At 40.7% G+C, this 72,089-nt stretch overlaps 1 protein-coding gene across 1 annotated transcript; it reads right to left on the reverse strand.

The window, feature by feature from the left end:
* Positions 1 to 2,022: 2,022 nt before the first annotated feature.
* Positions 2,023 to 30,983, reverse strand: SLC1A2 (solute carrier family 1 member 2). Its single transcript, XM_068398799.1, has 10 exons — positions 30,848 to 30,983; positions 28,946 to 29,098; positions 28,056 to 28,306; positions 24,408 to 24,576; positions 21,183 to 21,309; positions 18,119 to 18,352; positions 14,860 to 15,054; positions 11,878 to 12,012; positions 5,581 to 5,812; positions 2,023 to 2,097 (listed from the first exon to the last, which is right to left on the reverse strand). The coding sequence occupies exons 1-10, from the start codon at positions 30,975 to 30,977 to the stop codon at positions 2,023 to 2,025; spliced, it is 1,701 nt and encodes a 566-aa protein (XP_068254900.1). The 5' UTR covers positions 30,978 to 30,983.
* Positions 30,984 to 72,089: the final 41,106 nt, after the last annotated feature.

Below are 72,089 nucleotides of genomic sequence, written 5' to 3' on the forward strand. Positions count from 1 at the left end.
CACAAAAAAAATCCTTAAGGTGCTTCAGGAGACCTCCAGAAAAGGTCTCCACCTCTGATACATGTTACAGGCCTACAGAATTAACAGTAGTTCAGTATTTGTTAAATTATATAGGCCATTTTGCTTAGGATTGTAGCCATGGCATGCAAGTGAGGACAAAAATACAATGGCAAGAAAAATAATCCACAACAACAAATGCTTAAACGAGGGATACTCTGACAATGGACTTGATCTTGCACATCATTAAACATGCAATTAGCCTTGGCTGGCTCAGGTCCGTGTGCATTTTCAGAGATATTTATATGAATGCAGATGAGCAAAAGCAGATTACATTTATATTTTAATAGCTTCTACAGAGCCAAACACCACTCTACAGTTAAAACATTATTCCTGTTTAAACCCACGACAGGTCTGAGCGCAGACACTGAATGGCCTACATCCGTAAATGTTTCAGTTCTGGTTTCTGCCATTTTCTCATATTCTGATTCATTTTCAGAACCTCTGAGAGCTCCCCCAAAAATTGCACAAAGCATGTTCTGTGGGTAGAGCCTCACAAGGCTCAGCTTTGCTATAGAACATTGCTAATAGTACAATGTCATTCACCAGTGTCTTAAAATTGCTGAGTATTAGCAAGCACCTTTAAAAACACTTCACAGGGTGATTATTGTGACTGTAATTCCTTCTGACAGGATGAGTCAGCTATAGTATGTTGACAAAACACCATCTCATTAATTCAGATACTATGTGCTCTAAGAAACATTTCTCTGACATTAGAGAGTTATATGAATTGTTACTCTGCAAAAGACAGAGAGAGGTGTATATTCAATGTACAGGTCTAACTCCTGAAATTCTGGTTTATTCTTCATTCAGTCCTAACCCTGGCCAAATTCTATTAACCTGATGTGGAATTTGGCTTAGCAATGAATTCAGGATTTAGCCATTATCTGAAATATGATACATACTTGAAAGATGGCTTTCACTTCATACCAAATGCTACTGATGATCATATTCAAAAACTCTCATTTTTTTAGAGTAATGGATTCGGAATTTTTTTACAGCTCATTATCAAGTACCCAACCATGACATCCATGATCAATCTTAGTAGTACCTTACTTAAGTAGTCCCATCCATATGAGGAAACCCTCTGACATCAGTGGAACAGGTTGAATAGTAAGGTGCTACCTACTGTGATTAAGAATGGCATAACTGAGGCCATGGTATTCTGTAATTTGTACATCAGGCATAGATTTAGTGAAGAAACTCCTGCAATAATACTGCCTTGTATTATATGATGCATTGTGGTCACAAAGCAGCACAGCCCCATCACAAAATAAAGGCTGCACCTGCCCTGGGACAGCTGATAAAACCACATCACATGCACGTACAAGTCTAAGATCTTGTCTTGTTGCTAAGTATTAGTTGCACTGATCTACCAAAACATCTGGGATAATTTATTGACTTCTATACATTAATCTTGCCCCTGGATCTAGGTTCAGTTAAAGTACAACTAGGCACAAAAATAGTGCTTGTTATTATTAAAACAAATAGAAATCTTTATGGACATTTTCAAAAGATATTTTAGCCATACAGTGCTAAATAGAACAGGTATGCCACAAGAGTCACCAAAACACTTGAAGGTTTACCAGGTGTTATGTTTCTCTTGTATTTGTGACCCTGAGTCCCTGTGGTGAACCATACTGGCACTTTGATCTTCCCATTTTGCAGCATTTACATTCTCTGTGTCTTGAATGAAAGGGAAGGTGGGTGAGAGCACATTGCACTGCAAGGAGAATTCTCCAGCTGCATCATCCAAACAGTAACACAAGGGAGACAGATGGTTATGGATCATTGCTTGGCAAAGACACTACAATGACTTCATGAGATCTTTGCTAAGTTTCAGTTATAAGGAAGGAGAAACTGTAGATGTTAAATAGGAAAAAGAGAAATCTTCTTTAATCATGATATCTTTTGCCAGAAGATAGCTTCAGGGCTTATTAAAGATGGAGCTAGGAATCTCTTCCCTTAGTTTTCACATTTCCAAGGCTCTTCTTCAACAACACTGAAGTCTGCAGATTTGCCATTGGTTGCCAGTGTTACCTGCAAGTAATTATCATCAACAACCAACTTAAAGGCCAAGTCACTTTTTGACAAGAAAAGTCATGAGTTTTATATGGAAGATCATGATATTTACAGGAATTACATACACCATGCCTTATTATATATGTAAAATGTATTTATTCAGAATTCACAACACTCCCAAATAGTGAGATGCCTGTTCATTTATTATACTGACTAGGAAACCATTAGCAGTAGGAAAAAAGTTCCATATTTCCTTAGTCTTTGTGGTAGTTTTTTTTTTAATAAATATTTCAGATTCTGCTCCTTTCTATCTCCTATAGATTCCTTTGGATTATTTCAAAAACAGGTTACATTTTTTTTTATGTAGAAAGTAATATTTTTTCAGTGGAATACCTTAGCAAAGCAGGATAGCTGATGCAAGGACATGAAGAATATAAAAGGCCAGAATTATCATAGATGTGTATCTATACAAACTCACCTACAATTACACCACCTTTAAAGAAATGGAGGAAAAGATATCCTGTGAAAGTATTGTTCATCATACCACTATTTCTAACAATGTAGTGAAAGATTTTGACTAGAATCAGACCAAAAATTCATAGTAATGCTATGCTTGTCTCACACAAAGTACAGCAAAACATCACTCTTGCCTGTACAGATATGTGCTAAAATTTTTAGTTTTTAAGTATGGTAGAAGACCCATAGTAATCTACCAACTCACAGTAAACACTGGCCAGTAAGTTGCATGCCAGAAATCACTATAAAGAAACCCATGCTTAAAGAAAGATAGCTCCAGACAAATGACTTAAAAAATTTTAAAAAGGTAAAATGTCAATTTAACTTTACAAAAGTGATCTAGATCTTTATAATTGTAAGAGAGCCTTTCATTTAATTCTAAATGGATGGCTCACTCTTTCCTAACTTACCTTGTAAGTTAACATCCTCAGCTTCAAACGAAAAGTTAAAGACAGAGCTGAAATTCACCATGCTGGATAAACTGGATGCATGGAAGCATTGGGACATGGAAACATGACAAAATGCACTGATTTTTGAAACAAAGTCAAGCTTTTTCTTAGATAATTGAAAGGGGGAGACATGCAAATACAGGAATTAACAGCTTATTCAGAAATGAAAATCACATAGAGTCATGTGAAATATAATAAAAAAATACAAAAATATCATGCAATAACAACCACTCTACCCCCATATAAAGGTAAACTACTTATTAAAAATATACATTGACCATGCAAAATTATAAACTAACATGGAATTATACATGGAATATATTACAGAAAGTAAATAGAAAGGACATGCTAGTAGATCAGCTTTTCCAAATTCTGACCAGAGTTGCAGTGAGCTTTCCAACCCACCAGTGCATTTGACAGGATGAAGAGATGTCTCTTCAGATTTAACAGCTGGCTGTTTTGAAGCCCCAAATTCTACACTCTGTTGCTTTTGCCACTCTAACATTTGGGAGCTGTAGACCACTTCAACATGATCCAAATGCTTTGCAAATGTCAGCATATATTCATAGCTTATAAAGTAGACTGTAACACCACGTCCTTTTGGCAGCTCGTAGACAGACACATGGACAAGTGACCTGCTCAAAGTCAGTCTTGTGCTCAATCCAGTAAACCCTGGCTCTTTTCATGAGTTTAAAAGTGCAAAATGAGATCGCAAGCAGAGCAAACCTAAAACAATGAAAAAGTACAAACACTTCTAGCTCCTAAATCACTGGTCCTAAATTTTAATTAAAGGGTGTGATTAGGATGACATACCACATCACTGATCCATATTTTTGAGGTAAACTGATGCCTCAACTGATAAGAGAAACTGAAGGAGAAAAGAAAGTGCAGCAAGTATTGCTACTACTTGCTAGCTTGACTTGGATCTCTGTGCAAATCTGAGAGACTGGAAGGAGATAAAATTATCAGTATTCAGTTCCATGAACCTGATTCAGACTGATATACGGTAGCTGAATTTGTCTTAATCCCACTGAAATTAGCACAGCCTGTTTCACTGAAAAAACGTTTTCCAAAAGTTCCAAAAGAATTTAACCAAAAAGTGTGTGTGTGTATGCACATGCTTATTTTTAATGAAAAAAAACTTTTATCAAATGAGATCTTTCTTTTCAGGGAGTTTCTTTTTTCCTTCAAATTTTTATCTCTTCTGTGTCTTCTTTTTTTGAGAAATATAAATTAATGACAATTTTTAATTTTGTGTATGCATGTATTCTCTTTCTGTCTCAAAATTTTTTTTCTTTAATTTTTCTCATGGAAAAAGGGTGGGTCAGAAGAGGAAGGGGAGAGCCACATCAGAACAAAATGTTTCTTTATATTTTAAAAAATAATTTTATTAAAAACGTGGAAGATTCAGGGAAAAATTGAGGATAAGATGAAAGTTTTTTCTTTCCTGAATTCAGTATTACTTTTTCCTCTGGAAATTCAGCTTTGGCCTGACATTATCTAGAAGTAAGCATCAGAAAAAAATATATTCTAAAGAACATTTCCAGCCAGGCTGAAGACAGGAAAAAAGTGATAGAATAGGACTTATATTTCCAATATATATGGTGATCTGCTAATGGACTTAGTGTAGGCATTCACAGTTAGATAATGGCTCAGTTGTGGCAACTGGAAGATACAAGAGAATCTGACTGGATAAATGGTTAAGGGAGGCTCAACTGGCAAATTCACTGTGTCAAAGAGAGTATACAGGATCATATCAGATATTAATAAATTAAAAAAAAAGAAAAAGTTCCAGCTTGTTTCTCTCTCTCCCCCTTTTCAAAAACTCTTGATTGTAAACTGCCTTGTCCTAGTGGTGGGTGCTTAGTAAACTTTTAACCACTAACTTCCCCAACTGTTTTCTCATTCATCTGGTGGGGTTTCTCAAGCTCACTTTGCTCTGATCAAGACGTTATTATTACTATTAATAATCCATGTTAGTTACAGCAAGGATTAGAGAGACAATATGATGTTTGTGTCTTAATGACTCAGGAACGATGATGGAAGCAAAGCGTAAGCATGCTGTATGCGTGCAGGAGCATTCTGATGCCAAAGTGCATTCAACATGTCCATCTCTGAACAGCATATCATGGAAGGCAGTCAGCAAATGACAACACCTGTATCTGAATTGCAGCTATCCTTCATTTGGGTTGGCAATTAAGTTCTCTGTTGCCATAGAAAATTAAGTAAATGCCCATAGAAGGTGATGCCATATTCTCTGCGCCTTGGCATATTCCATAATACGCTGTATCTTGCCTTTTGATATGTAAACAATGTACATGATTTTTTTCCCCTTAAATGACAGCTTTTAAGAAGAGTGCAAAAAAACATCTTTTGAACTGCTCAAACTCATCCAAAATGTCTGGGGTTCATGGACCTTGTTGTCACATTGTTATTTGCAGAACAATTTGAAAAATACATGCAGGTTAAAAAATAAGATAAAATAAAGCATGCAGTGCTATATACACGTCTCAATATCCATAAATGTGAAAGGTACCTTGCACTCATCTACTATGACTGAGTTGTGAGCTGCAAAAACACATTGGTTTGAGTTGTTTTCCCTATGATTTTTCATGTCATCATAGATTGACTGTGTCTTGGTCATTTCCATGTCTTCATGCCCTTTATGATGGGAATCAATGATGTCAAGTTCTGCCTTGGAAAGGTGGTACACAATGCCAGCACCAAAAGAATCCCCCACTACATTGACTGATGTTCTCATCCGGTCCCTACAAAAGAAGCAAAAGGCAGAGGCTGAATGGCATCAGAGGAAGAAAAAGTAGGGCATGTCAGCCCTGTTAATGTTACAACTACTGCATTTATTTCAAAAACTTTAAGGAATCTTTAGAACAGAAAGATGGGAGCTTTCAAGTGAAATTGAAAAAGCTTGCTTTCCCTGGGGACTTGTTCAGACAGGGAGGGTGTGCAAACTTCCATGTCCTGGCTGCTCATACTCATGGATTTTGGCAAAGAACTTGTGCTGGAGACACAGCCAAGATACAGAGCTGTGCTTGACTGAGATCTCTCCAGCACCTGTTTCTGGAGCTGGAATTTTCAATGTCAGGGTGCCAGGCTCATATCATTGCCCTTTGTTTAATCTGAATTTGTTAGAGCACTGAACTTAATGCAGCCAGAGAGAAGGATTTTTGATCTGATGAAGTGTTCTTATTTCTGGGATGGATTAATAAATGGCCTCTCCCTTTGTTCTCAGTGAGCAAACTATGGGGAACAATATCTCCATAAGGCTCAGTCCATTGAAACTCCTCTCCTGGGCACCATCTTTACAGATGGTCATCTGTTAGCAGGGCAGCATGCCCACTCACACTACTGTATGCTAGAGCTCAGCATATGAGCCAACCAAATATAGGTCATGGCCTACAAAATGATGATCCTGTGGCAGCGTTTCAGTAACGAGTGCCCCTCGTCATAGGAGGGTGCCAACAGAGGCTCACATGCTTCATTACAAAGAAATGTGTTGGCACTTCCTGGACAGGATGCCATTGGAGAGACATGCCACCTTTCTCCTGTCTTGTTTTTAGACTGTGGCTCTATTTGTCAGCAGTGAACTGACAGTTGTGGATTTTCCCTGATTTCAGAATTCTGCTCCAAACCTGCCCAAAATTCTGCAAAAATGGGGGATGGTCATACAGACCACTACAGGACTATGGGCTTCTGGTATCATCTTTCCTACTGCAGGTAGGCTGTATCACACATGTTGAAATAATTTACAATCTAATTTGACTCTTCATATCTGAACTAAACATAAGACCCCTGAAAACCTGTAATTGAGGGTTGCAATTTAAAGCTACTGCAGCAACTAAGTCTAGCTTTGCCAAATAGGTCAGAGAAGCTATTACGCTGATTAATTCTCAGAGGTATATCCACAAAGACTCATTTACACAAAATGGGCAGATTGAACAGTGTGGACGTTTGCCAAGTGGCAGAAAAGCCAGCATGTAAGACCTCATTTCCCATGACAGTGATTAATTTGAAAACACCCTTTGTAGTATCTCTGGTACTAGATTTGTGTGATATCTCCTTTTCCTGTAGAACACTGAGAAAAAAAAAACTAAATATATATATACATAAACCCCAAACTGATAAACATTCATTACACATGCCTATTCATGGCCATACAAACTCTTGAGCCCTTTTTAACATCTTTGCTCTAAATATCTGTATATCTGCCTTTCCCAGGTGTGGAACTGTATTCCCTTTCAGGTTTCTCCTCTCCCTATCTACATTATCATGCTTACATATTTGGAGTTTGTGGCGTAATCTTAGTTGAAGCAGTTCATTTTTTTTTTTTGTCATCAAAAGATTACCCAGAAGGAAAAAAACCCTCCAATAATCCCCCCGGAAAACAAACAAACCAACAACCCGTAGGAGGAAAACATCCTTCCAATTTTGCTTCACACAAATGAAATACTTTACACAGTTCTCATCCCATGCCTGTGAAGAGTGTTTTAAACCTGGTCAGAGTGGCAGAATAGGAAAATACAACTTCCCAAGTGTAATTTTTAATTAAGACCTTCAAATATACTAAACCCGTCAATATAGCTCCACAAAAGAGATGACCTGCTTAATTTTTTTTTGTATGAGTGGTATTAAATTTTGAAAGGATTCACTGATACCAGACAATGGAGGGATAGTACAGGATGCCAAAAAAACAAGGTGGAGAGAATACATACATATAACTGAGGCACAATCCAAATTCTGAAAGGGTCAGTTGAGGAGGTGCTCCAGCCCATGTGTATGTACTACTAGACAAGAGATTCAGCAATACAAACTGCATAATGCTGCAGAACATGCTGCGTGAACCGAAGTAAACAAGTTCCTTACAACAGAAAGTATAAATTCTTGTCTGTCAGGAATCAACAGCAAAGTGCCACTGACCTCTTTTGGGCCAAAGAACACCCTAAGAAGAACAGAGAAGACTGTACTTAACTCTTTTGCTAAAAACAACCAACCAATTAATTCCAGCTATGCTGGAATGACATAAACAAAATCAATATAGGAAAGTTGCAGTCTAGTAAATTACTTGCCTCAACACAGCTACTTCTGCGTTGTCCATAACAGCTTCTGAGAGGAATAATGGGACTGAAAGTCAAAGTTCTCTCTCAAAAGCCAACTCAGCATCTGGTAAGAAGGGGCTTTGGAATAATTGGGAAGTAATTCTTTAAATCCTGATAAGGGCTAATGCCTAATTTCCTCAAACTGGCTTAAATCAGAAGAACATGAAGCTTAATAATGTAGATTAAAGGAATAGAAATGAGAAGAACTGAATCAAGCCCCCTTGTTAGTAATATCATAGTACATATATAGCATGCTAGTATGCAAAAAAAGTTACTCCTGTTCCCTGGAAGCTTGAGTATATCAACCTTACCAGATTTTAGAAAGGAGATTAAAATCTTAGCACACCTGCTAAGTCAGACCAGGTGACATGTTTAACTTGCCATACCTCTTTGTCATTATAGGAAAGAGCTCCTGTTTTCTATAGTTTAATTTGATTTATATAAGGCCCTGTTCATAACACCCAGACGTCAACTGGGTGTGAATATTCTGAATTTAGATCTAAGCCCAGGAACAGTCAGAACTCAAGCAATCATTTTCTGAGTTACTGAATGAAGGTTTAAATACCGGATCAGCCATCCAAGCCCATTTTCTCTAATTCCTCTCTCTTCACTGCAAAATACCACTGTATTAGAGGTTGTGCTATGATATGTGCTAAGCTTGTCAGTCTCACATCTGGAAAGTAGCCAGCTTCTGGCTAGAGCAAAAGCAGCTGGTTTTATTCCAGCTGCTGGCATATAATTACTGTCCTATTAAATGTCACTGCTGTGTTGTGCTTAATTTTAAACTCAGAAACTATGAGAGTTGTGAAATCTTGGGAAACTTGCCTGGTGAAAGAGCTCACACTGTGTATGTATGCGTGGGAGGGGAAAACGTTGAGCAACCTAATCTCTAGATATTGGAGAGGCTTTAGAAGGAATCGATACAGAAACCTTTTGGCTCCAGTTTAAAGGGGAGAGTGTCAAGTCTAAGGACAATCAAAAGTCAGCTTTATGTTACACCATGACCATATTGTGCAAAACTTGTTTTGGTAAGACCACAGTTTCAGCTGATGGTAGTACTGTAAAATCAATTGATGTTCTGATATTTTCTTTCATCAGAAATACTGAAAAATGCATACAGTAGGACATTTTTTTAAAGTTTTCATTATCTGCAATTGAAATGTTATGAAAGAGCTATTCCACATATTTCTACATGGCTGGTTGCAACTACACACTGGTTCCAGAAAAGTGGCTGGAATTGGGTCTTAAATATTTTACTAACTTTCTCCTGTACATTCTGTTAGAAATACTGCTGTAACATTATGTGAAGATCTAAAGAAATGGAAGAAGACAATGCTTGTAAGTAAAGAAAATATCTTTTTATGACTTTTCATTTCAGATATTCTTTAGCTCTGGTTTGTGTGCCCAAAAGCTTGCTCAAAAGTTGGTTTGTGTGCCTTTTCTTAACATCAGCAATGTCAGCAACATCATTTTCCATGTCTCATTAGATCATCGTGGCTACCACAACACAAACACTGGAAGATGAAAAATAAAGCTATTAGCTGTTGACATATGTTGATATATGTGTTGACATATGTTAATTAGCACAACACTTCCACCAACAAACTTTGTCTTAACTTTGCAGCACTAGTGGCATGACACAGAGCTTTTCATCTCCTTTTTCATCTCTTTTCCCTTTTCCCTCTACCTTTCAATTCCGAATCATACTGCAATTGCACTGCTGATTTTTAGGCCAGAAGGATCCAAACCCAACCGTTTGTGCTGAAAGGTTCTTTTGCCTGGCATTTATTTTGGAAAGATACCTTGAAACATTTCTTTCAGAAGTACTATCCTTCCTATACTTACATTCATCACTGCTACAGCTCCACAGCACAGACGTGTTTATTTCCTAAGCAGGTTGGATGAGCCAGTGGTAACAATGCTGCTGAAGCCGAGCCTGAAATGCAACACCTACAAGTGGATCAGAACTGCTGGTAAACTTACAACTCTGAGGTTTGCTAGTGTGGGCAGAGCTTCTCAGTCCACAGGAATATTTTTAAATGACATTTCCCTAAAAAAACAAATAAACCACAGGCTCCTTTTGCACATCCTCCTACCAGCTGTGGAAAACCTACCTATTTGCTTACTTTGAGAGCCAGCAAAAACATATATTTAAAATGAGTATGTACCTCCCTTTTGCTTTCCTCCTCCCAGTTGCAGATTCCTATGCCACTTTCCTGTTTTCAACCATGACCTCATAAATACAATAAACCCACAGAATATCACACTTTTCCCTATGCCAGCTGTACTCTGACTGCTGAACCCTGCCTCATTTCACCATTCTAAGTCATGATATCATGATATTGTTATATATAAAATATGTAAGTCATCTTTTCCTTTGACTTCCCAAGCTGTAAATTCCTCTTTCGTTTTTCCCTGAAGCAGAAATTGGAGCTGCATGCTATTCTTCACAATTCTTAGAGACAAGATAGGTAATAACAGATAGAGTATAGCAGTAGATCCAAAATACATGTCAGAGGATTGACCAAGTTCTTGATTTCTTCTCAATAAGCCAAAAGATAATGACAGAAAATTAAATTTCTATTTTATATTCACATTCTCAACTCTGCTATTCCTTCCTGCATTATTTTAGTAGTGTATCTGGGACTGAAAGCTACCAGAAGCGGTCAGCTGAGGCTGCTAGTGTAGGAGGAAATGCACAAATAGTACAGAGTGGTACTTATATCTCCCCTTCTCAGCACCACGGCTGGCACAGCAGAAACATACGTCTTTACTATGTAAAAGAATATTACGGGAGAGATGGCTGTTGACCAGAATATACTGCACTGCAGCGGTACAGGACAATATAAAAGCCTCTAGAGGCCAGTACAACTTAGAGGACTACTGAGTCCCTGTCAGCTCTGCGCATGTGACAGAAAGATATCCACATTGTCAAAAGACATGAGAAAGGATGTGGCTTGGCAGATGCTCTGTCTATATTTACATCTTCTGTATTCAAATGTTGAAGAAGAAGGCCTTAGAAAACTATCTGTGGATTAGCCGTTTCTTGCCGGAGGACCTGCAATGGCACTGCAGGACTTTGATCCGAAGTCCTTGAAAATGAAAGTTGGTCTTTCTAGTTTGAGAGAGATCTCAGTAAAATCAAACTAGGGAATGATCTTCTCTCTTTCAGTTTGCTTTCATATTTGGCTTTGGTTTATATACTGCTCTAGAACAGTTTCTTAAAAGTATTTTACTTTCTTATGTACAAAAAGAAATAGATTTTCCTCACTACAAGCATAAAACATTTGGTACTACAAATACCCAAATCACTCTGTAATTTGCTGACAACATCCTGATGGAACCTGCATTTTCAGCATTCATCCTTCATTTTAGACCAGAACTATAAGAAACAGAAATATGAAAGCAAAGATCAGAAAACTGCTCTTGAGCTATGTATGTGATGGAGAGGCATCATTGGGAAGAAGAAAATATATGAGGATGAGCCCAAGGCCTTACAAGAAGATCCTTGGCTCATAATAAATGACTTCAGGGGCTCTGTACAATTTGTACCAGCTGAGAAGCTGCTTTCAGTGCCTCCTACTTCATCAAATAGCCTATTTCCTCCTTTGCTTCACTTGTAGAGAAGAGTCTTATAGTTCTTTAAGATCAATGCCTGTAAAGCACTATGGACAAGCACTGCTTTTTCTGCACTGAGCAGTGGAATCAGCACAACTTACAAAAGCCAGTCAACAGCAACAAGCAAACTGATGTCCTGGGTAGGGAGACCCACTGCAGTAAGGATCAGAAGCATAGTGACAAGTCCTGCGCTGGGAATACTGGCAGCTCCAACACTTGCAAGGGTGGCGGTCAAACTGCAAAAACAAAAAACAAATGGGGGTAGCAGGAAGAGTGACATACACATTCATTGCATACTCATGTGATCATTAGGAAGGTCTTATTTTTAATGAGTTCTTCCCAGAAAACTAACTACTATATGATAAATCATGGTAAGCTCAGGCCATAGTTTTCACACTTGTGTTTCTCCGAAAATATTTATCAGGGAGGCCAGATCTATGGGGTTTGTTCTGAGAGTTGTAAGAGAGTTGTCTGAGTTTTAAGTTCTGAAAGTTCAAATCTTTGGCTTGGTGTTGTCTTCTGAGCTCTAACACACCCAGGGTGTTGAATCCTGAGTTTTGATCATTCAAACTTGCTGAAGTTTGGTGACGACAGGTTGAATTTTCAGGGTGGTTCATTTCTGTTTATTTATAGTACTTAAAGACTGAATTGTGAGGTAATGGCTGAGAGAAAGTGGTTATTATCAAGTACAGAAGAGTAAAAGTCTCAGCATCCAAAACTCCCACAGTACAAGCCAGTGGTGTACTAAGCCTAGATACAAATCACCCTAGATGAAAAAGCAAAATTCTTCTGACTGTTTTGTAAATCCAAACCTTTGTTTTTGCCTCTCTTATTTTTTGATGAAGACCAGTAGAGTGAATGTCTGTGCTCCAAATGTTTGTAAAAATGCAACACAGACCATAACAAATATCAACATCATTGGGCAATCCTATGAAGAATGGAAAATAAATTTGTCAGACCACAAGCCAAGGGGAGAAAAACAGGGAAGAGAAGGAGAGGGAAAGGGAGTGAAAAGAGAAAAGAAAAAGGAAAAAGGAACAAGGAACAAGTCAACAAAAAGTAATCTCTGTCTTTTTAAACACAGAGATGAGTAACATGGTTGTACTTCTGTGGGGGTACCCAACAAATATGAGAGTGCTTCCAACACAGCAGTAGGGGGAAGAGGTCTTTGTGGGGGAAACCCTTGGCCGTTAGCCACAGAACTAATCTGTGAGGATGTTAGCTTGATTTAGAGCTGGCATATAGCTGGGTCTGACCCCGGCAATCCAGGTTGCAGTGTGTTTGTCACGTGTCTGGGTTAGAGTGCAGCCTGGCCTACTAAACACCCAGATAGGTCCAGCAGGTATGCAGGCAGGGTGCCCTGCTCTGCCATCAGGCTCTGCGGATAGTGCCAGCTCCTCAGGCACTTCCAGCCTGAACTGGTAATGGGTTGCTTCCAAGCTCTGTGAGGAAATGCTCCTGCCAACCTTCCCACAGCAGAGCTTACAGGGCCGAAGGAGAATGAAGCTATCACTGTTCAGGTCTAAACAGAGTCTGGCTTATCTACCATTTACAAGAACACACTCTCCCAAAGAAGACAGGAAATCAGAGGATCTACATGACCAATATGAATTAACTAGGGCTGGTCAAAGGCTAATGAAGTCTTTGTGAGTTTATGTCTGGGTCATTTGAATATCCTCAGTATCACAAACTGGATTTGATGGACAAAACCTAATAACCTTTCTTTCATTTGTACTGCCACCTCAAGAGATAGCTCTTGTCATATTGTTGTAGAAAAAATGCTATACTGCATGAGGATGAGAACCAATGGTTTTCTTACAGACAGCCAAAGTTGCTGCCTGATTAGTAAATGGGAGTCACAAAGCTGGTGACAGCAGCCTTGAAATGCTGAGATCAGGAAGAGCTAATGGGTCAGTCCCTCAGAGGAGGAGAAGAGGAGTAACTTGGGTTCAAGCCTACCAAATCTCTCGGACAACAGCTGATTCCTGACTTGAATTTCTCTGGTCTCAATTTAGTTTAATATGTGGCATCTCTGAAACGACTGTTTTCAGTCTTAGAAACAAATATGCATCATGCAGGTCTAGCATCTGCCTTCATTAGAAGCAGCCCTGAACCTTACAGAAGCCTTGGCTTTACTGTTTCAGGAGTTGGGGCAGAAGGTAAAGAAATGGAAAATGTGGAACTAGTATAGCTGAGCAAGAAACATAGCATTAGACATACCTTTGCAGGAGTTTCTTTAGTGTTAAAAGGGTTTAATGAAAGAAAGGTGGGTGGGTGAAAACTACAGGAAGAAGGCAAACTTGGCAGCCTCCACTTGTGGTTTCTATTTTGACAAAATGTTAGGCCTGGTGTCTTCATCAAGTTTTCCACTGAAAATTAACTTTAGCTGCAGCAGTCATAACTTTGCCATTGTTTTTTATTAGTCACCCTACCTAATAGGTCTGAAAACTCCATTACAGTAAACAGTCTTCAATCACTCTTGCCCATTTTTAATGGGTACTTTCTTTTGTTCTTCCAAATATTCAGCTTAGTCCCAGATATGACAATTTGATATGAAAAGGCTAGAGCTAATATTTGCTGGGTTAGAGATAAAAAGTCTGTGAGTATCCAGACCATGCTGCAGGCAATTTCACCCTCAGGCTGGGCTATTCTCAGTCCATTTTGTTCAAAGTCACAGAAAAAGTACAGGCAAACAAATACATGGATACATTTTTTAGGTACAATTTTTTTCTTCCAATGTATATAAACAGATACATTCTAGAAAGTTAATGCCCCATATATCACTTGTAGCATCCCTCTGTTCTAAAAAAAGGCATTGCCTTGGACAGAGAATGCTGTATTTCACACTGTATTGTCAACTGCAAAACTGTGTAAAACACCACCAGCGTGCACTAAGGCTGCAAATGATAGAAAACACATATCACCAGAGAACCAGGACCTATGTATATGACATGCCTTTGCATATCATTATTAGAAATCCATGGACTTCACAGTGAATCCCACAGCTACTGAGAAGACATCCAACCCAAAGCCTCACATTTTACATTCTGTAGAAATAAAGTCTACAAGTATTTTGAACTGACCTCACAGTAACTATCTGGCCTCCATCCAGCTCAATTCCATTCATCTGTGCTATGAAGATGGCAGCCACAGCTTCATAAAGGGCAGTTCCATCCATGTTAATAGTTGCTCCAACAGGAAGAACAAACCTTGTTACACGCTTATCAATGCCTAGATTTTCTTCAAGACACCGGAATGTGACAGGTAATGTTCCAGCACTGAAGGAGAGAAAGCAAAAAAGTAGAGAAGACATACCTACAATATAATATATACACATAAGGGAGCAAAGTCAGAAATTCTTCTATTGTTTACATTTTCTACTTCCACTTTCTGCTGTGATTCAAGCCTTTTTTTGCCAATTTTTAAATTAAGCCTACATTTAGCTGGAGGTGGGACTAAGGCCAAGACACAAACATGACTTGAAGTAGGGATGAGAGCTTGAAAGATTGTAGATGAATTTTTCAGACCCATTTATGAATTATCTCTTGCATTTTCTTCAAAAAGACAAGTTCCAGGTGTTTTCTGATGGACAGAACTATGACCGTAGGGACAAATTCTAAATTTCTTTGATTGTGAATTTGCTCTGAATGGATAAATCAGTGTTGCATTAAGGAATGAAAAAGCCAGGCAAAAAGATACAACCCATGGAGTCACCAGACACTGGAGGACAGGAAAGGATATGAAACACAGCTGCAGGATAGGAAAAGATGCGAAAGATGGTTGGGAGAGGGGAACAGCTCCTTGCACACATCCACAGTGCCTTCCCTTTGTGGGAATAGTTCAGGTTATTACATTCACTTGCTCAAAAGAAAACACCATCAAAAAGTACTGCTGAAAACAGAACATACTCTTTTTCCCTATAGATGCAAATATCTTCTTCTTCTTCCCTTCCCTGCCTGCCTCAGGCAAAGGACTTGCTGTAACAAGCATGAAACCCAACACAGGAACATGTTTTGGTTCCTTACTTTTCTGTGTTATCTCTGAGGCCAAGTCCACCACTAAATGAAGTTATTTGTTGCCTGAGAAGCTGTTCTGAAAAGAAAGCTGACCTGGGGAAATTCCTTTTAATTGGTGTTTCATACAGAAGCACCTGGAGCACATCTGTTGTGGTTTATTTGCTTTTCTTCAGCTGAGTGGGCAGAATTTCTCAAAGGTCTTCACTATTGTATCCCACTAATTCTAGTGTCATTGCCCCTACAAAAATACTAATTCGCTCATAGAAGAGTAAAGGACTAGACTCACCAAATTTTCTCAGATAAATACTCGCAGCATATTGTTGCTAGTGCCTTGCAACTTCATGGTCTTTCCAACTCATTCATTCATCCACTACCATAGAGATGCTATTGGGTACAAAAAATGTAATCTTTCCATTTTACAGATAATTCAGCCATGGGGAAGGGAGATTAAGGAATGATTGAAATACCTAACTATAAAAATGTAGTGTCATAATAAAAACCCTAGGTTATCTGGAACAAGCACATGAGGCTGACCTATCTCGCATGGGATCTATGGAAAACCCAAACCTTTCTGGACTGGCAGATGCCTGAGTCACTTCCAAAATGTTGTCCCACATCTATGGAAACCTGATTCAGAAGATATGAGCTTCCAGATTCCCACCTTGTGCTCAAATGACCAGAGCATTTTTTGTTCACAGAGGTGATTTTTTTAACAGATACATGGTACCAATCATTTGTGTTCTAACATCTTTACAAATATATTTGTAATTATGATTTATTTTACTTTGTAAATACGTACATGACTTCCATGTTTCCTCAGCCTGGCCAAAGAGCTTTAATAGGTCCCTGAATAGGAAGCATTTGCAACTTCCAGAGGTACCATGTTAGACTACATGATGGTGATTGTTGTCATATGGTCACTTGTCTGTGGTGCTACGAAGTGATCTTATGCTGGAATCACTTAGAATCCCCTACATTTTTCCACTTTAGTACTCCAGCAGAAAAACACTACTTCATGCCAAAAAACCCTACAAATGTTGTGTATGGACACCGTAATTTTTGTATTGAAAATCTAAGTGGAAACTCCAACACTTCAATAAACAAAAGCCTTAGGGAAATTGTGGTTTAGTGAAACTCCTGGCCAGACTATATCTCCTATAATCCTGCATTGTTTACCACAGAGCCGCAGAATTGTTGAGGTTGGAAGGCACCTCTGAAGGTCACCTATTCCAACCTCAGATTGCCCAGGACCATGCCCAGACAGGTTTTGTGTATCTCCAGGGATGGAGATTGCACAACTCCTCTGGGCAACCTGTGCCAGCATTCAACCACCATCACAGTAAATCACAGTAAAAAGACTTTTCTTGTGTTCAGATGGAATTTCTTGTGTTTCGATTTGTGCCCACTGCCTCTTGTCCTGTCACTGGGCACCACTGAGAAGAGTCTTGCTTCATCTTCTCTACACTGTCCCATCAGATATTTATGCACATCAGTAAAGTCCCTCCAGAGCCTCTTGTTTATCAGGGGAGAAGTTGTTCAGCAGAGTGGTTTGGGTTGAGAGCCAAAGAGGCAGATGAATTTCAGTTCTTTCAAGGCATTCCTGAAATCAAGACCGCTCAGTTTTCTGATGGTCAGTTTTGAACTAGGCTTTTTTGTTTTCACCTTTTTAATTAAAATGGAAGAGTAAATTTTCTCCAGAAGTAAAATATTTATTGAAGAAAAACACTTTAAAATATGGTATTTAACTGAAAAATATTTTCAACACAGGATCAACTGACTGCCCCAATGCAAAACATCAACTTATTACTGAGAGCTCAGTTGCCCACACACTTGTTGAGTCTGTTCTGTGCATTAGCAATGAGTCTAAAATGCTCAGCTCTTCAATGAAGTCCCCTTACTCTGCCAAACTGGATGAAAGAATAAAGTGTGAGGTTTTTAATTTCTTTCTTGAAACATAGCACTGTTTTTTATTTTCCTTAGTGCAATGAGACTGGTCTTAAAGTGCTTTACAAATAAATAGAATTATCACTGTTTCCTAGTTAAGGAAACAAGTACAGAGGTAACACGATCTGCACAAGTCATTTGGCTAATGCCAGAAAAGAAAACAAAAAGTACGTGTCTCAACTCTCTGCAGTTTGCTGTACAAACTCTCTAAAAAATCACGAAGGTGTGTGGTTATTTTTATTTATTTCAGCATGGCTGGATTAAAAATAGTTTTTATTCAATGGCATAAAATGATCTTGCACAGAGCAGCAGATGTATTATCTCTAAACAGCAGCTACTAATCTGCTAAAAAACAAAGCAAGCTGTTATTTCTCAAGTGTACCTGGAAGCTGTGCCTAGTGCTGTGATCCATGCCTGGAAAATCCCAGCAAGGAATGAAAATGGGCTTTTCCTTGTTATCACAAAGTAGAGTAGAGGCAGGAAGATCCCTCCATGGATGAGAAGACCCACAATCACAGTGACCATGTACATGCCAAGTTGTCTAGCAACTACTTCTAAGTCCTTTATTGCAATGATTTTTCCACAGATGAGGCAAGCAATGCCCAAAGGGGAATACCTGGAGAAAGAGAACAAGCATAGACAGAACTAGTCTTCGCAGCATAGTCATAAAAGTTGTGCTCAACAGAGTACAGACTAGAGAAAGAGTAGGGGGCTCTCAGGCTCAACACTGAGATGCAGATCAGGAATTGATGGAAATTCAATGGATAGCTTTCACATCTTCTTAAAAAATAATGGCCATCTCCAGTGAATTCCCCATCTACCTCATTTCATTCCATCCCATCAAATGCAATATGGATTTCCTGAATAGTCTTTGATCCTGGAAGAACATCATACAAGAATACTATAATGTTACACAGGCTTGGATCATTATGAAGAGTGGTGTAGCGTTTGTTCTTAATACATAACTTTTACAACCCATTGCTTACCTGGTTTCAGGGAGTTGCATTATTTGCTTCAGTTAAAGTATTTGTTGAAATGAATTGCTTTTATTTTGAAGGCTGCAAATGTTTCCATTATGTTTTTTTAAATAATTTGGACAAATGCTTTTTAGTTTATGGATTCTTCATTAATTATGTGCTTTTCTTACTTAGGGTAGGGTTTTTGTCACCTCAGTCATGTGATTCCCCGATGGCATAAATGGAACTTTTAAATAGGATGATAATGGTAGCACAGTTTGGTAATAAAAAAATTTGAAAGGAATGGATATTGTTCAAAAAATGTAATAATCAGCTATAGTGAAAAATGACCGATAGTGCATGGATAAAAACAATATTTATACCTGCACTGGTAAAGGTTAGTGTATTATATAATTTTAAGTGACATTAAGTGACATTCACTTTCTCTGTCCGTTTTATAAAACTTCAGCTGGGAGAAAGTAATGTGTGCAACATGTGGAGAAACATTAAACAAAATGCCTCTCTGAACATAAACGGTAATGTACATTTTCAAAAGTGATTAGTGATTTGGATGCTTAATTAAAGACAATACAAAGGAAACTGACTTTCAGAGTAAAAGTGTTTTCTGTAAAAAACATCTCATGATCTCTCAAGCAATGTGCCCAAAACACAGAAAGCCCTCAGTCACTTGAAATGCAAGGCCAGCTGTTATACCAGTTATCATAAAAAGCCATGTTTCAATGAACTTGTTGAAGCACATTTCTTATAAAGAATTATATGGTGTCAGAGCCAGATGTCTGATTTGTTTTATGTTTGTGTAGCAATGCCATGCTCCTGAGAGTCTGGAGTTGCCACAGGAGTTACAGCTCTCTGTGCAGAGAAATCATAAACCAAAGAAAATGTAACTGCATAAAGAAGTACATTTGTCTTTATAAACACCCATAAAAAAAAAACCTGCTTCTGGCCAGTTCTGTAAAAGTTCTAGACAGAGATGAACAAGTGGAATTCCCAAGATCAATCTGCTTTCTCACAAAAAAAAAAGAAATAAAAAGCTCATCAGTAAAAAATAAACATTTACAGTGAATTTCTTGAAACTTGAATGATTTCCTGCCATTGTAACACGAACTACTAGAGAAAATTTATACTTTAGGCAAGGTATTATGTCTTGGATATACCAAATGGTGTTAAGTGAAGTAAGAGTAAATTCTAGCTCTTGGAGTGTTACGAGAGAATAGTCACTGTCTCTCTACAGTCGAGAGCAGGAGGTTACAATAACTATTGAAAGCAGTAGGGCTTTGTGAATAAAAACAACTGTGTTTTTATGCAGCAAGATCACTGACAGAAAAGCAGAAGCATAAAAGGAAAGCAAAGTCATTGCTTCAAGTTTTTTCTTTTGTTCTACACATTTCCACACTGCTGTTGCTATCTGCATCACTCTTGCATAATAATCTCCCTTTGAAACACTGATGATGCTGAAGACTTGCTCTTCAGGTACCCTGCTCCCTTTTCTATAAACTGTGTCCACCTAGAGGCTCAGCGAAGAGGCATACTGCAGCCTTGTAACTCAGGAAATCACTTCCAGGGACACCAGGGAATCACAGGGAGCAATGAGCCATGATACGTGTGTTGTATTGGAGTGGCTATTTCTGCTCTCAAAGACCTAGGAGATATGAAACACAGTAGTACAATGCCAAAAGTAGCAATGTGGTTTTATGTTCTGAAAAACTGTTTTTGTGTGATATGGCCATGCTTGGCACTGCATACAAATAGCTCCGGGGAAGCCCTCGGAAGAAACATCTCAAAAAAAAAAGAGAACCCCTTCCAGAAATGTAAACAAGGGCTCAGTCTTAACTGAGTAAAGTCACTCCCTTGAAGGCAAGCCAGGCCCCATTATTACGAACGGGTATACTTCAAAAACAGGACATATACCTTCCAGTGACCTCATTGCAGCGAGGCTGTAAGACACAGATTCTGCAGAAACTATGGGTGGAGGGACTACACATCACTGAAAACCACTGGAATTTTATTTGGTGGTAAAGTATTTTTACTACAGAACACAGTGAATAAAGTGTGTCTCCAAGCTGCTTTGTAATTATATCTCCTAGCTAATACCATGGGATTATGCTAACCTCTCAGGAAGATTCGGATGTTCTTATGTGGGGCTTTCTCGCTTGCTTAGGTGTCCTTCTGTGTAATGAACTTCCATAATCAGTATGGCATTTGAAGGCCTTTGCTGGTACCCGCATGTCTTGGATTTCAGTAAACAAAGAACAGAATACCTTCAGAAATATTTCAAATTGGGTCCTAAATAATCCTCACCAAATAGAAATAATGCTGCTGTGGTTCTAACACACCTGTCAAGGCTTTGAAAAATGAACTATTTAATTACATCGTTTACTGACAAACTGTGGTCACTATATGCTATATTAGGGTTTTATGAGGGTTTTTTAAAATCTTTTTTTGTTCTAGAAGTTAGAACTTCAAACTTACCACATGATCATAGTTACTAACTTCATTACAATCTCATTCAGGATGTTGAAGAAATCCACCATCATCTTGGCCTGTTCTCCCATTTTCCCCATAGCAATGCCAAAAGCAATAAAGAATCCTATCAAACCTATTGGGAAAAAAATTGCAAGACAAAAAAAGCAAGTAAAACCATGTTTTTCAGGAAGTTTTTACACCTAGTCCATGTCTTGATATGACCTGCTAATACAGTTTTCAGAACAATAGTGTATTACACATCTCTTGGGACTTTCTAAAATGGACTCCCCCTCAACTTACTAGATCATATTCAGAACATCTTTTATTCTTCACTATTCCAATTCCAATTTCACAGCCCAAGCCCAACTATGTTTTTTTTCTTTTATCCTGAATTGATACGATCATCAAAAAAGTACCTATAACATAATCTTCTCAGTGCCATGCAACTGTTAGAAACCTCACAGCCCCTGGCAAGTGACAGAGGCAACACAGTGTCATATCATGACTCTTCTTTGTTGCTAAAATAGACACTAGAGACCAAAAACATTTTTCCCAAGCTTTACAAAAGTCTCTTGACAGATTCAACCTGCACAATAGTCAGTTCCAGAGTACAGGGAAAGGCAAAAGCAGCCCCAGGACATAACTTTCGCAGGCTAGGAGTATTCCAGTTAAATGAAGAAGGTGGGGTTGGGAGGACAAGGTGGTTATTGCACTTTAAGTTAAACCACAGAACTCCCATGAAACACATTAACCTCACTGAAACCAGCTATCAGTGGATACACAATCATAGAACTCAATATGAGTAACATTTGGCTCCTAAATTTCAATGCTAAGGTGTGAAAGTCTGGAGTATTAGACTATCAGTGTGAAAAACCAACTGAGTGTATTTGTCATGTATTACTTGGGAGCTGTGTCTCCAATGCCAACCTTTAGCATCCAGCAATTTTCAGTGTCCAGAGTGGGATTATCACTGTCCAGACTGATACTGATACTGATACTGATACAATTATCAGTGTCCAAACTGATACTGACAGATGGTTTGAATCTTCAGCCACCCTTTGAGGGTAAACTTTCAGTCATGATATGAGTTCAGTATTTAACAAATGTGTGAAGTCAGCTGGGAAATTCCTAAGGAAACACCCATCAGGACACAAAAGCATTCAAGAGAAGGGAATTTCAGCTACCAGTACTCTGGGAAAAGACAGGCTGTCCCATATCCTCACACTGGGTTTAGCAACCAGACTTTTTTTTCTAATTTTTTTTTTTCAATCCAATCTCCTGGATATAAAGTCACTCTTTAGCACCAAGCTATCTTTGTTGAGTCACTTGAATAGGGAAGTGAAGTGTATGTTTCTGTGCTGCAGAGCATAGAGAAGTGATGAAAAGCTTTTCAGTCAAAGACCAAGTAACTTCCTGGAATTCAGACTCTGCATCAGAAAATGTTAGTAGGTGGTTTTGTTCGTTAATTCCAAATGAGCTGCTACATTAGTCATAAGAGTCAAACTGGTTCATATTTGCAGGAATTTGCCTAGCTTGTACAGTTTATGCAAGCGGGATGGCAATTCCCCAACATTTTCACTTAATTCGGAAGCAACCACATCAAACCAAAGCAAACCACACCAAACCAAAAAACTCTGCAACATTTGAGAGTCATTGGTCAAAATACTACAGCAAATCCCCCACCTAAACTATGTATTTCCTTTCTGTAGGAATTGTATTCAGCCTTCTAGCTCTTTTCTTATCCATGACAGAGCCTGCACAAAACAAGTCCAGCACTAAATGCAATGCATCTCTCACATTAGAAATATCGTTTCATTTTAATGCGTAAACAGAGCTCCAGGAGAGAAAAAAGCAGGCGAGGGTAACAGCATTAGCAATGAGCTGCTGCCTCACACAGGGTGCAAAATGCCAATTTGCAGCTTTGAAAGCAAGCGGTTCCTCTGCCCACAGATGTTGAATGGAAGGAGGAGCCATGGAGGCAGGCAGAATACAGTGACTCCTGGCTCTTGTAGAGCAGGCTGCTTTGCAGAGAAACAAATAATCTCTAATCAGCTTACTGATGCTATCATCTTCTCTATGCCTAAGCAAAGCAGCCACTGCCAACCAACTCACCAACACCCGGAGAAGCTCTGCAGGCACAGCAGCCACTGTGTCAGCAGGAGCAGCTCATCAGCTGTGAGGAATCTAGAAGGGGCCATTTGCCCATAAAAAGTGATGGCCTAGCGATGAGATAAACCAGTGGTTTAGGTACTGCCACATACCATCCCACTTTGAGGATGACACCTATAAACACAGGTGTCAGCCTTGGCCCTGTGGACATGCTGCCACAGAGCATGTGTACCTTCAAGTGTAGGTGTGCCAATAAGGCTACAAATTGAGGAGTAATTTGTGACTGACTTCACCCATGTCCAGAAAGTAAGAAGATGAAGGAGGAGAACTCCTCTCTGGGCTGACAAAATGGTGAGTCTACTAGGCACAGAGGAGAAAACAGAAGTGGTGTGGCAGCTCTTTGTTCCCCTGCACCACTGCCCCAGTCCGAAGAGGTGCTTCAGGAAGGGGTGGGACATATAGGTAAAGCCTTCATACCACCCCCACTTGCTGGCTTGTCTGGACAGGATGGCATGACAGCAGTTGTTCATAATTTGCAGCTGGTAAAGGTCAGCAGCCAAGATGAAAGAATGAGGGAGTTGTGACTCAGAGATGTGTCAAGCCTCTCTGGGATTTTTCTTGGGTGGTGCAGTTCACACCCCACCTCTCACTTCAGGCTCTGCCTCAAGCCAAATTCTAGTTCAGTGTGCCCGAGACACCTCCTGGAAAAAACTGAGCTCAAATTCATCAGGGGGTGGGTAAAGCACTGGCTCTTGAAGCTCTCCCCCATAGTGTTTTGCCAATATGCTTTAGTATTAGTCTAGGCAGGCTACTTCTAGGATGAAAGGATATTTTGTGTAGCTCCTACGTGCTTCCCCACTGTACTCCAATTAATACCTGCAAAGCTGCCAATCCAGAATAATTCACTTGACTGTTTCTGTGATACAGTCATATTTCTAGTAAGACCATTAGATTTTCATCTCAGAGACCAATGGGCAGCCTGCAGGTGATAACATTTGATGACAATTTGGGGATACTAAACTTGCACTGAAGAGCAAATCAGACAACACTGGCTACCCAGTCACAGCCAAAACTGTGTCATACATATGATGTACATATTTGACAGGCAAAACGTTTTCCTACCCAGGACATTCATGCCATCCTTAAATTCGAGTCCTTTCTTAATGACCAGCTGGGCTTCTGGTAGCGCTTCGTGCACTGTCTCATTCATCATAGCAAAAGCAGAGTCAGTGACATTAGGTGGTTCTTCAACGGGTGGTGGCACCAGCACTTTCTTGGTGACAGTTTGGATCTGAAGGCAATAAAAAGGGAGGGTGAGAATGGAAACAGACTGAATGTAATCCACATGAGAAATCAGGAAATAGTAATAAAAAGAGTCTTCACTTGAAATTCCAGGGAACTATATTTTTAAAGGATTAGACATGCATTCCACAACCTCTTACTCCCTCTTCCAAAAATAAGTTTGTTTTTCAATAGTTCCAAGTGTCACAAAGTCCTGGGAGTCTTCCTCATAACTCCAGTGTGAAAAGTATGGCAAATACTTGTTCCTTACCACTACAATATAACATTTTACAGATAGTTAGCCCCTTTGTTCAGATGGTTCACAAATGGTGCCTCATAGATTTTATGTTACATGTTGAATCCATTTACTTAGCACCAAAAGGCAGGCACCCCTAAGATCAGTCAGAGCAGCAACTCTGCAGTAAGGCTTGTTAGTCAGGACGGTCTGCCCAGCTCAAGTTATAGTTTGATGGTTAACTTGAATCAAAAATGTAGGACATTTCCAACACTTGGTGACTGAGAGAGCTCAAAATGGAATACACATACTTCCCTGAGCTCTCTAATTAAAATATTGTGAGTGACAGATAACAGAAAAATTATCAAAGCTGCCAGATATTTATTAAATCAAATCTGACCACCTCAAAAAAGAAGACATCAGCACCTGAATGAATCTGGACCCCTCCTGGCACATGAAAGGCAGGGTCAAGGGAAAGCTGAGAAGGAATGTTAGGAGGAGAAATGGGCTTGAGTTTATGGCAAGGAAAACAGGGAGGAGGGAGTGAAAAAAGAGAGAACTGTGACTTGCTGCTTTTAGAAAGGATGTTTTCCTCCCACTTCACACCTTGAGCCTTTCCCGCCTCTTCATGGCTCTGGGACAGGCAAAATGGTTAGGAAGCTATGAACGGTTTGCCATGGTTTTCCATCTGCTCCCTACTTTCCTTGTTCCTAGAAACATGTTTGAGCAAGGCAACAGTGCATTAGCCTTTCAAAGAACATTTGCACCTCTTTCCTGTTGAGATGGACATTGTAGTACTATGGATGATGATCCAGATTTCATCCATATATTTTAAAACCAAAGGGTTTAAAATACCTTATGACTCTCATTTCAAAACCTGCTGTCTACATCTAGACAGAAAACCTACATAGCTTTGTATGAGAAACTCTTAAGTTGTCCTGAAACAAGCCAACATTCCTGCACATTTACATTTTTTTCAGAGTTAAATTTTATCTGAGGGATGTTGTCAACACAATATTTTTTATGTGAGGTATCCAGAATGTAAGAACAGCGTCACGGAAGTCAAACTTAAAACATTAGACTCTACACACTCACAAATTCTACTACAGTCATTTAAGTCAAAGGTCCTGAGCCCTTCTTTGCACAAGGCCACAGTCACTAAAAATGCTAAGCCTAACATCAAGTTTACATTCTGACAAAAAAGTCTGAGGCCAGAAAACCATTTAAATGTCACAGTCGTATTCATAGATTATAGTCCCATTCTCTTTCATGGCACGCAAGATCTTAAGTCTCTGCTGGAAGAGCAGTTTTCATTATAAATTAAGACTTTCTTGTGGACTGCACAAAAATTCAAGAGGTATTGAAATCCCATGATGATTCAAAGTTCAGCTTGCAAATGAACTGTCTCAAAATTCCAAGTGAATCCCTTCATTGCTTTCTGCCTGGTTGCAAGGGAAGGCATGTAAAACTCCCCCACAAACCACAGCTACACAGTACCATTGCTTCGCACCCTTGAAAATCATTCTTCGCTCTATTTCTGCAAACAATTGCTTCCTCCTAAGGCAACCTGGAAACACTAAATGCTCATGGAGAGAGTCTGTATAAATGTAGGAAGAGAAAATATATGCTGACACCATTAAAGGCAGTTAATTTTCCTCCTAAATAAAGACAGAGATAAGTAAAGCCCAACTTAACTCCTTACTGAGGAGATAAGGGCTAATAGAAGACGCATGTTCCATTGGGAAAGGAGCATGACCTGCTTTGCAAATGAAAGGCTTTGTGACAGAGGCTTTCACTGGCAATTAGTTTGGAATCTGATAAAATTAAACACTGGAAAGCCAAAAAGTTCAGTAGACTTTTTGACTAAGTTTAAGAAACAATCAATGGAATTGGTGATCCATAACTAGTTAAGTGTCCTGAACATTGATATTACACACACTGAAAAAGCACCATTAAGGTTCCAAGAAAACTATCTGACATGGGTAGCTTAATTCTTCTTTCTCCTGCTTTCTGTCCCTTTGTCAAGTATCTTACCACTTTCAACTGACCAGAAATTTAATTCTCCTCTCTTCCACAGTTCAAACGAGGGAAAGGAAGAAAAAAACATAAGCACCCTGCTCTCCCCTCACTCAATTTTGCAAAAAATATATTCACATTACATGTGATGTTTAGCCACCCACAGTTTGATCATGTGACTGACATTCCCATGATGATTTAGAAATACTGAGAATGTTCTCTCTTTAAACCCCCAAGGACTATGTGTTTTTATGAGGAAGTCCACAGAAGAAGTGAAGCAATCCAAGCCCTTTTGGCAGCTTAGGTTGCCCTCCATTCTTCCACCCCTCATGGCCTCTTCTCCCTTCCCCCTCTTCTCTTCACTTTATTCTTTGGCCATAACCACATCTCCAGCTATCATGCCATTTCACATAGGAACACTTAGGAACAGGTTTGGCAACAAACCCTGTTCCATCCAAAAAAAAAAGTCTGCATTATTGCCAAACAATTTAGTTGTAGGAAAAAGCATATTACATATAAGAAATATGCTTAAGCAGAAATTAGGAAGCATGCATTTTTCATTTGTTTTACACCTCAAAGTGAAGCTGTTTTGATTAAGCATTGGTGAAAAGCTTTTAGACAAAATTATCTCCCTACAGAGCAAGCAACACATGGTGCAAGAATGTTTCTTTCCCAGCATGCTTCAAACCTGGCCTGATGGAGCCCCCGTAGATGGGTCAGCCACTTGACTGTATTATCACCACCTAGTCTGGACTCTAATACAGCAATAGAAGTTATGAGAGGTTGAGTTTTGGGGTACATTTCCACTGGCAACCCGCTGGAATGAAGATCATCCATATATTACAAACAGGCTATTGCAGAACCATCAGCTCTGTAATCAACAACCAAGATCAAATTCAACCTGGGTGAAAGATCCCATAATGCATCAGCTGTTCAGCCCCAAGCCAGCATTCACAACTGTATGTGTTGTATAAAAAGTGAGGAAAAAATTTAAGTTTACTTAATATCAAACTAAAAATCATCTTCTTTAAAAAAAACTATGAATTTAAATAATAACTACAACATAAAACAAAGCAGTTATAAATAATGTTCTTTCATTTACCTGCTCAAGAATTAAGACCATATTTCTCTTTACAGCATCATTTCTGTCATTCACCTAAACAATGACTTTAACTCTACAGTCATCCCTGGTAAAGTAAAAGATGTAAAAAATATTACCAAGGAATAGAATGATTTACCTGCTGAAAGCATGCTTGGACTAGATTTTCAGGGAACAGGTTTCGGATCAGATCCAAGAAAGCATCCAGACTAGATACTTCGTCATTCTTCTTCCCTTGACCAAGCTGTTTCCTGAGTTTTGGATTCCCTGGGTGGATGGCTAAAACCAAAATCACACCCAGCACAGCAGCAATAATAGTGGTGGACATGTAGTAGATCATGGCTCTTGTACCCAATCGGCCACTTGCTTTAGCATCCAAACCAGACAGTCCTGCAGGTGTTTTATTTTAAGAAACAAACAAATACATTGGGATTCAATATCCAATTCAATAATAACAAAATAAAATCCTTTATAATTTGTGAAGTTTAATGACTGCCTACAGGTGCCTACTTTTGTCCTTGTGAAATTCTCATCACTAGATAGATTACTGAAGCTTCTCCCTCCAGTTCTTATGTGAACAATGTCTGCTGCTACTAATTTGAAGAGAACAATTTACGATTCCGTCTAATCGCAGAGAAGGCACTGAAAAATAGAGAAGTATCATAATATCTTTTGTCCTTGACTGCTGCAAACTGGTCATGGTCTGGCTGACACTACAGCTTTAAGAAGGCTAGGCTTGCTAGTGTCATGCCACCTTATTCGCAAGGTCTAATTCAGGAATTGGGTGAAACAGCATACTAAGAAATTTCTGATGTTCAAGAAGGTAGTATACATGCACATGTGAAATTAAATTCACTGGAGCATCTATGTATTAAAGCTACTGAAGTTAATCAGAAATTAACACTGAAATACACTCCGCAACAGCAAAATCCCTGACAGAATCCCACTGTTATTCTTCCTACATCACAAAAAGCAAACCTGGTGACATCTGTAGCAAGTATCTTAAAGTATTTACGTAATAGACCTTACCTGTGATTAAACTGGAGATAATTAAAGGAAGGATCAGCATTTTTAGCATCCTCATAAGTATATCTCCTGGGAAGGCTATTAACATGATGATGTCAGGGTCAATAGGTGTTGCTAGACGAAGGAGACCCCCACACAGTGCACCCAGGATGACACCTGGAAGAAGAATAAAAGAGAGCAGTTAGGTAACATGAATATACCTGAATGCACGTTGATTATCCAGAACAGCCTAGAAGAAAAATGGTTACACAAGGCAGCTGATTTTTGGTACAGAGACAGATTTTGGAAGGCTTAGCCTTCTGACTAATACAAGGCTGTAACGTGCCATGTATCTCATGATTAAAGAGAAGTGGTCCTGATGTAGAATCTTCTGCTAGCTGAGCTTACACCTAATGTACTACTCTGCTTCTGCAAACACAAATTTGTTGCAAACCACAATGTTATTGAGGTTTACTAATACTGTGTAGGCCTTGCAATACATTGAGGGATAGTCAAGTACAATTCACATCATCGTTCTACAGCTGGCAAAATTGAGGCTCCAAGAGGTGCCTCAATTTATATAAGCCCATACAGAACTGACAGAAGAGCCAGGGTTAGGACTCAGCTCTTTGGACTACGACATCTAGCTCTCAACATAATGGTATCACCTGAAAACAAGGTCAGCATGAGTAGCTATTTTACAGCCTAAGAAAAACCCTGTAGGAAAGCTGGAATAGTCTTGTGAGGAAAACAGATTCAAATTTCGTTTGGGGGGTTTTGGAAGGGAGTGCCTGATCTGGAATATTGCACCTATCATTGAAGAAAACTTGATTCTTAGTACTCATTTATTACTCCTTCCCTTTGATGGTCTGCATCCTTTTCTTCTCTTTGTGCTAATGTTCTCAAATCACAAACAATCCCTTCATCAATTATTTGGATTCATACAGTGATAACACTTAAACCCCTCAGGACTGAGGCTGTTAAAGCATAGTCTAGGGAAAAAAAGTCATGTTTACTTTCATAACATGGTCTTTGTGAATGGATATTTTATGTGTACATCCAGGATGCCTTTGTTTTCCTGATCCCAAGCCCAAGTCTCAAGTGTAATAAAACTTGACAGCAAAGCCTGAGTTGTGATTCGCAGCAACTATGACTCTTTGAAGTATCAGTTTGACACAATGGAAAATATATGTGTACTTAAAACTTTTTCTGGAATCACATCAGGCATCTTCTAAAGATGATTCAAAGCAAATACTGTCTAAACACTTCAGCAGTATGGGTTTTGAAGGCTGAAAAATATGGATGTGAAATTTGCAGCTCCAGACCAGCTGCAGCTGGTCTTTCAAACCATAATAAAATGGAGTACATCTATGAATTTGCTGCATGTGGCTGTTAGGCTTTCAGTGAAAAAGAAACAGGCAAAGAGCCAGTGAACTACAAAAAATGTCAAACTGTTCATATTTAGAAGCTGCTAAAGCCAGAGGCAATATTCAGGATGAGATCACAGAGAGCTGGCTTACAGCCTCAGAGAGGGGGACAAATCTGAAAAGCAGTGGAGCGTGAACTGAGAGGTAAAAGATAAAGGAAAGGAAATTTTGAAGAGTTTTTGTCTTTTTTCAAATAACTGAGAGAAAAAAATGTGTAGTGCATTTAGTTTTACTGAATGACATCGACCTGATTGGCCTTGGGACTTAGATCACACTCCATTCAAAACCAGATATAGAATGTATCTCAGTGGTGTGGATTTGCTCCATGTTGTGGCAGTAATACCCTGCACACCTGAACTAAAGCAACAATGCCTATGGGCGTCCTACTTACTCTCTGGCTGTTCAGCTGGAACAGCTGATGACTACAGACTGGGTCTGCAGTACTACATGAACAAATACAGATACACACAGAATTTCCAGACCAGCAGATGTAGCTTACCCAATACAGTAAGAGTCAGGAGCAGATTCCTGTGGAGTGACTGGCAGAACTGCACACATATGTTCCTGGACCTGTGCTCCACTGGACTTAAATGACTTTCATGCATCCGTACTTCTACTTGCTTAGGCATATTGTTGGCACTAGAACAAAAAATGAAAATCAGGTAAAAGTTGTAGCACAAGATGCCAAAAGTGAGAGGAAAGTCTGGATTACATCCATCATATATAACTGGGGAATCTGATGCATATTCCATTGCTTCCCACATTTCACAAACACTGTATATTCACAGCTCTGAAGAAGTCTCTGAAATGGCAATGGTTTGTCATTCTAAAGATGTAGCCTTTAAGGTATTTTTTGCAGTTACGTCTCAAACGGTGGAGATGTAAACAGAATTAATTCACTGGATACATGACCCCAACTGTTTCATGGACTAGACTATTGGTCTTGAGCTGGAAAATTCAGTTTCCCCAAAGATCATGGCTGTCTACTTAAGTAGGAGACATGGCTGTAGAACAAAGTTTCTATTAGCAGGCAAATGCAGATTTTAATACCTTATTTAATTCCAATTCAGGAAAAGAGTTTAAAAATGAGGATTTATTTGCAAAATAAAGCACTCCAGAATATTTTGCTTCATCTTCCCAAAACATTTCATTTCAACATTAACATTTTATTTTAATATAATCAGAATGCTGAGGTCAAAAAAATCTTTTTGAACTTGGTCATAATGAGACTTGAACAACTGCCACTGAAAATTAGTCAGAAAACTACACGTTCCCCAAGAAAACCTTTGGTTTCATTGAACTGGCAGCGTTTAGAAGAAAAAGTTTTTTGACTAACTCTGGTTTATATTTGAGTAAGTGATATGCACATGAGTGCAGGACTTTGAAAGCCATGCCTCTAACCTTCTCAACGCCTGAGAAATCATTAGCAATAGGCTCTCTTTTTATATAAAAAATATTAAAATGTACTTGAAAAAAATACTAAAAATACTACTACAAATAAAACATACAGTTTCCCTAAAAGTTAAGGCTGTCTACTTAAATATGAGAAATGGGTAAAGAACAAGTTTTGTATTATCAAGAAAATATATATTTTGAGATCTGGTCTTATGCCAGATTAGGACAACATTTTAGAAAAAGGAAACCAAATCTTCCTCTACAACAGCAGACTGAGGTCTAGGCTGTCACAGGTCTGACCTAAAACAGGTCTGAAAAGATACATAATGTTTCAATGTTCTCAGTACTAAATCATTTCCAGGGAATCAAAACATTTTTTGTTATATATAGTATAGCTCTTTATCTTCATAAAGTTTCTCAACAGAAAGGTATGATTAGACCTGTAATAAGAATTCAGTCATTTTGATGCAAATAGTTCCATGATTTTCCCTTTCAAAGTGAAACTGCATTTCTTTCCAATACATTGGGTTGTTAAAAAAATAGCACCAGCAGAAAACGCATTAGAAGATACTCTTTTTTTAAGGGTGGAAAAAACCCTCCAAGTGTTGTAATTTTTATTTTGTACCTTTTTAAATATTTCACAATGGTGGTTGCAACGAAATGTACTGCCAATGGTAGAATAACAAACAAGAATATCAGTGCATATTCTAACAGCTTAAATGTGAGGCATGCCTACTTCTTTAAGACTTATGAATGCAAGTGTCAAAGACACATAAGGATTAGCCAGGGGGTAATGTGCGTAGCAGTTACTTGAGGAATTACGAGAAAGATAAGACAGTGTCTGCAGTTTTCATGCACATGGGCCACAAAGCCATGAAATCACTGTTGGAAGTGTGCCACAAAATCAAGGAACTTGGGATCCACACTTTGCAACTGGGGATTACATCTAGTTCCACTTGCACTCTGAACATGGATGTATAACTTCTTTAGACCTATTATTTGCTACAGGTTGATCATATATTCCTCTGCAACTTTGAAATATGGACAGCTGAAAGTAATTCAAAAGAAAACCTTAGAGGCTCTTCCATTCGCAAATAATTAGGCAGAACTGGAATGGATGAGTAAACAGAAGCACTTGATGATGTTATATGTCTTTCTAGGATTTTGCTTTGGGCTAGGTTTAGTCTGATTTCCTGTATCCTTTCCCACCTGATGCCATGCCTATAGCTTAATACCATCCAAAGGAAAGCCACCTCACAAATATCTGCTTCCTCAGCTATGGGCCTTTTCTCTAATTCACAGACAATGGAAGCACATCATTCCCCTTACACCATCACTGAAATAAGTCCTCCCATGCAGAGGCAGGCCTCTGGTCCTGCTCTTCTATTCAAGCATTATTTCTATTCCCATCCATTTCTAAGTGACAGCATGGTGTTTGCTGGCCAGATCCCCCTTCCACTCCAAGTCTGGTCAGCATACAAACAAAGGTTCATGAAGGGAGGGGATGCTGGACCTGCTCCCACAACTGCAGTGACTACTTCAGAATTATACCTTAAATGAACCAAAGCCAGCCCTGCTTGAGGTGGTCAAACAATACAGAGCTTTTACATGATAGCAACCATCTTCCTCAAAAGTTCAGCCGTAAAATGTAGATTCCAAATATCTGCTGAGAAGAGAAGGAAATGAGAACACAAAGCTCTCTAAAGACACTCCTAAATTTCCAAGAACTTAATATCGTATTGTGTGCTTCCCCCGAGTGCAAAATATGAGTTTTACACTCCAGCTCGTCAAGACCATACGTGAACCTTCAGCATGGACTGAAATTCTGATTGGAATGGGTTTTTTAAAGAAAAAGACTAAAATATGCTATCCATGCAGCCCTGTTACAAAAAAGCATTGAATATCATCACATGAAAAATGGTACCACAAAGGATAATAATCTAAGCATCTGCACTGTTAGCACTGCTCTTAGCAATGAGATTTTTATCACCAGACCAGAGACAAAGTACTCTTCCAGGCTTTTGAGTATGTTGCATGGGGGAGAGGAGGGGAAAGAATAATGAAATAAAAACCTTCTGCAAAGGATAAGAGAAGCTTCTTGTGTAGCATGTGACAAAATCAGTATTTTGCATCAGAAATTTTCTATCCAGTTACTAGAAGATGAAAATCTGTTTGACCTTTGAATCATGGAAATGAACTTGTGTCTTATGGACTGAGTAATCCTCCTTGTGCTGTTTTTGTGCCTCTCTTTGCATATGTAATATCATTGCTTGAGTGGCAATGCCCTTTTATTTTCAGTCAGTTATGGGGAAAGAACTCTGCATCTCCCAAATACTTACCCAGCTTGGTATAAACCTACAGTAGAGACTATAGGGAAAAAATAATCTTTCATCTAATTGAAAAATGTAGGCAAAGATCATAACAAGGCTAGTGAAAACAGATGCTGTGGACACAGTAAATTAGCAGAGATCATGTTTAATCTGTATAAGGTATTTCAGCTGTGTCAATTAACCAAGCAGGTAATTCTCAGTATAAAAGTCTGCTTTGGTTATCAATGCCTGGAGATTAATTTGGTCTTTAGTTTTGGGGGATGGTAAGCTGTGTAGAGGAGAGGCTCTTGTTAGCACTGCAAATGGCTATTTTAGAGAAGGAGAACAGAATGAGGATAATTATATTTTTGGGACCTGGCAAAACAGCTCTTGCAGGTTTATTAAGGGTTATCCAGTAGTGACTCAGAGTTTCAGCAAAATATTTAGGAAGGATTTAGGGAAATAGCATTTTCTTCCTGGAATACCATGAATAAAGCACCAGTTTATGTTTCATAGCAATTACTTCAATCTAGGTAGCAAGAGTTATTCTTGAGGAAAACAACCTTGGACAGACGGGCTTAAGTTTCAGTTCAGGGTCTAAGAACATCTCTTGAGCTAGATGTTTGCTGTCAAACCAAACACTGCTCTCTTCTGAAGCAATGAGAAAACAGCAGGCATAAATGTCAGTATGTGTTCGGTTGTTCCCAGGAGGACTAGTCTTCTTAAGGAAAAAGAAAAGGGGGGGACAGAGAGTTGAACTAGCTTTCTTGACCTCAGAATAAAAAGCCAACAAGATGTAAATGTCTTCTTGCCAGCCACCTAATACTCATGTGGTTCAAACATAGTCACAGCTGAAAAGCCACGGTAAAAATGCTGTCATGAAGTTTGCTGCATAGTAATCTTGGTGAATCCTCACTGACAGAGCTCATCCTAGCAATCAGTGGAATTGCATGGGAGTGAATGAGAGCTTAATCTGCCCTGAAGGATATTTGTTAGCAGTGACGCTTGGATCAGGGTTGTATCTCTTCCCCTTTTCCTGGAGAGACAGTGTAACACCCATGATTCAGGATCATGTGCTGTGTTCATGACAGAGAGAGGGAGTATGGATCTGTTCCCCCACACACACACGATCAGCTTACTCCTGTCCCATATGTAGGAAAGGATCTGCTCTGGTTGCTAGATGAAAAGATGAGTGACTAGAAAAACTTATGGAACATCACCCGGACAAGAGGGATTTCACTACCTGGATGTGAGGAGGCCGGACTGTCTGCCACAACTCTTGTGAAATTAGAGCTCAAGCATCAGCTTACCAAGAAATTTCTAGTTTGAGTTGAAATAGAGTTTTCTGCTGCTTAAATTGATTATATCAAGACAACACCTGCTGAGCTTCTTTTGGCAGACAGTCTGGGACTATATTGTTCCACTGTGCCGTGGCATGTACTGTAGTGTAGGGGTTTATTTTCTTAGATTAGACAGATTTTTCAGACCACAGTGGAGCTGGTAAAGCTCATCATAGACTGCCACAATATGACAGGCCACGCAGGGGAAACAGCTAAAATACTTCTATTGTGCAAAGTATACACTAGCTTTGGCGTCATTCCTGCTATATAATGTCCAGTTCTTAAAAGCTGTGTTTTACATCAATAAAATATTCTGGTCAGGTGTCAGCCTCTTCACAAAAATAAAAATAATGCAAAACCAAACACACAAAACTACTACAAAGAGTAGTAACATAAGCTTTAGTCTGCATTAACAAGGGGTTTATTTTAAGCCTCTTGCTGCCACTAAGCCCTTCTATTGGATTTTAACTGCATTATGTAGGGTTTTTCTTGTTATTGTAAGACATTAATGAATTCTGAGTGGAGATTTAGTCATTTACCATGGAGCCTGATTTAGCCTAGAGACTGGTATTACAATCAACACCCTGAAGCATGACTTGCCTTTTTGCAGTGGGAGAACTTTTCTCCCTGGATCATTTTACAACCATGTTGTTTCCTCTGAGTTAGCATTTAGTATACATTCTGTGAGTCTAACATAATCATATGAGTGAGTTTAATTGTAATCATATCGGGACAACCAGGTGATCAGGCCCAGTCAGCAGGGGTTTATGAAAGGCAGGTCCTGCTTGAGTAACCTGGTCTCCTTCTATGACAAGATGACCCACTTACTGGATGAGGGAAAGGCTGTGGATGTTGTCTACCTGGACTTTTGTAAAGCCTTTGACACTGTTTCCCATAGCATCCTCCTGCGGAAACTGGCTACTCATGGCTTGGATGGATGTAGTCTTTGCTAGGTAAAAAACTGGCTGGATGGCCGGGCCCAAAGGGTTGTCGTGAATGGAGTTAAATCCAGTTGGAAGCTGGTCACAAGTGGTGTTCCCCAGGGCTCAATATTGGGGCCAGTTCTGTTCAATATCTTTACCAATGATCTGGATGAGGGGATCGAGTGCGCCCTCAGTAAGTTTGCAGATGACACCAAATTGGGCAGGAGTGTTGACCTGCTTGAGGGTAGGAAGGCTCTGCAGAGGGATCTCAACAGGGTGGATCGATGGGCCGAGGCCAACTGTATGAGGTTCAACAAGGCTGAGTGTCATGTCTTGCATTTGGGTCGTAACAACCCCGTGCAACGCTACGGGCTTGGGGAAGAGTGGCTGGAAAGCTGCTCTGTGGAAAAGGACCTGGGGGTGTTGGTTGATAGCTGGCTGAATATGAGGCAGCAGTGTGCCCAGGTGGCCAAAAAAGGCCAACAGCATCCTGACTTGCATCAGAAATAGTGTGGCCAACAGGACAAGGGAAGTGATCGTCCCTCTGTACTCGGCACTGGTGAGGCCACACCTTGAATACTGTGTTCAGGTTTGGGCCCCTCACTACAAGAAAGACATTGAAGCACATCCAAAGAAGAGCAACAAAGCTGGTGAAGGGTCTAGAGCACAAGTCTTATGAGGAGCGGCTGAGGGAACTAGAGTTGTTTAGCCTGAAGAAAAGGAGGCTGAGGGGAGACCTTCTTGCTCTCTGTGACTACCTGAAAGGAGGTTGTAGTAAGGTGGGTGTAGGTCTCTTTTCCCAAGTAGCAAGTGATAAGACAAGAGGAAATGGCCTCAAGTTGCCCCAGGGGAGGTTCAGAGTGGATATTAGGAAAAATTTTTTTCACTGAAAGGGTTATCAAGCACTGGAACAGGCTGCCCAGGGAGGTGGTGGAGTCACCGTCCCTGGAGGTTTTTAAAAGACGTGTAGATGTGGTGCTTAAGGACATGGTTTAGTGGTGGACTTGGCAGTGTTAGGTTTACAGTTGGACTTGATGATCTTAAGGATCTTTTCCAACGTAAATGATTCTATGATGATATGATTCCATATTTAAATAGCTGACCAGCAGCACCCTTACTGAACCTGCAGGGAAGAGTGGTCTGTGTGAACCCATTCCTGTCTCCAAATTAGCAGTTACACGTATCTGTTTCATCTGATTTTTTAAAAATGTTGTTCAATGAGTTCATTTAGGACAGCAACTCTTCATGATCTACCTGAGTTTGCAATCTTTGAAGTTAAGCTCTCTTTGTTTGAGTTTTAAAATCCTATTAGAATTGGCAGGAGGTTTCTGCTCACTAAATGCTTCCCTTAAGAGTTTCTCCAGCTTTTGAATCTGGCTCAGGAATCTTAAACGTACAGTGGAGAAAGGGCAGTCTAGAGGCTGTTTGAAAGCAGGAGCAAAGGAAAATGAAGAATAACGTGACGTGACTTTTACAAGCGCATGGTCCTTTTTCACATATCTATCCATGTCTTTCCACAAATACTTATCACTATGGAGCAGAGACTCCCCCGCCCCGGGGTTTCTTTATGTCTGATTGACTAATGTATTGACTTATGTGTTAACTGGGCTGCAGCAATACATCTGAACAATAAGAAAGAGAAGCAGAGGTGATGATTCTGCCAGGCAGGAAGGAATTCTTTTCTATTCACAATACTGTGAATCCCGTATGTCCACATACATGGCTTTGAATAATCTCTTTAGATAGACTTTGGGCATCTCTTACCTGGTCATATGAAAACCTGATTTTGACACCTCAAAGAGAGTGTGTGTCGGAGTGTCTGTGTGTGGACATGTTAGCGAGTTAACTAACCTTCTAATTTAGTGGCATGACAAAGCATGACAGAAAGAGGTTAAGTTACAGTTCCTAAGAACAAAGCCAAGGTAGTTATCCAGACCTCCCACAAGACAGGTGTTCCATGGTCCTTGGTAAGGAAAATCCCCAGCAGTTTACTAGCACAAAAGTTTTAGTGATCAGAAATCCACTCCTTGCAGAAATATCTGAAAGACCCAAAGGTGCTTCTTGCATCTGCACGTGCTGAGCAGTCTACAAAGCGGAGTGAGTGACCAAAGACTTGTTATGCTCCTCTCCTTGTGAACATCTCCAGCGTGAAATAACACTGCCTTGGTAGAAAATAGCTGTTGTTTGTAAGAAGACAGAATTTGTAATATAGCTCACATTTTAGCAGACAAAGAAAAAGCTTCCACAATTCTTCCTATTTGCCAAGTCCTCTGATCCATACCAGCTGAGGATCTGGACATGAATTTTTTTTTTAACAAGTATTTAAATTTGGCACTGACATATTTATGTGAAGCTCTTTCTCTGTTTACTATCTCTGCTTTTCTGATCCTGAATCTCAAACCTAGTCAACTGAAAAAAGTAAATCCTACTATGACATGGTAAAGATTCAGATTTACTCTAAATTTCAGACCTTAAAGAGATATCAGTTTTTGTGGAAGGAGGGCTGCTGGTTTGTTTCTTGTTTGGAATAAACAAGGTGCATTTCTATCCACAGGGATTGTATTCTATCCATAATCCAGAGTCTAAAGCAAGAAAGTGCGTTTTAAACCATACAGTGTAATACCTACCATAAAGATGATAATTTATTTATGTAATCATGCACATATGGAGTATTTTTTTTAACTGACAAATTTCTGATAGGGCTTTACAGTGGTGTAACAACCTAGGAACTTGCATATTTCATTACCCCAGAATTATGTACTGAGTCTGAGATGAAGAGTAATAGAATTAAGGATGAATCATATTATTATTACAGCAAAGGACATAATAACAGTGTGCTTTGTGCAAAAAATTATCTACTTACATGCTCAGAAACTCAGAGACAAGTAAAATCATGATCTTGCATTTGCTTCTACCCAAGGTGTGCCAGGTAGCACAAAGAAAAAGGCTATGAAATGATTGGGGATTAATGTAGTTGTCAAGGGCACTGAGCAAAGATTAAGCCAGTGAAAATGTGAGAAGATCAGAAACGTACCAGCTCCTATACATGCTGGCTAGATAAAAAGGAGTAGAAGTGTGGGGGTTTTTTTATATAATTCAGAGTAGTTCACAGAAAGGCAGACTGAACAAGGAGCTCTGATCGAGATATATAGGAAGAATTAATTTTTTCGTGATAATGGGAAACAAAATGCAAGTTCTCCTATTAATTTATTTCTTGAGTGACGGGTCTTGAAACACTTTTTCCTGCTGTAAATTCTCACAGATGTGTCACTGAAAGCAGCTACACCAGTGATTTTGGACCACATCACTTGCACAGGACAAGTTTCCAGTGTCCACGTAATCCCCCATGGCTGAATTGGTCCATCAGAGCTCTACAACTAAGTCTTAACTAAATCTGAACACAGTTATTAGCATTCACCTAGACACCGTTAGGGATAAAAAGACCCAATCTCAATTGCTTAATTTTTTTCTTACCAAATCTGTATATTAACTATTTATTAACAAAAGTATGACATGTGTCAATGAGCAGAAAAAATACAAAAGATGAGGAAAACCCTCCTTGCCTCTCCTGTAATGACTATTGTTCTTGGTATCCACTTTGAAAGTTCCCTATAGCTTTGACAGCAGCATGGAAGTACCCATCAGATGCATTAGGAGCCTTCTTAATGCTGTGCTGTAATGAAGTGCTGTAAACTTCCAGGTGATTTCAAGAAATACAGCTCCGAAGTATCTTTCAACTAAAAATAGTGACCATAGATGATACTGCTTTAACCTGGAAACGGAAGTTCCCTCTCATACCAAAGCTTCATCCTTCTCTCCCAATATGCTCTAGAAACTATATATCCAACTAGTTTCTTCTCAAAGTACTAAAAAACCTTTAGTTTGTAAATGTTTTCTGAAAAGTGACTGGATATGCCAGGTTTGCTATACACATTCAACCAGAAAAACTAGAAAAATAAAGATGGGGGGAAAAAAAAATCAGATGTCCTCTCCAACTTCCAGTGGCTAAAGTCTGAGATAGCTGACCCTTCACATTTTCAGTATTTTCCTCCAAACCCTGCAAAGGGCACCAATAGACCTGAGTTTGACTAGATTTCGGATAACTGTAATAACAAGCAACAAATTCACTAAAAAATGCATTCAGTTCCATGGGATGGTTTTCGATGAGCCAGCACATAACACTGAATCCAGCACTAATTCTGTTCTAAAACATTTCTCAGTGCTTCCTGTGGGGGAAATCTCTCTTCGACAGAGTATTGTGGATAGAGTCAGAAACTGCTTCCACAAAGAGCAACTACGAAGGAAACTACAAGAAAACAGTTGAACTTCTACGCAGAAAATGTCAGAATTTGTATTAGTGCACAGAAAGTCAAAGTCCCAATTCACTCCTACGTACCATAACAGATGTTAATTCTGCTTCGACTATAGATAATGGTGTTTCTCAGCTCTTCTCCAAAATATGACTTACAAGGAAATTTTAAACAACTATAAAGCTAATTCACCACAGCAATCTCTGAGTGCCAGAAACCTCTATGAAAATGCAGAGGTCTCGTAGCATAAGATTATAAACAGACTATATTTGTTCACCAGTACAATGTTATCTCACAAACTGAAAACCAAAAAAGACATTTTAAGCTTTTTTTTTCTCACCATATGGCATATTCTACCTTAAAACACATCCTGTTCAAGAAACTTCTAGTCATTCTTTTCTCTTACTCGTTTTCTTTTTTTTTCCCAGAGTCCCTGCTTCTTTTTTTATGCCAATATGTTTTCATTATAGCCAGATATTCAGGTTGCTTTAACCACAACTATTGCTCTAATAAAATTGCTTTGGCCAAACTCTGCTCATATTCCTTGAAAACAGTCTAAACAAAAATTACTTGGGCTGGGCCCTGAAAAAGCAAAGAAACTTAGTTTTGAAGACATACTAACTTCCTGTAGTATGTTAAAGAGATTATAGAAATTAAGTATAGCATAATAGAACCACTTGGGACACATTATTTTAGCTCTACAGCTCAGCATACTCCTTGGAGCAGTATTTATGATACCACATAGAAAGCCTTGATGAGTGCATGCCATCTGCTGGAACCAAAAAGGCGTCTTACAAAGGAAATCCTAAAAGGCAGCAATAATTTTCACTCAGTGTAAAGCATCTTCTTAATTGTCTCATGTGCCTTTGTAACTAGGGCTTGGAGCCTTTTTTTCATCCTGTACCTTTAAAACAAATGAAAAACAGTAGCAAACACACTAGGACCACGTTCTTGGGAAAGGAGGGAAAAGTTACCTATTCACATGGACTAGAAATTTATTCTAGTAGCTGTATGAAATGGAATGGACATTCAGATAAATAGGTTGCTCAGGTGATATGTTTATATTGTTCCCTCCTTATTAAGGGATGGGAACAGAGATGTCTGCTAGGAAATTACACCCAGAAAACCAACGGTATTAAGATGGGAGCTCATAAATACAAAATGCCTTTCACAAAGAAGTGTATATTTAGCATTATGGGCCTGAAGATGGATGACTGGGTTGTTTTCTACCTTATATAGTATACATTTGACGCCCTCAGAGCACATGCCACTCCTTCAAAGGACCTGCCTTTGTCTCCCCCAGGTCTGCTTACACTCATTTTACAGATGCAAGAGAGTTAAGAGAATTTCAGCACTGGCAGGAACAAGATTATTTTTAGCATTCCATAAATGTCTATCCTAGCAAGACATTTTCTTGAACGTTTTATTTTTGCTTCTTATTTAGTATTGTCCACTTGACTGTAGTATGACACTTTGGGTAGCCTCAGATGAACTACTTCAGTTCAGCCTGGTGATGCCTTCTTAGGGAGATGCTCCACTTCAAGATAGAGCAGCACAGTTACTATATATGTGTTGAAGATAAATCTTTATATCCAAAAGTTGTGAGACTCAACAGCAGGATGTATTACACTGAGCTGCAGCAGTTGGTTTTCTGCATGATACAACTACTGTCACTGCATGAGGATGCAATAACTTCTGTGAAAACTAGGATGGATTTTCTAACCTTGGCCAAATTCAGCTGTGGAAACTTGAATTTTTCAAGGTTAGAAGGAATCTAAAAATATTAATTTTCCAAATTATTCTGTGCTTATCACCCTAATGGCTTTTAACATGAAGACTGAAGCAGGTCAAACTAGAGGGCTTATTTAACCCAGTTTGAAATCTCTGACAGTGACCAGCTCTAGATACCCAGGACACGACTGTAAGACGAGCATGTAGCACAGTATTTCCCAAAGTATTGTCCTGGTATTCATCAGCCTGTGGGTTGTGGATTTCAAGTGTTATCCAGGCATAAACCGTAAGATTCTTTCAATAGAAAGTTGAAAAAAAAAAAAAGAAAGTACAAGCACACATCACAAGCAATTTTTCTCATTCTTCCTTGTGAGACTTGTAATTCAGATTGCTTAAGGAGAGACCGAGCCTGAGATGGCATTGGGAACCTTTGTAGAATATGCTGCACACGTAGAAAGCTTGCAGAGTTTTAGCTTGAATTATGCTCACTTACATCTCAAATCATAAATTACAGAATGATCTTAATCCCAACCACATTTAATATGTCTATGTTTTCCATGATGAATTCCAAAGCATATTATGTAAATATCATCTCCAGCAAAATGGTGACATATTACAGGGTGCTTTAGTCAAAGGAATAAAAAGTCTAAGCCCAACAATGAACTCCCATGAGCTAAATCCTAAGGCTTTTTTTGAGATTTTAACTGAGATTTCTACTGAAGTCACCTGAATGTTCACCTAAAGTTGGAGCTATGGAAAATCTCATTCACTTTTAGGGGAAATTATTGACAAGAAATAAAAAAAGCCCGTATCACTAAATGTCTAAGCAATGGACATCCCCAAGTGAGTTTGAAAAGGGCTAGTAAAACAGCGTGAAGCACGACACCCCTCAGTGTCAAATGGCCTGTCCCTGGGCCAACGTCAGAGTAAATACACAGCACTGGAGGCTTACTTTACAGCACGCATCACACCCAAACACAATCTTCTGGTCTTCTAATGTAATGAATAGTGATCTCCTGGGACACAGTTGTGTGTTAACTCAGCACTTCTTACTCATGTCCTTAAAGTATATGTTTATCTGGTTGACTGAACTGGTCCCTAACCAATGAACCGCAGGAAGATACAGCCTTAGAATTTACTAGGCTATTTCTTGTAAAAAAAAATCTTACAACAGAATTGCAAACTGAAAGCAATCACTGCCTAAACAATGATCAATGACCCCGGACCCCTGAGGCCCCAGAAGAAGTCAGGATAGAGGAGGAATCTGTCTTGGTAGATGAGGGCTGGGTCAGGGACCAATTAAACAACCTGGACGTCCATAAATCCATGGGCCCTGATGGGATGCACCCGCGGGTGCTGAGGGAGCTGGCGGAAGTCATTGCTAGGCCACTCTCCATCATCTTTGCTAAGTCGTGGGCAATGGGAGAGGTGCCTGAGGACTGGAGGAAAGCGAATGTCACTCCAGTCTTCAAAAAGGGCAAGAAGGAGGACCCGGGGAACTATAGACCGGTCAGCCTCACCTCCATCCCCGGAAAGGTGATGGAACAACTTGTCCTTGGTGCTGTCTCTAGGCACATCAAGGATAGGGGGATCATTAGGGGCACTCAGCATGGCTTCACCAAGGGGAAGTCATGCTCAACCAACTTGATAGCCTTTTATGAGGACGTAACCCGGTGGATAGATGATGGTAAAGCTGTGGATGTGGTCTATCTCGATTTCAGTAAAGCGTTTGACACGGTCTCCCACAGCATCCTCGCAGCTAAACTGAGGAAGTGTGGTCTGGATGATCGGGTAGTGAGGTGGATTGTGAACTGGCTGAAGGAAAGAAGCCAGAGAGTGGTGGTCAATGGGACAGAGTCCAGCTGGAGGTCTGTGTCTAGCGGAGTCCCTCAAGGGTCGGTACTGGGACCAGTTCTATTCAATATATTCATTAATGACTTGGATGAGGGAATAGAGTGCACTGTCAGCAAGTTCGCTGATGACACAAAACTGGGAGGAGTGGCTGACGCACCGGAAGGCTGCGCAGCCATTCAGAGGGACCTAGACAGGCTGGAGAGTTGGGCAGGGAGTAATTTAATGAAATATAACAAGGGCAAGTGTAGAGTCCTGCATCTGGGCAAGAACAACCCCATGTACCAGTACAAGTTGGGGACAGACCTGTTGGAGACCAGCGTAGGGGAAAGGGACCTGGGGGTCCTAGTGGACAGCAGGATGACCATGAGCCAGCAGTGTGCCCTTGTGGCCAAGAAGGCCAATGGCATCCTGGGGTGTATTAGAAGGGGTGTGGTTAGCAGGTCGAGAGAGGTTCTCCTCCCCCTCTACTCTGCCCTGGTGAGGCCGCATCTGGAATATTGTGTCCAGTTCTGGGCCCCTCAGTTCAAGAAGGACAGGGAACTGCTAGAGAGAGTCCAGCGCAGAGCCACGAAGATGATTAAGGGAGTGGAACATCTCCCTTATGAGGAGAGGCTGAGGGAGCTGGGTCTCTTTAGCTTAGAGAAGAGGAGACTGAGGGGTGACCTCATTAATGTTTATAAATATGTAAAGGGCAAGTGTCATGAGGATGGAGCCAGGCTCTTTCTCAGTGACATCCCTTGACAGGACAAGGGGCAATGGGTGCAAGCTGGAACACAGGAGGTTCCACATAAATATGAGGAAAAACTTCTTTACGGTGAGGGTGACCGAACACTGGAACAGGCTGCCCAGAGAGGTTGTGGAGTCTCCTTCTCTGGAGACATTCAAAACCCGCCTGGACGCGTTCCTGTGTGATATGGTCTAGGCAATCCTGCTCCGGCAGGGGGATTGGACTAGATGATCTTTCGAGGTCCCTTCCAATCCCTAACATTCTGTGATTCTGTGATTCTGTGATCAAGGGAAACACAGGTTTTTGACTAACAGCTGTACATATCCTAGCTTATGTTTTCAATGCTGACTAAATATTAGGCTTCTAAGTACTTAGGGACTTTGAAGCCAACACTACTTTAAAAGACACTAATGTTTTTTTCATTATATGCAGATCATCTAGAAAATTCTGACTTTTAGGACTATGGGAGGCTTTAGTTTACATTGCTTTTATTTATTGCATTTGTATTTTGTTGCTTGAAAACTTTAATAGCAAAGGACACTACAAACAATAATTCATTGCCATTGTATTATCATTTGTAGCCAGAAGTGAGCTGGAGTCCCAGCTGGCCATACCATTTCTGACTCCTGGCACTGTCACTCAAGCTCTGGCTGTCAATACAGTGTACCACGGGAGTCCTCAGTGCGAGCCAGTAGGCATTTTTATCATTTACATTTACAGCTTATCCCTCATCAACAGAATTTATTCTGTCAAAAACATCAAAGTGGGGAAGCAGCCGCGATGGAGACACTAAAACTACGATGGACTAGGTAATGCTGTGGTTGTGCCCACGTTCTAGGGCAAGACGATGCTCAGGTTAGGCTGAATTTGTAAACAGGCATAGATCAACAAGATCACGTGCAGAAGTTATGATGCAGTTTTATAGCATCTTACAGCACCTGGGTGTTGTTTTCAGAATAGTGAAGAAATAGATACTAAAAATTCACAGAGTACATGACTTAGCTCTGTGTCACTACAAACAACACAGCATGTGCTAGTTTAATTGCTTGTCTTTGGCTAAGTATTTAGTATATGGATTTAGCTGGGAAAGTCTGAGACTTTCTTTTGCTTAACAAACCTAATTGAATAAGCATTCTCTTCAAATGCTCTTTAAAACTCTGCTGCTCTTTCCATGTATCCTGCAGTAACAATGAGTCTGTTTAATCTCTGGTACTTTTCTGCCTGATTAATTAACAGGTGAGACCAATCAAAGGACAAAAGTTGGTACCACTGAAATACCTGAAAAGCTCTAGAAATGAAAAATCTATGATTGTGCATTTGTGCATCTTTCCTCAGGCATCATGGAGTCACTGACCTGAACTTACCACGTATTTTCATTCAGTTGTCTTCCCCACTCTCTTTCTGCCCGGCTCAAGTCTCATACACTAACCTCACTACTTTCTGATTACTTAAAAATATAGTTTTTCATGGTTGTATTTATTGTAACACAAACAGGCTGGTCTTGTTATTCTTGAAATACGTAACTCAGTTTCTTCTGCTGTTAATGCTTCTTTAAACTGTTGGTGCAGTCAATTGTCAGGTGATAATTAAATAATTTTATAATAAAATTCACTTTATTTTAAGCTTAGATTTATTCCTATTCTGCCTCCTTTTCCCTTATTCTGCTTTAAATTCTCCAGTAACTGGAGCTTAAAATACCTAATGAAAAAAAGTATCTTCAACTGAGCAGGAGGACGTGATTCTTTCTAGTAACCTCAACAGCACAAGGGCTCCATTTCAGAGGAAACAAGACTGATATGAAACGGACCAGCTAATCCATTGTGTCCACTTTTAGAGCGACATGAGCTGGAAAACATGATTTATAGTGAAGGTATACTCCTCGCAGCTTTCTCGACGTACCTCCACACCCGATTCCCCACAGAGGTTTGAGACCTGGCCCAGACTTGCAGCAGGCATCAGAGGCTTGGGCAGAGCGGCACTGAATAGCACCTCACACCACAGCACTTAGTGATGTCATATGAGACCAAGTTACCTAACAGGCCTTGCCTTCACAAACCAGGCAGTAAAGAAGGATTGCAGCTAGTGAGAACGGTAATTAATGACCTCTGCATTTTTGCCTCTAGCTCTCAGTTTTAGTCATTTGATCAATTTCATGGCAAAGGCTAATGCAAAAGATTTTTATACCCTTAACATTTTCCATGCATTTCAATACTGCTTTGCTTGCAAATTTATTAGTAGTACAAAACACCCACAAGTGTTTTGCAATTATTTGTAACAGGAAGCATAGGTGTTGGACAAGAAAATGCAAACATTCTTCACCTATGCTTAAAAATAAACACGAAATGTGAACAGTAAGGGTGAACACACATGCTATAGGCAAGTAAGTGGGAAGGGATACAACAACAGAGCAAAGTTACAAAACAGGGGCTTACCCTGTTGTATTCATGTATGAAATCCCACCTTTGAATGACAATATAGGACCTTTGCATTTTAACTGTATATTTTTACCAAATAGAATGCTTCTCAGCTTCTCCTTCTTTTAGCTATTCATCTCGAGAAACATGGGGCTTGACTATCCACTATACTAGAATAGCTTAGAGCTAATGACGGAGAAGTCAAAGGCCACCAGATGGTTGCCAACAACCCACTCCATTAAACAAGACCACCGGAATACCTCAGACTCCTCCTTACCACTGACATAACCCTGGCAATTCCCCAGGCTCTTCCTGATCTCTCTTTGGGTTGCAGACTGAGAGCCACTAAGGTCTCTCCAGGGCATAGTGGTATGTTGGGGTACAGGCCGGCCCTGTGCCAGATGAGGATAGACCATGCTCAGTTCTGCCAGGAGACTGCTCAGAGGTTTCCTTAAGGTGGCTTAACCTCCTCTTGTTGAAGGTCTGGCCATGCTACGCCCGTTCAGGTACACGCAACTCATTGTGAATAAGTCATAAGCCAAAAACTACTCAGAGAAATAGAATAAATATCCCTGAACTAGAAATACATTAAGCAAAAAACCTTACTCTCTCCATGACTAATCCTCTCCATCTCTGTAGTCAAATATTTCCATCTTGCTTGCTATGTAATACAAGAAGTTCCTTAATTAATACATTGATTTGGATTCACTGAGACATGTTCTAGTAAGACATGACAACACTCTGCAACCCAGACCTGGCCTTGAACTTATGTGAGAAAACAAAGCTTTAGCCCTGTTCCAAGAATGACCTTCCCACTCTGTCATTCTTATTTGCTTTTGAATACTGTCACATTTCCAGGTTCCAGAAGACAGACTTGAGAGCCACAGGAATTTCTTGGCAATACCTGAAGGAGATGGTTCAGACCAAGCAGCTTCAGCAAATATCACCCCGGTTTCCTTCTACCTAAAACCCTGAATAATTTGGGCTTATGCATCCCAAAGCTAGACAGAATGGAGGTATGCATTTTCCTGCCCTTGCCTATTTTGGCCTTATCTGTATCAAGCAGAACTTGGAGCCCAAGTTATGCTTAAGTTATATCACCTCCTGCAAGCCTCTGCGTATGGTAACAACTCTAACCAGCTCATGCCAGAGCCTGTTACACAGTTTCCTGTATTGTCTATATGAAGAAGAAAAAAAATTATTGTGATTGCTCTTCCTCCTCTTACATCACTTGGGTTGAAAACAACTGGGCTTGTTATCACGGTTGCAACTAGCAACCAACCTACTTTCAAACTCATTAAAAGGGAAGTGGGCTTCCTTTGTTAACACAGTATTTTTCTAGCACGGACACATTTTTGTCAAACATGTTAAGCCTAGGTTTGTTTTTACATTCAAATAGGGTTTATCTGCGTATAGCCTAGAAGAAGGGGAGGACTGGGAGAATTCAATAGAATGTTACTACAGTTTTTAATGGTAAAACAACACAGTTGATATCCATCACTCACCCATTAGACACGTGAAATATTGCAAACACTTTACAGCCCTTAGAGCTGCTAAGACACTCATATCTGACTTGCCTGTTGCTAAAATTGTTGTCAGAGTGGACACAGCCTGCTCAGCCCATCTTCTGCTAGCTAATGATGTGCCATCATTACTCCTGGAAACTTTATACCTTTCACTCTAGTTATACCTGGCAGGATACAAATTGACAAAGGACATGCCTACATCTTAAAGGCATAGGCCAATTACTCTTTACCAGGAGCAAAGATGAAACAATGTTCTTTGAGTACTCCACAACTGTTTGACGGAGAAGGTTCCTTGCACATTTCTCAGTACCACTCCTATGGGCTGACATCAAACATTGATTTAAGCAGGTACAGCAGTAAATAGGCTTCTTAAAATTAAAGGGGTTGTTGACTATAAAATTTTCCTTCTATTGTTTTCTCAGAACTAAGAGCAAAGGGAATATTTTACAGTTCACCTTTGTACTCTGGGATTACCAAAGCCTGCATGAAGCTATCCAACAGTAATTCAGGCTTCTTTTCTATGGGTACAGTTGAGGCCTATGCTGGATTTTCTGTCTTTGAGAAAATAATCTTTCTCTGACTTCTTTGCCCCTGCCCTCCTCTCTCCTCTCACATCCTGTGGGCAATTCTGGCTTTAGCACAATTAAAGTGCTTAATCAGTTTAAAGAACTTCAGTGCATGAGGTGCATGCATACATGTACAATGTCACTTTCTCTCCTGCTTTCAGTAGAGGATGCAGTAAAAATGAAAACACATCTAATTCAGCACACAATCTGTACAGGGAAGAATTTGCTGTACCCCAGTGTCCCCCATATTTAAGCCACCAATGTTCTGGAAGGAAACCCTGAAAGACCCAGCAGGATTATTCATAACCTTCCCAATTTGTATTGCCATTTATATTAGTGCGAGGTAGGTGCAAACTATTCCTGGGTTAGTTCTCCGTAGGTGTACCATGGAAATACCATTTTGTTTCGACATTCAACAGACGGCTAAACATGAGTCAGCAGTGTGCCCAGGTGGCCAAGAAGGCCAATGGCATCCTGGTCTCTATTAGGAATAGTGTAGCCAGCCGGTCTAGGGAAGTGATCGTCCCTCTGTACTCAGCACTGGTGAGGCCACACCTTGAGTACTGTGTCCAGTTCTGGGCCCCGCACTTCAAGAAAGATGTTGAGGTGTTGGAGCGAGTCCAGAGGAGGGCGACCAAGCTGGTGAAGGGTCTGGAGGGTATGACCTATGAAGAACGGCTGAGGGAGCTGGGGTTGTTTAGCCTGAAGAAGAGGAGGCTCAGAGGTGACCTTATTGCAGTCTACAACTACCTGAAGGGAGGTTGTAGTGAAGTGGGAGTCAGCCTCTTCTCCCAGGCAACTAGCGATAGCACAAGAGGACATAGCCTCAAGCAGCACCAGGGGAGGTTCAGGTTGGATGTTAGGAAGAATTTCTTCTCAGAAAGGGTCATTAGACATTGGAACGGGCTGCCCAGGGAGGTGGTGGAGTCACCATCTCTGGATGTGTTTAAGAAAAGACTGGACATGGCACTTAGTGCCATGGTCTAGTTGACAGGGTGGTGTCAGGGCAATGGTTGGACTAGATGATCCCAGAGGTCTCTTCCAACCTGATTGATTCTGTGATTCTGTGATTCTGTTTCCACTTTGCATTCCCTAAAGCCTTACTGTGGACTACAGCAACAAACCTTTGTGGACTCTGAGAGCATCCCCATCACACTAGATCTGATGCATTAGAGATTTTCCTAATGTATACAAAACTTCCTCAAAAGTACTTCGTACTGCCACATATCAGGAAACTACAGAGAGGAGAGGAAACTATGCTAACCTAAGCCCCCACAGCTATCCTTGATGCCAACAGGTTTCTGCCCTGATTTTACACTAATTAAGATTAAAATCGTTGCAGAAGCTTGGGCAAGAGGTAGAGCCCAGAATCGGCTTTTGATACCTGCTTTATCAAGATCTTTATCAAGATGCTTTATCAAGTGACCTCAATTACAGGGCCTGGTTGTCATGGGGGATTTCAACTACCCTGATATTTGCTGGGAGGCCTACTCAGCCAGCCATCCTCAGTCCAGGAGGTTCCTCCAGTGCATTGATGATAACTTTCTGATGCAAATGGTGGATGAGCCAACTAGGAGAGGAGCGCTGCTCCTGAGGATCTTATCCTCACTAACAAGGAGGGTCTAGTTGAAGCGGTGAAGGTTGAGGGCAGCCTTGGTTGTAGTGACCATGAGATGGTAGAGTTCAGGATCTCATGTGGCAGGAACAGAATAGCTAGCAGAATTACAACCCTGGACTTCAGGAGGGCCAACTTTGGCCTTTTCAAGCAATTGCTAGGGGAAATCCCATGGGACAGGGTACTAGAAGGTAAGGGGGCCCAAGATAGTTGGTTAGCATTCAAGGACTGCTTCTTCCGAGCTCAAGATCAGAGCATCCCAGCAGGTAGGAAGTCAAGGAAGGGTACCAGGAGACCTGCATGGTTAAACAGGGAACTGCTGGGCAAACTCAAGTGGAAGAAGAGGGTGTACAGATCATGGAAGGAGGGGCTGACCACTTGGGAGGAATATAAGTCTGTTGTCAGAGGATGTCGGGAGGCAACTAGGAAAGCTAAGGCCTCCCTGGAATTAAACCTTGCAAGAGAGGTCAAGGACAACAGAAAGGGCTTCTTCAAATACATTGCAGGTAAAGCCAACACTAGAGGCAATGTAGGCCCACTGATGAATGAGGTGGGGGCCCTGGAGACAGAGGATAAAAAGAAGGCGGAGTTACTGAATGCCTTCTTTGCCTCTGTCTATACTGTTGGAGGCTGTCCTGAGGAGCCCCGGACCCCTGAGGCCCCAGAAGAAGTCAGGATAGAGGAGGAATCTGTCTTGGTAGATGAGGGCTGGGTCAGGGACCAATTAAACAACCTGGACGTCCATAAATCCATGGGCCCTGATGGGATGCCCCCGCGGGTACTGAGGGAGCTGGCGGAAGTCATTGCTAGGCCACTCTCCATCATCTTTGCTAAGTCGTGGGCAATGGGAGAGGTGCCTGAGGACTGGAGGAAAGCGAATGTCACTCCAGTCTTCAAAAAGGGCAAGAAGGAGGACCCGGGGAACTATAGACCGGTCAGCCTCACCTCCATCCCCGGAAAGGTGATGGAACAACTTGTCCTTGGTGCTGTCTCTAGGCACATCAAGGATAGGGGGATCATTAGGGGCACTCAGCATGGCTTCACCAAGGGGAAGTCATGCTTAACCAACTTGATAGCCTTTTATGAGGACATAACCCGGTGGATAGATGATGGTAAAGCTGTGGATGTGGTCTATCTCGATTTCAGTAAAGCGTTTGACACTGTCTCCCACAGTATCCTCGCAGCTAAACTGAGGAAGTGTGGTCTGGACGATCGGGTAGTGAGGTGGATTGTGAACTGGCTGAAGGAAAGAAGCCAGAGAGTGGTGGTCAATGGGACAGAGTCCAGTTGGAGGCCTGTGTCTAGCGGAGTCCCTCAAGGGTCGGTAATGGGACCAGTTCTATTCAATATATTCATTAATGACTTGGATGAGGGAATAAAGTGCACTGTCAGCAAGTTCGCTGATGACACAAAACTGGGAGGAGTGGCTGACGCACCGGAAGGCTGCGCAGCCATTCAGAGGGACCTAGACAGGCTGGAGAGTTGGGCAGGGAGAAACTTAATGAAATATAACAAGGGCAAGTGTAGAGTCCTGCATCTGGGCAAGAACAACCTCATGTACCAGTACAAGTTGGGGACAGACCTGTTGGAGACCAGCGTAGGGGAAAGGGACCTGGGGGTCCTAGTAGACAGCAGGATGACCATGAGCCAGCAGTGTGCCCTTGTGGCCAAGAAGGCCAATGGCATCCTGGGGTGTATTAGAAGGGGTGTGGTTAGCAGGTCGAGAGAGGTTCTCCTCCCCCTCTACTCTGCCCTGGTGAGGCCGCATCTGGAATATTGTGTCCAGTTCTGGGCCCCTCAGTTCAAGAAGGACAGGGAACTGCTAGAGAGAGTCCAGCGCAGAGCCACGAAGATGATTAAGGGAGTGGAACATCTCCCTTATGAGGAGAGGCTGAGGGAGCTGGGTCTCTTTAGCTTAGAGAAGAGGAGACTGAGGGGTGACCTCATTAATGTTTATAAATATGTAAAGGGCAAGTGTCATGAGGATGGAGCCAGGCTCTTTCTCAGTGACATCCCTTGACAGGACAAGGGGCAATGGGTGCAAGCTGGAACACAGGAGGTTCCACATAAATATGAGGAAAAACTTCTTTACGGTGAGGGTGACCGAACACTGGAACAGGCTGCCCAGAGAGGTTGTGGAGTCTCCTTCTCTGGAGACATTCAAAACCCGCCTGGACGCGTTCCTGTGTGATATGGTCTAGGCAATCCTGCTCCGGCAGGGGGATTGGACTAGGTGATCTTTCGAGGTCCCTTCCAATCCCTAACATTCTGTGATTCTGTGATACCTTGTGGCATAACCTCACCATCTCTGTATAAACCAGCCCTCTGCCACCCATTTCAATATCCCTGGTAACATCTACTTGGTTTTTATCTCTTCTTGTTTCCAGTTCCATATTTAACAGAAAGAAGTGTTATTGCCATTAAGATACTATAAGATGGACACTGTCTAATTAAAAGGGGAAGTCCCTTACTTCATGCGTGTGTATGTCAAAGATCACATTTTAATTCCCTTTGCTCTTACCTTGGAATATAAAAGGTTGATCCTCCACACTTCCCAGTGAGAAGCTTTTCTGCTTAGAAGAGAGTCTAAGAACAAAAGTATTCACAGGCTTTCTGCGAGGTCACTGGACTGGCATGTTACAGTCTAGACCCACTTACTTCTACTAGAAATAATAGCTTTTCAGACTAATATTCTGTATAGTAATGCTCCAGAATGTTAACAAGCACCACCTAAAAGAAAGCTCACCTTCGTACTGAATCCTGAACCATATTTTTCCTCTTTTATTAATTAGTTTTTCCAGGTTAACCAAGGTCAGTACATCTCGCTCTTGTCTCTCACTTGCCTGCCCCTTTTATCTCCTTATGTTTCATTTCTTTCTGAGCTGCCACCTCTCACACACTGACAGAGACATATGGTTTATATGATTTTTTTTAAGGCCTCAGCCCACTAATGAATTGTCTTGGGTTTTTTCTTTGTCTGTTGGGTTTTTTTTCCTGTCACTTCTACAGGGAAAGAGATTATTTCCTTCTCTTGGTTGTGTAGATGTGTATGGGAAGGAAAGACCTGGCTCTATGAGTGACCAAAATTAGGAGTACATAAAACTCAGCAATAATATCTTTCGCCAAATGCGAAGGAATTTATTACATGGGACCTTACCACCATGTCTCTCAATTGAGTGCCTATTTACTCCTAATTCAGGGCTTAGTCAAAATTCAGGCTTGAGAAAAATCTGAGAGGAAGTTCAGAACATATTCCCAGAACAAAATATGTCAGTTCAGAAATGCTTAAATGAAGGTCTCTGTTCACCTCAGCTCCATATATTTTCATCTGCATAAGGGACATTAACATGATTCACTCTTCCCATCACAAGACATAATACGACCTTTAGCCCAGCCTATTAAGAAGAATGGGAAACCACCTGGGTACCCAAATTATAACTACTATGGCAACACAACAGCATACCACATTGTGACAGTTTGATAATTCTGCCAAGGTAGTTTGGATCTGAGTTCAGTTTGAAATGATTAGATTTCCATAGGAGGAAAAGAAAGTATGCCTGAAGATCTCTGTCTACACATTCCTTTCTCACACAAACTCTGCAGGCAGTTTAAATATCTGCTATAAAATCAGATTCACAGAATTACCCCGATTTTCTTAACCACTCTTCATCCCTGGGCCATATCTCTATGACAAAAGAAATGAAACATCCTAGAATTTTGGAAACCCTACATTTTAGTTTAGTTGTGACTTACAACATTATTGATGCAATGTTACGCTTTTCTCTTTGAATCGTAACCACATCAGTTGTCCAACACAAATAAAGCAAAATATATGTGCCCTTCATGTGCTCTTTGCATAAAATATAAGCCAGAAAAATCCCGGGAGGTCTACCAAACGAAAATATGCAAAACAAAACAAACGTCATCACTACTTGCCAGAAGACATGTTCGTAACACCACTCCTCAGCGTATATCCTCAGTAAGAAGCACTAAATTAGCACTAGATTTACAATTTCTACTCTTCATATTCCTGACTAGGGGTCACATTAATGATGATGAAGGTCAAAGTGTAGTGAATCTTCATACTGAAGCAAAAAAAAATTACAGCTGCTGATTTTGCTCATTCTGACTAAAATATGTATATATTATATTTATTATATGTATTATATGTATTACATATATTACATATATTACGTGCAACCATATATATGGTTGCCCATAACATCTAGGAATTTTTTTCCCCTCAAAAGCAAAATCTATAAGCAATTAAAAATAAAGTTATAGTGGAAAAGTTTTAGCAGCCTTAAGAGTTACTGTCATTATTGGTTAGGATTAATATTAGCATTCCTAAACCCAAAAATGGTTATGTTAAAAAAAGATAATGTTTGAAGTTGTTAAACCAGATTAAATCAGGAGAACAAACATAAACATGAATGTTAATATTTTAAAAGTGTACCAAGAAGCATGTTTATCATCTGTAACAAACCAAGACAAACCGGAGAACTCAAATTAAACGTAATACAATAAACAATGTCACATGTCCATGTCTTCCAACATAAGATTCTTTAATGCAGAAATGCTTTGGGCTCTACAGCTTCTCAAAGAGCTTTTGAAACTCTGCACACACAGAGTAAAGTGTCACAGGAATTTTTTTCACAGAAGCGTCAGATGGAAAGCAGCGCATAGTAGAGCTGTATTCAAGTTGTATTTACTGTGGACAGGAAAGCTGGAAATTCATTTGCAAGAAAATTAGGCAACACAAAACTGCGATCTTACATTCAAACTTCCTCACCTCTCCTACAATTTATACTCGACCCTGACTTTTTGCAGGCAGTTCCTTTCACACATATCTCTTACAGAGAGCTGAAGCAAAATAAAGAATCCATATGCCACTGAAGGAGAGGGCACTGAAAACAGGCTACCAGGTTACATAATGGTAACCCGGGTCCTTTGGGTCTATCTCTGTGCAGCAGTTGCGGAGAAAAGAGCAAATGGGATGCAATGCAAAACAAAACTTTGGCTTCTCCTGTCCCACCACTACTTGCCAGAAAGACAACAGAAGAACCTGACTAAGTTACCCATTCTATTTCATGGTCACTATGCTGGATTATATGTTTTCTTGTATAAAATGCTGCATCCTTTCCATGTGATTTAACAGATTTAACCCATAGACTAGTTATGAATTTAAAACAAAAATCCCAACAGCAATTAGGATTATAAAATGAAATATGTACTCATAGATTTACTATGCTTTATCTGGTGTAAGTCCAGCAATTTGAAAATTTGTGTGGAAAATTGTGTGAATGTAAACAGAGTTTTAAAAAAAAACAGAGCTCAGTGTTTCTATTCACTGTTTGCTTTGTCCATGTCCTTGTGTTCAGCAGCCCAGCCTACAGGCCATGGGTTTGGCTCTTTTAAATATGAAATGCTTCTCTTACTTCCCTTCACTGTAGAAGGGGAAAAAACTTCCAAAGAGGAATGTTTACAATAGAAACATTCACACTTTAAATGCTTTTTTCTCAATGTAATGTGAATGGTGCTGCGAAAATAGATCTTAACAGAAAGCTTAAAGTGGACTTTGGCCAGAACAACACCTGTCCCTGTGTCTCTCATTTCCCAGTCACTCATGGCTTCAGCGTGCATTCCACAGTAACACACAGGCTCCAGTGCAGTGGTATGAAGAAAACATGTATCACAGATATGTGAAGGGAAGAGAATTAATAACCAGACTTTTCTTGCCTATTGTCATTTTCAACAAGCAAATATTCAGTCTTTTCACATAACCCCTGTGTGAGGTGCTATTGGGGCAGGAGAGCTTATTCCTAAAACCCTTTGCTAGAAGAGGATGTAGGGCACTGCAGTGGTGAGAAAGGTCTTATAGAAGCACTGCAACTGTGTTGATCTGGAGAGATGCAAAGTCTGTTTTCCTCTGCAGCCAGTTGTCTTCCCTTTTGTCTCTTCTGGCACAGGCTGTGAGACACCTTTGTGTTACACAAGAGAGCAGCAGCAGCTCACCTGCGCTTCCTCTTCCCTTTCCATTCACCTAGAAGCAGGCACAATGGGGCTTTTAAAATTAACCTTCTTACTAGGGCATGATCCTGAAACCATGACTAATGCCTGGTGAGACTTACTCACCTGAGTAGTTTTAATGTATGAGGTGGTATTTGAAGCAGGAAAAGTGACATGTCTGGCTAGCAAGGGCTGGAGCATTCTTTTAGGTCTGAAGGAAGATGGGAGTCTGGTTTGGTCCTACACCGTCCAGAAGCTTTAGAAGAAGGACTGTCTCACAGTGCACATGTATTTAATCCTTTCTGCTCCTTGCTAGAGATTTTCCACCTTAATCTCCCTACAGCCTGAATTAACATTTTTATTTTACCGCAACCAGTTATAAAATGGGGAGGAGGAAGGATATTTTTTTTAACAGATTAATTTGTTGTACCTACGCCAAGCAACCTGTAACCAAAGAGAAGTATGAAATGTGGGATAAAGACTCAAAATGAGAGATTAATAAAGAAGTAAGAAAGTAAGAAAGCAAACAACATGAACAACTCGAATGAATGCCACCTTTGTTCTTTGTAAATGCATGTGAATGTCCTAACTCCAGTTTCACAACTTCGCATTCTGACGTAAAAAGGGTGTACACAAGGAAAACAGAAAGAGAGAAATTTTAATGGGAGCTATTAATTTCTAAAAATAAGGACAGCACCTCATGAAGAAGGACACTTTCTCTGACTTCACTTTAATATACAAGGAAAAAAAAACTCCTCAAAAGCAAACTTTGCCACAGGTACACTCAAACCTCAAATCTTTGAGGGGCACAAAGCTTGTACTATTGTGCAATTAAAAGTGCTGCAGTGAACAAAATGTTATGTATGATGGAGTAGCTTTGGTTTAGAACCTGTTTTAATAAAGTTTCAGGAGGTGCATATGTGACTGGCACTCAGGATAAAGGTTAGCAGACAGCAAACAACATGCCACTGCTGTGGTCACTCGCTTTGCTTAGTTGCTGTTTTTTGCAGATTTCTCTCTTGATAGGTTACCGATGGAGAAATAAGTACAACCTCGATTCACGCTTCAAAACAAACAACAGGAAAAACAAACATGGGGGGAAAAACAACTGTTGTTTCAAAAGAATTTGCTAGGGCCTGTGAAACCTCTGACCTGATGCAAACTATTGCAAGTCTGAGTCGGCCCTAGTCCAGACCTGGTGAGCTCTAAGGCTGTCATACTTTGCTCTTACAGACTTCCATGGGTTTGTTCAGAGGATGAAGAGAGGACAAGATGGACGGTTTTAAGGATGATTTTGCTCTGTGATCTACTTTATATGCTTCTGCTCATGCTCGTAACACAGTTTCACCTCAGATTTCAAAGGAGCAACACACTACCTTGGAAGATCTTCCTTACGCTCAACAGTTACAGACTGAGCTCAGCATATGGAGGCTCAAACGCTGAAGTGCTTGGGCTGTGTGATATGTGCAGCTTCCCAGTGCTGGGTCATGTACACAAGAGACAGTGTCATGATCTTATGGGCTTCTCTGAGATAATAATGCAAAAGATTTTGAAGAAAGAGTCTGGTTACTTAGCCTGACCCAAACTGTCTTAAAGCTCCCTCAGCTATCACTGTATACATCCCCCTTGGACAGATGCTTCAGGAGCCCTTTTCCACAACCAATAAAAAAGCTTCAGACAGGAAAAGTATCTGGATATCACAACAACTGTAATGATAACTGCTTGGGACCGTTGGTATCATTTAAAATATTACAGGACTAGAATGGATTCAAATTATGCCATCCTGGGCGAGTATTATGGTCCTGCCCTCTAAGGCACATCATGTCGTCACATGACCCAGTCAGTGGTTGATTTCTCTTGAGTCAGCTGCATGATAATTATCATATTATATTTTAATGAAAAATCCAAAGCGAAAGTTACACAAGGTGAGCTCTTTGCCAGCAGTAGCTTCTCCAAAGGAAGCAGAAAGGGAGTTGAAAAGCCCCCATTATTCCATGCCAACCGAGATGACCAGGTGCAGAAGGCAGCACACCATGCATCCTCCTACATGTGGCAGAACATATTTCCCTTGGGTACAGTTCTCCAGAACGGCACAATCACCTAGAGCCGCAGGGCTCTAACATGAATGACTTGCTAAAGGTTAGACAAGTTGAGACAGAACGCAGATCTCTTCTCTTCTTCTAAGACTCCATGAACCTGAACCAAACCATACTAAAGTTAATGGAGGATTCCTATTTATTTTAGTGATTTTCAGAGAAAGTACTCAAACCTCAGGGCTGCCTGATAGGAGGATGTGGGCCCCTTGCTCTCTGAAAATCTTGAGCTGCATGCCAGGAAACAGATTTACCTCAGTAGGAAGAAGGAGCTATCCCATTCTTGCTTTTGTAGCTATAAATCTCATTCACTCATTGCTGGTTTTATGCACAATGTCTCCTCAGTTGCTCAAGCAGAACAATGCAGCTGGCAATATTTATATCTTGCTTGGAAAAAAAACACAGATGCAAGCACATCTGGAGAGCATGCCATCCTCCCTCTGGACATAAAAGAACTACAGTGATTGTGGAAAGACTGCTCAGAGGTTTGGTTGTGCCCCACAGTACATTTTGTCACACTCTGCAGTTGGGTTCTTTCTCACTAAGTTGGATGGCAGCTGTAATATCCCGGCATATGTAATGAAAAACACAACACTTAAGGCTGAGGGTACACAGAACAGAGAAGCCTCCACCTCATTTCTTGCACTCATCTTAAATACCGTGTAACAACTGCATTCAATGTACATCTGTGCCTTAGCACTCCCCTACACACAACAAAGAATAACAATGTGGAAAAAAATTCAATTTCTTCATCCCCTTTGCATGTTATTGGCTTAAAGCTCTGTCCAAAAAGGCAGACTAACTAAATTGTTAAGAGCAGTGATTCTGTTTCTGTCTAGTATGGAAGGTGTTCCCTACAATCTCACAGATACTAATCCATTCTCTCCCTCCCTGCAACACCACTTCCAAAGACTTAGACTATACTCCCCAGCTCAGTTTTCTGTAGCTCAGTTATGAAGCTTTCAAGTAATAAAAAAAATCATTCTGTATTGATATACTGTACAGGGGAGCTTTAAACCTTTTTCTCAACAATTAGGGTCTGCAGTGACATCAAACAATACTCCCATCTCCAAACTTTTGTTACTGGAGCATGGAAATAATTGGCTATGCAAGTTCCTTTTGGGGATACCGAGTGTAGATGTGTGATGTCTTGGGGAAAAAAGGTTCCATACAATACTGTCAGATAAATACCTAATTAATTCCTTAAGAACACCCTCTGACGTTTTGGGAGTGTACAGCTTAGCTCCAAATGAAAGAATGAGCTGAAAGAAACTCAATAGAACAATCAGTCCCCTTGTTTCAGGGAGTGCTCCTGTGAACAGAACAAGAGGAGGTGCCCTCATGATTTACTACCAGGACACATACACTGAAAGGATCTTATTTAGTTTTACACATGTAGTGTGCAGGTTATTCAAAACATTTGCCTTTAGAAATGTTTTTCACCACAGCTTTTTGCTGATATGTTCTTTCTTTCTAGACCTCCCAGTCTGGGTTTGAAAACCAAACAGCATCTCTGCATTTGTTTATTTCTTCTTCATTGAAAAAATACAAAATTAATGAGACATGGAAAAAAATTATTATTAAAAATATATATAGTTGTCAGTTTGAAAGTGACATAAAAACAATCAGTCCAAGAAAAAGTTAAGTTCCGTGTCCTACACAGACATATTTTAAAGGCAGAACTACAATGGCTATAGGAAAACGCAGAGGAGTTAAATTCCTGATCATATCCTTTTTCCCTTAAGGTTAGTGGAAGTTTTGCCCACAGACCTAGCCTTTTTAAACCTAACCAAGAAAAAAAAAAAACAAAAACCCACAACTGGAGAACCCTGGGAAAGAGTGTCCACCAGCCAGAAAGAAGTTGTGCAGCAGACTTGATAGACTGATCTTGGACCAGAAACATACGCAGGAATTTTATGATACCTGGTAACTACTTCAAAGGCCTAACTGAAGACAGTTCATTGTAGGCATCACTGGATGCTTTGTAGGAGACAAGACAGCTGCTGAAAAACAAAGATATACATTCCTGTTCTTTTATCAGTGTTTTTCTTCTACTGTGAATTTCAATCAGGATATGAATTATAATGGCAACTATTAGGACAATTTGGCAGTTCTAAGGGAAAACTTACAGTGGAGTAAGCCATCTCAGCTTTATTGACACTAGTGGAGATAAGCTAGTTCATGATGAATTAGTTCACTAGCGTTGTTTAGAGTCATAACTTCTTTAGACTTGTCCTTGACTCTGTCATGGGTTCACTATTACTGTGGTGATCTGCTGAACTTCTCTGTACCTCTATTCACCTGCCAGCACAGTAAATATAACACAGCCCACAACAGCATTGTTAAGATGCAGAAGCATGGTTGAAGACCACTACAGAAATACAGTGGTTTTACTGCTGTTTTATTTCTGCTTCGATACGGAAATCTGATTGAAGAAGTGCAGAGGAAGTGGCTCCTGGCAGAGGAGGCCAGCAGCGCATGTGCTGGAGGACAACGCCAGAGACCCATCAATGCAGTGACTCAAACTGGCTGATGTGGCACCGAACACTGCGAGACTCGTGGCAGAGCCTTGAGGCTTCTGCCACTTTATGGTCACAGACAATCTCCTGAGCCTGGAAATCACACAAATAACTGCCTCAGAACAAAAACCTAGGGGAAAGCCTCACAGCTCAGCAGCACAGGCTTTATCTTGGGCTGGTGGTAGTAGACATGGTACCTGTTTCGGTAGTCCTTACATAGCCCAGAGCTCTCCGCAGACTGTTTTCCAATGAAAGCAAAACACTGACCATTACCGTACTCAAGGTCCTTGCATAGCACCCCTTAACGATTCTAGCTGTATAAACCAAAAGCCAGTGTGGTTTTTTTACCCTCCCCTTCCTCCCAGCAGTCTTCCAGAGAGCAAATCAGTCTGTAGTGCATCTTCCTCATTTCAAGCACAGATACGATCTCTGCAAACTTGTATCCAAATCTTTTTATGTTATCCACCTTTTACCTTGAGAGGGAAGACAGATTTTAAAGACCTGCATGGAAAATGCCAAGGCATCATTATATGCTGTTGAGAATTTCTGATGTTTCTTAAGAACAATTTTTCCCTGTTTTATAATCTTCTTCTGTCTCAACCTACTCCTCTGGATTTGATGTTGACATCACTACTGGGTAGCGTTTATTTTACAAAGTTAATATAAGGACTCACATTCCTTATATCTCAAAGCTAATCAACACGGGAAGGTCATGCAAGGTAAGCTAGTCTGTGAGTGTCAATACACCGTTACTTTGCAAAATTGCCTGTGTAGGTGTAGGTGTAGCACCTAGCGACTCGGCGCTCTCTTCCAAAGCACAGTCCTAGACACAATACAGAGAAGCTAGTGCAAACCTTAATGTACTCCTTAGTAACTTTATTCCATAACAACCCATCCTGTGTTTCCTGTTTCAGAATGCTAGATCCCAGTCATACCAATAAAAATCAGAAATGATTAGAAGGAACTATGTTACAATGATAATAATACACAAGCATTTTCCATAGAACAGACATCTAAATCACAAATCATACAATGACATTTAAAAATATTGTCCTTAGAAAAAGTATATAAATGACCTGACCCTCTGGTTTATTACACCAGTCTTAAAGAAGTCTGATTTTGCTGAGTCTAATTCTCCTTACACTGGCATCAGACGATTCGTGCTGGAGTCAATGAGAACTGCAGTGAGAACGTGGACTATCAGTTCACTGGATTCACTCTCAGCATTGTAGCAATACAGGTGAAATGAAAATTAAGGCAAAGTCCTGGAGCACTCTTAGGCCAGAGTCACCACAGGCTTTATTCCTCCTTTTTCATTTTGTTATACCACTCAGCTTAAGAGGTTACAACAGCATAAAACTAAACTGACCAACAATGCAGCATTTTGCTGTCTGCTCAACTAGTTTACTTGGCTGCCAATGGATAATCATCTAAACATTTTCCTCTCATGCTTTACTGCTGACTTAATAAACCACTATGCTCTTATTGTCAGATTCTAGGCCAAATTTCAACAAAAAGCAAGGTGCTTTAATCCAGACAATGTACTGAACTCTTATTTTGTTTTAATTACACTTCCCAAATAGTGTCTTTACAGAGGGAAAACAAGGAGGAAGCTAAGATAGCCTAGCAAATTAAATCCCATTTGTGGCTAAGCAGAATAATGAAAATGAAACACGTTATTAGAATAGCGGAATATGCCACCTAAATTTGCAACAAGCTTACATTGAGCTAGACACTGTCACCCTTATTCACAATGAGAACCATCAGGTTTCAACTCAAGACTCTTCTCAAAATGCAGCCAGTATTATAATGTAGAACAACAAATAAAGTAAGATTTTCTAGAAAGAAAACAAATATTGAAAAATGAGAAGACATCACTGGCCTTAGTGTCCTAATGACAACACTTCCTTATGCATGCAGAGCACTTCATGACCCACTGAACACTGTGATTGATTCCATCTTGCAAAGTTCTTCGCTTTTCATTTTTCTATATCCAAAGGCCAGTCTGTGACGGTGAAAAGCGTACACTGAGGTGCAGAGTGCAGACTATCACTGCATTTGGCCCAAAGTGCCAGACACATAAATACCATAATACAGCAAAATGAGGCTAGTCCCCAGAGACATCTTCCTGACATTCTTCAGTAGCAAGCAAAGTAACTTCCATGTATGATCTGGGAGCTAAAGTCAGCTCTCTGAACAGATGTAAAAAGATAGAGTTTTCACAAAACTAGGGTTCTTTTTGCAAGGTGTATACAGGGAGGCCCTGAATCTTTCCTGCTGGTAAAATGGAAACAGGTTATGCTGAATATAGCAAACCATCATTAAAATACCACATTATAAAACCAAGTGACTGATAGCTTTATTACGGTCGGAACAAAAGGGGAATTTTATTCTGTGGTTGTACAGTGGGAACTGAGTACTGGACCACATCTCTTGTAAGCTTTAATATAACAAATGTAACTCTTCTCATAAAAAGTTAGGTATTTAAATTAAGATATAACACCAAGTGGGGATCAGAAAAGCATTCCATTATGAAATAGGCTGCTTTATGGGACAGAAACTATTTTCTATCTGTGGCCGTAGTAGATAGAAGGAAAAGAACCTAATGTTTAGCAAGAAGGCTAAGATGAGGTGTTAGGAAAACTGTTCTACTCTGCAGAAGCAGCCTGCAGAGGCTGGGGATGTCCTTCACTGACCCTCTAGTTTAAAAAGAAACCTGTCAGAGATGAGACCAGAGCGACTGATCCGGTCTCAGACGAAGGATGGAAAATCTCCTTAGGTCCCTTGCAGCATTATTTCCTGACATTATAATGGTTGGGTTACTGTGTTGTTTTGGTTTCCACTAATGTGCAATAAGCATTAACACAAACAAACAGCAAAGAGCTTTGGTTGCTTCATTGCATATAATCTCTTACTAATTATCAGTCTGCCTCAGTGAATGTGTTTTACAGTTTGTGCTGGGCAGGGGAGTCATGCTGCTCTCTGTGAACCAGGTTTGATGTGCTAAATCCCTAACAGTGGTGTCACGGTTGTTTGGGATGTAAAGTACCCTGCCACTTTCCAAATATCAAGGCATTTTTAGGCATCAAATATTTCCATGGTGTTCATTAGTGGGAAGATTCCCACTGACATATCTATATGTATGCTTGTTTAATAACATGATGCCATTCAACCATTAAAAATAATGCAGAATTTTTGTTTCCTTCAAAAACCCAGGGTACCACCACACCCCATCCAGTGCAGAGGTATTAAAATTCATATTTTGCATATCTCAAAACAAGACAGGTGTTTATTCATTCTTGCATTGTGATTCCATGTTGTTTTAAGCATTGATGTCTATTTGTAGTGCTTGTCCCTATTCATGGATAAAAGCATGACAGTCTATTTTTAGCAAACTTTTTTTTCCCAAGAGTTTTATTTTAAAGCCTGACTGATCTTTGCTGCACCACAGACTAGGCTGATCTCTTGATAAATCTTAGCTTAGATTGGTGGTGAGCTGCAAGAAGACACCAAATGCTTTTTCAATTAATCCTCTTTTATATCTACCCTTAGAAGAGGGTAAGGAAGGCACACAAAAGAGCCAGAAGGCATGCAATGCTTCCCTGTGATCCTAGCGCAGCCTGGAAAAGGCGGGGGAGCCACATGCATTTAGTTGTCTTCTGTTTCTTACCATGGTCTTTTTAGCAGCTCTACAACACATTAATTTGTCTGCTCTGCCTGCAGTTATTCACTGCATCTCAAAGAGACAGGAAAACATGCATCAGATTTGCTTGCTTAGATCAGATTTACTTGCTTAGATTTTCTTACTTTTATCTTAGTTCCTCTAACTAGGATTTTGGAAAAAAAGAAGGGCTGAGGGAGAAATGTATTTCAATTTACAGAATGGTGTGCTTTTAGATACATATTATTGTTAAATTTTAATTTATAATAAAAACAGCACCAAAGTCACCAACAGTCTTTGAAGCCTTTCTACTGGAGCCTGTGATTGGCAATTCCACAGCCTGAACCTTTGAGACAGAAAGAGGGAGACAGACAGAGAGACAGACATACCTCTTTTCTGTTTACAGCCTTGCAGCTGCTAATTCTGAGTGCCCCCTTGCCTTGTACTGGGAAACACCATGGTATGATTATTGCAGGTGGCATAAAGGTAACGGTCACTTAGCCAGCATGCAATAATTAGGAGGGATTTCTCCAGTATGAGGGAGGTCCCAGAGGCAGAAATCCACACACATGTGCACAGCAAGCATATGGGTACAGGAAAGGCTATTTCACACACAAAAGAGTTGTGAGGAGGACAAATAGCCAACTCCATCTGTCCTGAAGTGACAACCTGGATTATTCCCAGCTGGGCAGAGGTAGAGAACCAAATATATTTTCCTAATCTGTGCTGGAGTAATGGCCACGTGGAGAATGGGGGAGCTCTGGCAGGCACCTCCCTATTTCACCATGTCTCAGGCACAGACCCAAATTTGATTTTCTTCAGCAAGAAAAAAAACCTTGGCTTTAGCTTCCTGATGTGCTCTGCAGACAGGAAGAATGCAGCCTTTATTCTTCCAAGTAACCTCACAAAGACTGCTTATGAGAGCAGGCATTGCAAAACCAGGCTTGAGCTCTTCTGCCCCATGCTTAAATAATCCTCCTTTACTTTCCATTTCAGGGAGGGAATTAAGAAGATACAAGTACAAGAAAACACTGGATAATTCACATTTTTTGGTGAAATGACACCTAGATGTACTATTCAGCTTGAGATGTTTATTGAACTCTGGGTAGTAGAATGCCTCGTAAGTGCAAGTAAATGTCTCTAAAAATATTTGACTAAATCTTATAAACAAGACTCTAGCCGTAGCATTTTGCCCTTCTTGGGGTATGAATTTCAGCTCTTAAATCCCCTGGCCAATCCCCCTAACAATTCTGCAGAGAAACCAGCTGAGTGGGGTAGGGCTTAACACACGCCAAGCTGCAGAGAGCTTGGTGGCCATGAGCTGTCTGCGGTGGATGGCTAGGCTGGCTGCAGGATGCAGGGAAAGATACAAATGTTAGGGATGGGTGGGGAATAGCAAAAAGGAGCATTGCTCTTGTTACAATCAGAACTTCTGGGGTTTCTGGTGATTCTCTATTTTTGTCTGGGTCATGAAGCAATGACTGTGTCCAAACCAGTATGTTAAGCACATCAGAGGCTCAGTCTTTCCCATTCACCTGTACGCTGTTGCATGCCAGCCTTCCTTTGGGAGGTCTATTACAGCCAGCCCCCAGGCTGAACGGTAATCACCACAGAGCAGGCAAAAAATACTATATCCAAATACTATAAAAAATACTATAAAAAATACTATACCCAAGCCTTGTGGATTTTCATGAAAGTTTACTGATTTTTATTTTTTCTTTTTCTTCTGCTTTATGTTTTTCTTTCTTTCCCTTTTTCCTTCTTTCTTTTTTCTTTTTCTTCTTCTTTTCTTTGCATTTTGCCATCTGATTTGTAATGTTTCCTTTTTCAGTCACAGGCAAGAGGGAGCTGCCTTAAATATTCCTGAATCATGATGCTATCTGGGTTTACTGAATAGCTAAAATATCTGCTAAGGACACCACCACTAATGTTATGGCCCTGCACATTCTCCACAGGCCACCTATCTTTCTCCCCCCTGTCTAGTTCTCAGTGGATTACATTTCAGGATCACTCCTTGGCCTTAGTAAATAGATCATTTCCTATCATGGACTGCACCCTACGTGGGGAAGGAATATTTTCTTTCCTGCTAAAAGGCATCTTTTGTACAGTGGTGCAGATGCTGCAGTGATGAAGAAATTGGACATAAAGAAGTGCTCTCCTTCCTATTTTACATGGTGAGCATGTCCAGAAAGAACCTGGTGGAAGGTCTCAAAACCCCAGAGGACGGATCCTGTAGAAAAAGGAGGGCTGGATTTTTAACATTTCCATTAGTGCCTTTGGACCTTTCTCCTCTCAAAGAAAGCTCTAAACCAGATATCTAGTAGGTCATCTAGGCACTTCCTAGGCAATTCAGGTGCTGTGCTTTGTGATATATTAGTGATTTGTCCAGTCTACTCATTAAACGTTTAAGGAATATATCTTTCACTGCTTCCCCTGATAATCTCTGAAACTGTGTAATGGATCTTGTCATGAATACATAAATACAGGCATATATTTGTATTTTTTCAGTATATTCAAGCTCATTTTTCCCGTATATTCAAGCTCATTTTTGCCTTGTTTTTTTTCCATCTGAATATTCCTAATTATATCTCATGAGGACCAAGGAAATTAATTTCCTTCCTTTCTTGATGGTACAAATACTTGTCTCAACCTGCAGCACTACATCTCAGCTCAGAGCCCAGCAGAAGAACATCCTCAGATAAGCACAGGCAACTTACTTCCACTAAAATTCTCCTTCCCCTGGCAATAACGGTAAAGGCTAGCTCTGCTTCTCCCTCTAATTTCCACGGCCTAGTACAGAAAACTTACTTCTGACAAAAACCTGATAAAAAGCAAGAGTCTGTGCTTCGAGTTTCTCCAAGAAGCCTGCCCTGCTGCCACTCAGTTGAGGTCAGCTGTTTGGCCGAATCTGCTCCCGGCTTTGCTGAACGGCTGAGGTCTTCTGTTCCCTCTGAAATGCGATCACACATTTAACTCTATAAAGTTACAGTGAAGCATGATCTGGCCTCAACAGTTGGCAAAAAAGCTGCCTACTCTTCAGTTTATTGATTTTCCTAGAAACGACCAATGCCACCTGCCAGATGTCTCAGCAAACCAAGGCATCCTACAGTTCCGATTTCCTGGTTTTATCTTTTTTCGAAAGGACTCAATAAGGGCCTGTGATGGACAGCCAGGCAGATACAGCTCTTGTCTGTTTGGCTGATGAGTTTATATCTGCCCTAGACCATCAGCTTTGTATTTCAAGCCCTGCATGTAAAACCTGTCTTTGGTCTCATTCCTGCATATCAAAGCCTAGCTGGAGTGTGAAGAGAAGAAGAGAAGTGCAGCAGAAAAATCTGCACTAATTAAGACTACAACAGTAATTATCAGCCTACAGTAACATCTGAGTATACCAGCCATCACAACGGGAAAAGTTGGGGTTGGAAGGAGAAGACATCTGTGGACTTTGATTAAGCTGCATAGCCCTACAGCAAGCTCTGAATTTGGCCCAAAGATGCAAGTCTCTGCTTAAAAGGCATGAGGGTGGAGCTACGCACTTGTGCTGGTTTTGGCTGGGATAGAGTTAATTTTCTTCATAGTAGCTAGTATGGGGCTGTTTTGGATTTGTGCTGGAAATGGTGTTGATAGCACAGGGATGATATAGTTACTGCTGAACAGTGCTTACACAGCGTGAAGGCCTTTTCTGCCTCTCACACCACCCCACCAGCGAGTAGGCTGGGGGTGCACAAGAAGATGGGAGGGGACACAGCTGGGACAGCTGACCCCAACTGACCAAAGGGATATTCCATACCATATGACGTCATGCTCAGCATATAAATCTGGAGGAAGAAGAAGGAAGGGGGGGATGTTTGGAGTGATGGTGTTTGTCTTCCCAAGTAACTGTTATGAGTGATGGAGCCCTGCTTTCCTGGAGATGGCTGAACACCTGCCTGCTGATGGAACTAGTGAATGAATGCCTTGTTTTGCTTTGCTTGTGCACACGGCTTTTGCTTTACCTATTAATCTGTCTTTATCTCAGCCCACGGGTTTTCTCACTTTTACTCTTCCTATTCTCTCCCCCATCCCACTGGGGGAAGTGAGCGAGCAGCTGTGTGGTGCTTAGTTGCTGGCTGGGGTTAAACCTCGACAGCACTGCACCCTACCTCAGATACCTATCTGGGAAACAAAGGTGTCTCTCCAGCCAGAAGCAGCAGCCTAGTGAAAGACCCACATACAACCCTTCCAGATCTAACATGAAAATTCATAGAATCATAGAATCGTTTTGATTGGAAAGGACCTTTAAGATCATCATGTCCAACCCTTAACCTAACACTACCAAGTCCACCATTAAACCATATCCCTAAGCACCACATCTACTCATCTTTTAAATACCTCCAGGGATGGTGACTCAACCACTTCCCTGGGCAGCCTGTTCCACTGCTTGATAACTTCACTCCACTGTGAAGAAATTTTTCCTGATATCCAATCTAAACCTCCCCTGGCACAACTTGAGGCCATTTCCTCTTGTCCTATCACTTGTTACCTGGGAGAAGAGACTAACACCCTCCTTGCTACAACTTCCTGTAGACAGCAATAAGGTATCTCCTCAGCCTCCTTCTATCTACACTAAACAATCCTAGTTCACAGAATCACAGAATCACACAGAATGGTTAAGGGTCGGAAGGGAACTCTGGAGATCATCGAGTCCAACCCCCTGCCAAAGCAGGTTCAGTTAGAGCACGTTGCACAGGGTTGCGTCCAGGCGGGTTTTGAATACCTCCAGAGAAGGAGACTCCACAACCTCCCTGGGCAGCCTGTTCCAGTGCTCTGTTACCCTCAAAGTAAAGAAGTTCCTCCTCATATTCAGATGGAACTTCCCATGTTCCAGCTTGTACCCATTGCCCCTTGTCCTGTCACTGGGCACCACTGAGAAGAGTCTGGTCCCCTCCTCTTGACACCCACCCCTAAGGTATTTTTAAGTGTTGATAAGATCCCCTCTCAGACTTCTCTTCTCCAAGCTGAACAGACCCAGCTCTCTCAGCCTCTCCTCATAAGAGAGGTGCTCCAGTCCTTTGATCATCTTTGTAGCCTTTTGCTGGACTCTCTCCAGTAGTTCCTTATCTTTCTTGAACTGGGAGGCCCAGAACTGGACACAGTACTCCAGATGTGGCCTCACCAGGGCCGTGTAGAGGGGCAGGATAACCTCCCTTGACCTGTTGGCCACACTCTTCCTAATGCACCCCAGGATACCATTAGCCTTCCTGGCCACAAGGGCACATTGCTGGCTCATGGTGAACTTGTCCACCAGAACACCCAGGTTCTTCTCTGCAGAGCTGCTCTCCAGTAGATCAGCCCCCAACCTGTACCGGTGCATGGGGTTATTCCTCTCAAGGTGCCGGACTCTACACTTGCCTTTGCTGAACTTCATGAGGTTCCTCTCCGCCCAGCTCTCCAGCCTGGCCAGGTCTCGCTGAATGGCAGCACAGCCTTCTGGTGTATCGGCCACCCCTCCCAGTTTTGTGTCATCAGCAAATTTGCTGAGTGTACACTCTGTTCCTTCATCCAGGTCATTGATGAATAAGTTAAACAGGACCGGGCCCAGTACTGACCCCTGGGAAACACCACTAGCCACAGACCTCCAACTAGACTGAGCACCGCTGATCCCTCAGCTGCTCGTCATAAGACTGTTTCTCCAGACCCTTCACCAGCTTTGTTGCCCTTCTCTGGACTTGCTCCAGCACCTCAATGTCTTTCTTGTAGTGAGGGGCCCAAAACCGAACACAGTATTCAAGGTGCGGCCTCACCAGTGCCGAGTACAGAGGGATGATCACTTCCCTAGTCCTGCTGGCCACACTATTTCTGATACAAGCCAGGATGCTGTTGGCCGCCTTGGCCACCTGGGCATACTGCTGGCTCATGTTCAGCCAGCCATCAATCAACACCCCCAGGTCCTTTTCCGCCAGGCAGCTTTCCAGCCACTCTTCCCCAGGCCTGTAGCATTGCATGGGGTTGTTATGACCCAAGTGCAGGACCTGGCACTCAGCCTTGTTGAACCTCATACAGTTGGCCTCGGCCCATCGATCCACCCTGTTGAGATCCCTCTGCAGAGCCTTTCTACCCTCAAGCAGATCAAGACTCCTGACCAACTTGGTGTCGTCTGAGAACTTACTGAAGGTGCACTCTATCCCCTCATCCAGATCATTGATAAAGATATTGAACAGAACTGGCGCCAATACTGAGCCCTGGGGGACACCACTTGTGACCGGATGTATCTGGGACAGACCATTTCGGGGGTATATTAGTCCTAGGTGTAAAAATTTATGATGTGATTGATACTTACTCAATTATCTAGTTGTTTCAACAAACAAATTTAGGATCACATCCCCAGTATTTTTGACCATAACTACATCTATTGAATTTCCTGCTTGGCATATATGTTAAACACCTGTATTTTTCTAGAACACATGCGTAGACCATGAGTAGTGGAGGTTAATGTTTCTTAAATCACATTTTAAAGACTTTCTGCCATTTTTGTAACAAATATTCAACACTACCAGAAAATGTAATTCTTATCTGCAGTCTCCAATCAAATCCCCTAGTGAGAAAACACTACGAATAAAGACAATCTGAATAACCAAAGAAAACTGGTATATACATGAGAAAAATTGATAAGCAGGATCATATCTTGAAGTAGTTTTAAAGCAGTAATAAAGTAGTAGTAGTTAAGGTGTATTCTATATCATTGACATCAAGCTCACTATAAAAGAGAC

This window comes from Nyctibius grandis, chromosome 4, assembly GCF_013368605.1.
Source record: "Nyctibius grandis isolate bNycGra1 chromosome 4, bNycGra1.pri, whole genome shotgun sequence".
NCBI lineage: Eukaryota > Metazoa > Chordata > Aves > Nyctibiiformes > Nyctibiidae > Nyctibius > Nyctibius grandis.

Excerpts from the sequence above, each read along its gene's own strand:
- SLC1A2 (XM_068398799.1), bottom strand. The coding sequence starts at position 30,977 with ATGCCTAAGCAAGTAGAAGTACGGATGCATGAAAGTCATTTAAGTCCA. Across the intron at positions 29,099-30,847 it reads CCTGACTCTTACTGTATTGG|GTGTCATCCTGGGTGCACTG; the intron begins GTAAGCTACATC and ends TTCTTCTTCCAG. Across the intron at positions 12,013-14,859 it reads GGCCAGATAGTTACTGTGAG|TTTGACCGCCACCCTTGCAA; the intron begins GTCAGTTCAAAA and ends TTGTTTTTGCAG.